Here is a 72,089-nt window from a genome sequence, read left to right as displayed (position 1 = left end):
GGGGTGGGGGTGAGTGGGGGGTGGCATTGGAGTGTGTGGGATTATGTTCTCTTTTGAGTTTTTTTTCTCTTGTTTGATGTTTCAAGGGTTTTATTACATTTTATAAGTTTTGTAAGATTTTGTAAAATTGAAAACTTTAATAAAAACTTTTTTTAATACTAAAACTTTAAAAGAGTAAAATGGCACACTGTCTTTTTGCCTAGCTTCGTCCTCTTGCCTCACATTCAATTTTCTAAGTTTTATATTGCTAGATTGACAGTGTCGCTTCATATTGCTAACGAAACTGATCCTGATTTTAATGAAGTGTCTGAAAGAGCAGGCATTTGCACAGTCAATCCTATGTGTTATCAGCTTCAATTCAAGCTCTGCAAAAATTGGATTCACCTTTTGACTATGAAGCTGTGATTCTAGATTTCAAACAACACTCACTTACTGTCTGCTTGGGTCGCACCCCCACAACCCAAAAAGATGGGCAGGGTAGAATTGGCAATGCTCAATTGTCCCTAAATTGGATAAAAATAAAGAATTGGATGCTCTAAATTTATATGAAAAAAAACACTCACTCTACGTGTCTCCTGTCCATTCCTTCACAAACTCACAAAATCTCACTCCCAATACCAGTTCCCAATACCATCACAAACTCTCCCTGCCTCCAAAATGCAACCCAGCCCTCATACACTCTCCCTTCCTGCAAGTCAGCAACCCTGGCTAACCCCCTCACACACTCTCCTCCCCTTACACTCTTCCCCCATACTACCCACCCCCTCACAGTCTCCCCTCACCAGTCATATTCTTCCATTCTCACTCACCTTGCTCACCTGAAGTTTTCAAGGCAGCCTCTTGCCTCACTTGGCTTCTCCTCATGGTTCAGCTCGATTCGGGTCATTGCGCCTCGCCTTCCCTCATTGAGTCACAAACCTGCTCGCCTCACCTGCTCCACCCAGCGACTGAACTCACCTCGTGGTGACTTTCGGCACCTCACACTTCACTGTTGCTGGCCTGCTCTCAGTCCTATGTTGAGCCGGGTCCTCACCTCGCCTATTGCTCCCCCCAGCAGCTGACGTCGCCTCGTGGTGGCTGTCGAAGCCTCGTGCCTCACTGCCCTGCCTTGGTCGCGTCACATACCTGCTCGCCTCGCCTGCTCCGCAGGGCGGCTGACCTCACCTCATGGTGGCATTCGGTGCCTCGCGCCTCACTGTTGCTGGCCTGCCCTCAGCCCTGGGTCGAGTCGCAAACCTGCTCACCTCGCCTGGAACTCCCCATTGCATGGGCCAATGTTTCCCACTCTTTCAGACTCACCAATCCAAGTGTGATTTTGCTCTGCATTGCCTGCGGACAGGCCCATTTGTATTTGTTGAGCCTATCTGCAAATACAGAGTAATCAGGCTCTGATTGGATGCCCAGTGCGCCGGCTGGCATGGGGCCCTCCTATTGATGGGGACCCCGTGCCTGGGCACAGTATGTTTCATTGTAAATCCACCTCTGCTTTGCACTGTTCGGTTGTTTCAATCCATTGAAGCATGATCAATTTTCAAAACATCCCTTTATCCCCAAAGACAATTATCTATAAAATTTATATCAGTGAACTCACAAATATCACAGTTTTGCAACAATCCAGCTTTATCCTCGCGGGCTTCTGTTTTTGAATTTGTATCTGATGAGAAATGTAAAAATTGTTGCACCGTTTCAATTCAGTCTGCTGAAAGACTAATAAATTTTATATCTAAAGCAAGGACACCACAGGCAAAACTTTCCTCAGGTCTGGTAGTAATGTGTTTATTTTTGGTGGTTTCACTCCAGGTAAATCCAATTCGAGCCAATAACAGCACTTGTAGCTTGTGGGCGGAAAGAAATATTTCAAGATACGTTTCATATGGAATTGCCCATTGAATGGGTTCACATTTTGTGAAGGGCACTTCTGTTTAGGGAAGGACCTGAAGGGATAGTGGGTGACACTGCCACTTTCACAGTAACTCGGTCTACATGGTAAGCACTGATGTACCGTCAATTACCACCAGATGAGAATGGTGAAACAATCGAGGCTTTATTGCACAAGATGTTGTGCCTCCTGCAGCTGGAACCAGAATGGGAGCAGCGCAGGGGAGCATACACTTTTATACGCCGCCTGCTGGGAGGAGCCAGCAGGCAGGGATTTACCGTGGTACCTGTAATACATGGGCAGTACCGTAATACATGCAATGTGTTACTAGTGGTGTTTACCACAAGCACATCGATTGTTGAAGACTTTTTTTTTAGAAATCCATGAACAGCTCGCTTCAGCCACAGCTGGCCCTCAAACGGCAAGACGCTGAATGTCCAATCCAACGCAAGAGCTTCAGAAACTCACCAGTCCCACATTCAGTGAGGTGTCTAGCCTACAAATTAGAAAAGAAAATCCATGTCCAATAGTTCACCATCAAGTGTTCAGCTGCGAAGTAGTGACACAAACCCCCCCCCCCCAGGTACCATGTCCGAAGAGGGTGTTGGCAACCATAGACATCCACTGGATTGGTCCATGATTATGTTTGGCAAAGTATTGCAGCTGTTTGCCATTGCCTTCTGCAATATGGCTGACCAGGAACCTCCGCCACCCTTATCAGCTGCCAGCAGGCTGGGGCTGAAGTGAGACTCGAACCCAGAGTTTCTGGCTCAGAGGAAGGGATGCCACAAGACCTCCTGGTACAAATTGTGACATAAAAATAAAATTTGATTCCACAACCATTCATTTCATTTGATTATAGAGGATTTTTATGGTGAGTGGGTCTTGGGCAGTAAAGCAAACCAGGCGGAAGCGAATCACAGGCCGTTTTAAACCCTGCTCAATTTCCTTCTCCTTTGCAGTTGTGTATTTAAAAAATCGGACCGAGTTATTGTCCATTTCGCAAGAGCATCCAAGGTCAATTTCATCCCCCACGTATTTTCACGTGGATCAGCTTTTGTCGCTTGCCAGAAGATTATGTCCGCTCTTTTTGAAAACTCAATTTCCGTGTATTAAGAACATATATAAAAGTTATGAAAATCTTAAGCACCACCAGACAAATTTTTAGAATTTGTCACGCAGCTATTTTACATTTCTAGTTCTCTGCCATTTGAAACAATTGAAATGAGTGGAGGACTGTGCGGCACAGTGAGTCAGTGTACCATCCTTTAACTTCGACAACGATAGGTTTGAATCCAAAATTAATGCGGATGTTTTGGACAACAGCAGAGGGAGCTCAATTAGGCATCTGAACTATACACTCCTGATCCAAGGGGGCGTGATATGGCATAGGCTGGCACAAAGTAGAAAGGTGCTCCATCCTCCAGGACTATCACACCTTGATTCCCAGAATTTTTATGTTAGCACTACCAGCATGTGGCCTAGTACCATGGAGAACATGAGCATTGTCTCCATTTAAAAAAAAATGAGAATTTTTAATTCTTCATACATACACTGGGCAGGATACTCCAGCCCTTCAGCTGGTGACTTCTTCTGGTCCCACCAAAGGCGACTCCCCCCACCCACCCCCCAACAATGCTGCCAACGCCGCTGGAAAATACACTCGGAAAGTGGGGGGGATAATTCGCGCCCATTGTATATATATTCTATCTATTAAAAAATTTTGAGCGCACCCGTGACACACTTCAGATGTCATACTGCAGACATGGTCACCAAAATATCACTGGTTTACAAAAAACAAGGCAATCATAGACATAGAACATACAGTGCAGAAGAAGGCCATTCGGCCCATTGAGTCTGCACCGACCCACTCAAGCCCTCACTTCCACCCTATCCCCATAACCCAATAACCCCTCCTAACCTTTTTGAACACTAAGGGCAATTTATCATGACCAATCCGCCTAACATGCACATCTTTGGACTGTGGGAGGAAACTGGAGCACCCGGAATCATGCAGACTTCGCACAGACAGTGATCCAGCGGGGAATCGAACCTGGGACCCTGGCGCTGTGAAGCCACAGTGCTATCCACTTGTGCTACCGTGCTGCCTAATCATTGCATGGTGATTCTTTTCTGATCTAGAGTTAGAAATTGGCCTGCATTAAGACAAATGTACGGAAAGTGATTTGATTTTGTAGTCTCCACAGAGCACCTTAACGAAGGACTTCTCCAAGTAGGAACTGAAGTACGTCACCGAGACTGCCTGCCATTCAATGAGATCATGGCTGATCTGGGACCTAATTACATTAATCCACATTTTTCCCACATCCCTCAACACCAGATTCCTCGGATGGGTGTGGGTGTGGGGGGGGGGGGGGGGGGGGGGGGGGGGGGCGGTTTGTCTTATGACTGCGTATATTAATTGGAGTTTGTAAGAATGAGAGGTGATCTTATTGAAACATGTAAGATCGCGAGAGGATGTTTCCTCTTATGGGGAATCGAGAACACAGTTTGAAAATAAGGGGTCTCCCATGAAAGGTGAGGAGGAATGTTTTCTCTCAGGGTGTCATTAGTATTTGAAATTCTCTACCCAGCGCGTAGTGGAGGCTGGGTCATTGAATATATTCAAGGCTGAGTTAGGCAGATTTTTGATTGATAAAGGAGTTAAGGGTTCTGGCGGGGAAGGGTGCAGATGGGGGTGACCACTGGCTAACCTGCTTCGAAAGCTGCCTCTGAACATCCGCTGAGGAACCCTCGGTCACGCAGAAGCTCCAAGTCCTTTATTCACGGGTGAGCCCTGACATTTTCCCTCTCATCCGGGATGCGCCCACTTACTCCAAAGCAATGGAGCTCCAGAAGGGACATTACGTTCGGCCAGTCAATTAACTATACGCCAGGCACCTCCTGTCCACGAGACAGCAACTCCCCGTTGAGTCCCTGGACGATTTCTGGCAAGCCCTGCACATCCTGGGGAGGAACTGTGACTGCCAGGCAGTTTCGGCAGTCCAGCACACAGAACTTTTAATCCGAGAGGCCTTCGTTACGGGCATGAGGTCTGCGTACATCCGCCAACGCCTATTGGAAGGGGGTACGCTTGATCTTGCAGGAACTAGGCCGCTCGCGAACTTGTTAACAGTGGCCTCCCGTAACGTCCAGTCGTACGCCCCCGACCGCGCGGCACCCTCATGGGCATCGTGGGCCCCACCAGCTGCCGACTCCAGCTCACCGCAAGCCTGCGCCACGCGGCAGCCGGCCAACCCTGGGGGGCCCAAATGCTATTTTTGCGGGCAGAACAAACACCCCCGGCAGCGCTGCCCGGCGCGTCTTTGTGGTAATTGATAGTGCATCAGGCTCTAATGTTTGTACAATGGCCCCTTGTCCTAAATTCCTCAGCTAGGGGAAGTTGCTTTTCCCAAACTACCCCATTGTTTTCCCTAATCGCATGACAATTTCCTTCAAATCGTCCTAAATCTTCTCGATTCTGGGGGCCGGAAGCGTGGAGTAGTGGTTAGCAATCCCAGCCCCGGGTCACTGTCTGTGTGGAGTTTGCACATTCTCCCCGCGTCTGCGTGGGCCTCACCCCCACAACCCAAAGATGTGCAGGGTAGGTGGATTCGCCATGCTAAATTGCCCCTTAATTGGGAAAAACAAGATTCGGGTACTTTAAATTTATAAAATAAAATCTTCTAAGTTCCAGGGAATACAACCCTCATTTATTTAATCTATCCCTGTAGTTTATATCCTTGGAGTCCAGGTATCATTCGAGTAAATCTCCGCTGCATCACCCTCCCGCCCCCCCCCCCGCCCCCCCTTCCCCACCATCCCCGCCCCACCCCCAGCCGCAAGACCAATATAATCCTTCCTAAGATGTGCCCAGAACTGCTTGCTGTGTAGAATAATGCTTCAAGTGATCTCTGTCTGCCCTGTCTTCATGCCATAGCAATGAGTCATCCACTTCACCATAAGCAACATTGCACTGAATCCACTATTAAGACTAACAAATGCAACAGCATAAAATCGACTACTGCAACTAACATATGCGAGAGCATATTAGATCATTTCTCTGTTTCCAATGTTTGCACAGTGTCCACTCTTTTGTCCTCACTGTGGAGCACTTTGATAACAACATCTTGTACCTGAGGAGAATGACAGAAGTGCCAAATAGTTGCTTTAATTAACTTAAATAATCTTCACTTTTATACAACAACTTATCACATTGAAACATTATTATGCTGATACTCCCAATTACTTTTTCATGAAACAGTTATATGTAGACTCATGGCTGCAAGTTCTCCCTTTCCCTTTTCCACCTTATGAATCTTGACTGGATGACTGGACGGAGATGCTAAGTGGAAGCATTCCACAGGGAATCAGAAAAACACAGGAACCTGGGTCACTCCAATCTGCCACAATACATCATTGAGTAACAATTACAGAGAAGCTTGAGTGTGGGTCACTGGTATATTGCTGTAGCAGGGTGATAGAACACCCTGCAAAGGGGGACCAAAAATGGGTGGAGTGGGTAAGCTCAGTGATAAATATCTGGCAGTGTCTTTAAAGTCCGATCCCAGGACTCTCACTATTTACAAAATCATCAGAAACTTATATTGCATTTCTATTCTACCCTGAGGTGAGGTGGGGTAAGAGTGACTGCCCTTGACATCAAGGCAGCATTTGACCGAGTATGGTATCAAGGAGTTTTAGCAAAACTAAAATCAATGGGAATCGGGGGGGGGGGGGGGGGGGGGGGGGGAGAGAGAGAGAGAGAATCTCTCCAATAGTGAAGTTATGCCTAGCACAAAGGCACAAAGGAAGATGGTTGTGGCTGTTTGGGGTCTCAATCCCAGGATTTCACTGCAGGACTGCCGCAGGCTAGTCTACAAGGCCCAAACATTTGAGCCAGTACATATTAATATGCTGTAAGACCTAGACAACATTCTGGCTTGGACTAAGAAGTGTAATTTACATTTGCTCTGAATAAGTACCAGGCAAGGGCCATCTCCAACAAGACAAAGTTTAGCCATCAACAATTGGCATACAATGACATTTCCATTGTTGAATCCGCCACTGTCAACATGCTGGAGCTACCATTGACCAGGAATTGAACTGGAGTAGCCATATAAATACTGTGGCTACAGTAGTAGGTCAGAGTCTGGGAGTTCTGTGGGGAGCAGCTCACCTCCTGGCTTCCCAAAGCCTGTCCACCACCTATAAGGCACAAGTCAGGCGGGTGATGGGATGTTCTTCCCTTGCTTGGATGAGTGCAACTCTATCAACACTGGAGATTGACATCCTCCAGGACTAAGCAGCCTGCTTGATTGGCCTTCAACATGCATTCCATCCACCATCAACGGACAGTGCCAGCAGTGTGCACCATATACAGAGTGCACTGCAGCAACTCACCAATAGCTCTTTACAGAGATAGCTCTTCTAAGCCATGATTTTACCACCTAGAAGGACATGGGCAGTAGATGCATGGGAATACCATCACCTGCAAGTTGCCATCCAAGTCATACGCCATCCTGACTTGGAACTATATTGTGATTCCTTCACTGCCGCTGGGTCAAAATGGTCAAAAGTTACTTTTCACAGTAACTTCATTGCTGTGTTAATGTAAGCCGACTTGTGACAATAAAGATTATTATTATTAATAAAATCCTGAGACTTCCTGCTTAACAGGTGTCCGAACACCACATGGACTACAGGGGTTCAAAAAGGCCGCTCACCACCATCTTGCAAGGGTGAATAAGGATGAGAAACAAATGCTGGCCTACCCTGCAACACCCACATCCTATGGATGGGAAACAAATGCTGGCCTACCCTGCAACACCCACATCCTATGACAGAATTTTTAAAATTATGATATCGTTAACTTCAAAATGTTCCCTATCCAAAGGATATAAGACCACAAGACATATGAGCAGAATTAGGCCATTCAGCCCATTGAGTCTGCCCCGCCATTCAATCATGGCTGATATGTTTCTCATCCTCATTCTCCTGCCTAGTCCCCATATCCCCTGATCCCCTTATTAATCAAGAACCTATCTATCTCTGTCTTAAAGACATTCAGTGACTTGGACACCACAGCCTTCTGCAGCAATGAATTCCACAGATTCAGCACCCTCTGGCTGAAGAAATTCCTCCTCATCCCAGTTTTAAAGGAACGTCCCTTTAATCTGAGGCTGTGCCCTCGGGTTCTAGTTTCTCCTACTAATGGAAACATCCTCTCCCTTATCATGGACAGCACGGTAGCACACGTGGACAGCACTCTGGCTTCACAGCGCCAGGGTCCCAGGTTCAATTCCCTGCTGGGACACTGTCTGTGCGGAGTCTGCACGTTCTCCCCGTGTCTGCCTGGGTTTCCTCCGGGTGCTCCGGTTTCCTCCCACAGTCCAAAGATGTGCAGGTTAGGTGGATTGGCCGCGATAAATTGCCCGTAGTGACCAAAAAGGTTAGGAGGGGTTATTGGGTTACGGGGATAGGGTGGAAGTGAGGGCTTAAGTGGGTCGGTGCAGACTCGATGGGCCGAATGGCCTCCTTCTGCACTGTATGTTCTATGTTTGTTCCTCCCACAAGTCCTGTGCTGTTAGGTAATTTGGACATTCTGAATTCTCCCTCAGTGTACCTGAACAGGCGCTGGAATGTGGCAACTTGGGGCTTTTCACAGTAACTTCATTGCAGTGTTAATGTAAGCCTACTTGTGACAATAAAGATTATTATTATATCTAGGCCTCAGTATTCTGTAAGTTTCAACGAAGTCCGACTCCCTCATCCTTCTAAACTCCATAGTGAAGAAAGACAGCGAATCTTCTGAGTCCATACAGAGCGTGGTTCTATTAAGACAGTGGGGCATGATTTAATGGCATAGTCGTCTTGGTGACGACTCCTGTTAGATAGCGGTGTCGTTCTCAGTGCCACAGGTACCTAGAAACACCCCACTATACGTTCCCAAATGGGACTCTGTTTTATCCATTAAATCGCGCCCAATAGGGGCGGCAAGGTGGCGCAGTGGTTAGTGCTGCTACCGCACAGCGCCGAGGACCTGGGTTCGAGCACGGCCCCGGGGTCACTGTCCATATGGAATTTGCACGTTCTCCCTGTGTCTGCATGGGTGCCACCTCCACAACCCAAAGAATTCTGCAGGGTCGGTGGATTGGCCACGCTAAATTGCCCTTTAATTAGAAGAAAAAAGAATTAGATATTCTAAATGTATTTTTTTAAACTCGCACCCAATATGTTTTGTGTTCCAGAATGTTGATCCAACACTATCAGTCATTTGGTAATTCAGCATCACTACATAATGTATAGACTGAGACCTCTTCAGCAATCTTTGTAAACCAAAATATTGGATTACCATCAGGGTATGAAAGGAATTCAAATGGAAATGAGATTTCTCCAAATATGTTGGCATCATTTCTTAGCTAGCTTATTTTTTACCAAAATGTCTTCCTTCCTCCCGTAATCGGGTTAGGAACTTAGGGACGCACGTTGTCTATGGGAAACACAAGAGAGTAAGTTGTGTGCAAGCAGTCTGCGGATATAATTACGCCACATGGGAAAACGAAAAAAACTATTTTCTTTACTTCTCTTTCTATCTATCATGTCCCCCCGATCTAGCCATATTTACATGTTCGCTATATCTTACAGAATAGAATCTCTACAGTGCAGAAGGAGGCCATTCAGCCCATCGAGTCTGCACCCACCCTCTGAAAGAGCACCCTACCTAAGCCCAATCCCCCACCCTATCGCCGTAACCCCACCTAGCATGGCTAATCCACCTTACATGCACAACTTTGGATTGTGTGAGGAAACCAGAGCACCCGGAGGAAACCGACGCAGGCACAGGGAGAATGCGCAAACTCCACACAGTCATCCAAGGTCGGAATCGAACCCAGGTCTCAGGCATTGTGACGCAGCAATGCTAACCACTGTGCTACCATGTCACCCTCTCTTCAATGGTTTTTGCATTTTATTGCCATCCCAAACTGCCTTGACAGAGTGGCTTGCTGTCGGCCACTTCAGGGGCTATTAAAAAAATCAACTCTCCTTTCATTATTTCTCGTTACGCGTCTTATTGTCTTCTGTTGATATCATTCTGCCATTTAACCAATCTTCTGTTTTCTGCTTTAATATTTTACAGCTCATTATATTTATTTTCCATTATGTGTATTTTTCCTCTCTTGACTCTCACTGTCTTTGTTGCCCTGCTTGTCTGACATCCATTATTGAATTAATAATTTAATCTTTATTATTGTCACAAGTTGCCTTATATTAACACTGCAATGAAGTTACTGTGAAAATCCCCTAGTCGCCAAACTCTGGCACCTCTTCGGGTACACAGAGGGAGAATTTAGAATGTCCAATTCGCCTAACGACACTGGTGTGTTGGGCTGGCTGGGTCGATGTGGACTGCACTTGATGCAGTGTAGCGAGAGACAGACTTCCAACACTTGATGAGATGCAACACGATTTTATTTAACATCTAAACTATAATACATGTTCAACTGTAGGTTGACACTATGCTGACTTGAATGGAGACCTGACACTAGCCTGACCAGACTTACTAGCTACCACATGGTGTTTGCACTGGCTAGCTCACGAGCTCTGACTGTCTCAGAGGCTTGGTCCTGAGAGAGCGGGAAAACTGGTGCCCTCTGGCTTTATAGTGGTCGTGTTCTGTCTGGTGATTGGCTGCTCTGTTCGGTGTGCTTCCTGGTCATCCTGTGTGTCAATCACTGCTTGTCTGCACTCCATAGATGTGTATTATGACATACACGTCTTTCGGGACTTGTGGGAGGAAACCAGAGCATCCGGAGGAAACCCACGCAAACACAGGGAGAACGTGCAGACTCCGCATAGACAGTGGCCCAAGCCAGGAATCGAACCTGGGACCCTGGTGCTGTGAAATAACAGTGCTAACCACTGTGCTACAGAAAGTTTGGGAAGAGCAAATCTATTGTCTCTGGTCCCTACCACAATCACCGTTCCCTCGCCACTGACTCCGTCCCAACCAGGCCTTTCCGGGATTTAACCAGACTATTCGGAACCTTGGCCTCCTATCTGACCCTGAGCTGAGATTCTGGCTCCATATCTACTCCAATATTAAGACCACCTAGGTAACTTCATCCATCGACCACCTGGCACCGTTGAAATTCTCTCAGGCTTTTATGTCTAAATTGACCATTCCATGGCCGATCTCCCACCATGCACCCTCCACAAACATGAGCTCACCCAAAGCTCCCCTACCTGATTCTTCATTCACACAAAATCCTGTTCACTCACCAATCGTCTGTTTGCTAACCCACATAGGCACTTGGTTCAGCAAAACCGTGAGCTTAAAATTCTCATCCTTGTTTTCAGATTTCTCATGGCCTCACACCCATCTTATCTCCATAAACTCCTCCTGCCCTACAACCTTCCAGGATCTCTGCATCCCTCCAATTCTGGCCTCTTCGTGCCTATCCCCACTTATATTCTCTTCACCGTTGGCTGTCGTGGGTTCAGCTGCCTAAGCACTGAAATGCACTTTCCGTATGTATCTCACTGATCCTCTAAACACTCCTCTTTGATTAAACTAATGTGTCTTTATATGCCTGGGTGTCAAATTATGTATAATTGCCCCTGTGAGGTGCTAGAGAAATGCAAGTTGCTTCACAGAAGAAATATCGACTTGACTGCGATCTCCACAGATGCCGATTGACCTGCTCTCCAGATTTCTAATCTTCAGTTTCTTGCCTTTTTGAAAGGTACATCAGTTGATGTAATTATGTGTAGCCTGGGGAGTGCTCCAGTTTCCTCCCACAATCAAAAAACGTGCAGGTTTGATGGATTGACCATGATAAATTGCCCCTTAGTGCAGGTTAGGTGGGGTTACGGGGGGAGCGTGCACATAGGTGGGGTGTTCTGTCAGAGGGTTGGTATAGACGTGATGGGCCGAATGGCCTCCTTCTGCACTGGAGGGATTCTCTGATTCCAACCGGAGAAATTAACAGCAGGGTTGCCCTTTGTAACCTATTAACTCTTGTTTTTCACCCCACAGCAAGACTCCCTGAGCTGCTGAGTATTTTCACCATTTTCTCTATTTACTTCCTCCTTCCTGTCAGTCCTGACACCTGGTGAGAGCAACTCAAACCCAATCTAACTGCTTCAGAAAGAGAGTCAGTTACCAAGGAAGGCCTTGAGCCAGAGAGGCCTTTCAGCAGGAGTCGCAGGGTGAGCAGCAGGGGGCGGAATGCGGGGAGGTCGAGATGGTGCCGGTCGTTAGGGGGAGGAATGCGTGGAGGTCGGAACGGTGCCGGTCGGTAGGGGGCGAAATGTGGGGAGGTCGGGATGGTGCCGGTCGTTAGGGGGAGGAATGCGGGGAGGTCGGGATGGTGCCGGTCGTTAGGGGGAGGAATGCGTGGAGGTCGGGGTGGTGCCGCTCGTTGGGGGAGGAATGCGGGGAGGTCGGGACCGTGCCGGTCGGTAGGGGGCGAAATGCGGGAGGTCGGGACGGTGCCGGTCGGTAGGGGGCAGAATGCGGGGAGGTCGGGACGGTGCCGGTCGGTAGGGGGCGAAATGCGGGGAGGTCGGGATCGTGCCGGTCGGTAGGGGGCGGAATACGGGAGGTCGGGATGGTGCCGGTCGGTAGGGGGCGGAATACGGGGAGGTCGGGATGGTGCCGGTCGGTAGGGGGCGGAATGCGGGGAGGTCGGGAAGGTGCTGGACACGGGTTGACGGGTCGCCTTTTCTTGAGGCCGCTTCAAGCCTCCACTGTGGGTGCGGGCTCAGATCCCCCACCGCCGGCTTCCTGGCAGGCTGAAGCGTGGTCCACTCAAAAACTCGAGCCGCAGGCTTCTGGCCTGTGACTGATGGCGAATCGCTCAGGCAACGAGAAGCAGCTCAGCTGGTGAGAAGGAGGCGGTAGCGGCAGAAAGTGCCCCCCCCCCCCGGGGTGAAGGATGGAGGAGAAATACAGCAACAACATCATCTCCAGCGCCAGGCTGGGCCCTGTGGATGTGCCCAGCTCCAGGTAAAAGTGTCCTGGGACAGACAGTAATATGATTCAGAAAATTATGAGGGGTTTAGACCGAGTGAAGAAGAAAGACCAATTTTTCCTTAGCAATAGGTCAATAACCGGGGTCACAGATTTACATTTGAAAGTAATTGTAGGATTAGAGAGAAATTAAGTAATTTGTTCACCCAGAGGGTGTTGGGGTCTGGGTCTCTCTGCCTCAAAAGCTGGTACAGGCAGAAACTCCTATTGCATAAAAAAACACTTTGCTATAGGCTTTTGAACTGTCGTTGCCTACAAGACTACACAACAAGAGTTCAAAAGTGGGATTAGGTTGGACAACTCTTTCATGGACACGATGGGACAAATTTTCTTTTATGTCCCATTTGAACTTGTGGAATTTGGCAGAAAGACTCAGTGCTTGCAAAACCAATGGTGTCGCTGGTGCTTCAGTGTCTCTGGGTTAAGGGGAGGTGGTACAGGGTAGAAAAAAGAACATGAAAAATGACAGTAAAGGACCTATTGGTGTATTCAGCTTGCCTCACGCAAAGATCATATCTTGTGTACCACATTGCATATGCACACTACATCAGCCCTGGAAGCCATGTAATTGCATAGGACATGCTGTAAAACCGAGGCTGTTTAAGCAGAAAAATCTGAAAATTCCCCACTTGATTGTTTAACAAAACTAGTCTGGTTGACCAATCAGTCTCTGATTAAAGTTATATGATCCTTTGCTGGATGTGTGTGCACGTGTTGTATGGTTATTGGATGAGAACAGGATGAGCATCAACTCTGACTACCACTACAGTTTTCTTAACTTGCTGATACTCACTGCCAAGACTTCACTTGAAGAATGACACTTGAATATGGTATTGTAGGGTGTCAGAGCTGCACATCAGTGTGGCCTCGGTACCTTCAGAAGAGAGAAAGGAGGGAAAGGTGCATAAACTAAAATAAGTAGAAGATATTCAAAGGTATAGTGTGGCACAGTTTGATCAGCATCTGAAGAAAATGACAAATTTCAAGCAAAGAAAAAATATATGGAAATAAGCAAAATATTGCAGATGCTGGAATCTGAAACAGGAACAGAATTCTGGAAAAACTCAGCAGGTCTGGCAACATCTGTAGAGAGAGAAAACAGTTTGTTTTGAGTCAGTTTGGCTCTTTACTAAAGAAAGGGAGAACAATCTTAAGAAAAAAAGACAGCCTGGAGCTGAGGCGGGGGGGTATTTTTCATTGATACATGATATATGTATGGGATATTTATTTTTTAAAAGGGTTTAGGATGAAGGAGAAAGGTCGCAGTCTAAAACTGTTGAACTCAGTGTTGTCCCGATGGCTGTAATGTGTAGATGCTGCTCCTCCAGCTTGCGTTGGATTTCTCTGAAGAATTGCAGCAGTTCAAGCACAGGTGTGTGGATATGGGAGCAGGGTATAGAACATAGAACATTACAGCGCAGTACGAGCCCTTCGGCCCTCGATGTTGCGCCAACCTGTGAAACCATCTGACCTACACTATTCCATTTTCATCCATATGTCTATCCAGTGACCACTTAAATGCCCTTAAAGTTGGCGAGTCTACTACTGTTGCAGGCAGGGCGTTCCACACCCCTACTACTCTCTGAGTAAAGAAACTGCCTCTGACATCTGTCCTATATCTACTACCCCTCCAATTTAAAGCTATGTCCCCTCGTGTTGGTCATCACCATCCGATGAAAAAGACTCTCACCGTCCACCCTATCTAACCCTCTGACTATCTTATATGTCTCTATTAAGTCACCTCTCAGCCTTCTCCTCTCTAACGAAAACAACCTCAAGTCCCTGAGCCTTTCCTCGTAAGACCTTCCCTCCATACCAGGCAACATCCTAGTAAATCTCCTCTGAACCCTCTCCAAAGCTTCCACGTCCTTCCTATAATGTGGTGACCAGAACTGCACGCAGTACTCCAGGAGCGGCCGCACCAGAGTTATGTACAGCTGCAGCATGACCTTGTATCTCCGAAACTCAATCCCCCTACTGATAAAGTCTAGCACACCATGTGCCATATGCTGAGTTAAAGTGGCAAACAAGAGGAAAGTTGGAGGTTATGCTTGCGCACTGAGTGGAGGGGTTCTGCAAAGCAGTCACCCAGTCTGCATGTAAAGGAGAGCGCATGGGAGCAGTGAATGCAATAAATCAAATTGAACAAAGTTTTAGTGATACGCTGCTTCACTTGAAAGGAGTGTTGGGGTCTTGAATAGTGAGGAGGGAGGAGCTAAAGGGGCAGGCATTATACTATCTGTAATTGTGTGCAAAGTGGATGGGGAGTTGGGTGCCATGGATGGAGCAGTCCCTGCAGAATGCTCACAGTAGGGGGGAGGGAAGATTTGTTTTGTGATAGCATCATGTTGGAGTTGGTGGAAATGACTGAGACAGAGAAACTGGGAGAATGGGATGGAGTCCTTGCAGGAAGCAGGATGTGAGGAGCAGTGGGAGTCGATGGGGTTGTAATGACTATTGGTGATCAATCTATCACCAGAAATGGAGACAAAGAGAGATCAAGGAAGAACAGTTTTAGTTCAAATCATAACACATTTTATTTGGAAATGTCAGACTGGGTGACATTTTCAAAATAAAATTTGTTAGATTTGAACTGGAATTTTAGGTGCCCCCTACCCCAATTGGCCTGGATGTTAGAGAATGCCATTGCACTTGGTATTTCACTATCGGTCGGGTCGGTGTTGGCCTTCCCACCCTTCCCTGGAACAAGTTGAGTATTTTACCAGGGAGAGGTACATAACGTATATCCTGCCGGCCTGACAGCCTGGGTCCCTCCTGTTCAGGCACCCTGTACCCAACTGAGGGGCCCTCCAGTGGAAAGAGCCACCCACGCTTGCATAGGACTGGCTGCAGTTCCAGCAGTGGCCATCCCCTCTTAGAGGCACCACGTCCTGTTTCTGAGGGGTCGAAGCCATCACATCAGACAACTAATTGACTGAGTCATGCAAAGTTACATCATTGCTGCCCTGGCCAGCAGAGGTGGGCTCGCCAACAATCTTCTAACTGGTGGGTGGTGCTACTGTCTCCGGGTTAAATCCCAGCCTATGCCTCTAGTTTAAGAAATTTAGCACAGGCAGGGGCCATTTAGATCATTTTTCTAATGGCTAAAGCTCTTCATAAACATAAGCCAAAGTTAATACCAATAATCTGTCCTCTTCTCATAGTCATATTTGCTCCTTTAAAGTCAGGAGTGTGATGACGGATGAATGTGGCACCAAGGAGCTCAACACCATCGAGGACAAAGCAGTCCACTTGAATGGCACCCCATCCACCAACTTAAACATTCACTCCCTCCAGCACCAATGCACAGTGGCAGCAGTATATGCTATCTACAAGATGCACTACAGCAACTCACCAAGACTCCTTCAACAGCAGCTTCCAAACTCAAGGCCTCTGCCATCTAGAAGGATATGGGCAGCAGATGCATAGAAACACCACAGCCTGCAATTTCCCCTCCAAGCCACACACCATCCTGACTTGGAACTATATCACCGTTCCTTCAAAATCCTTGAACTTCCTAACAGCACCATGGGTGTTCCAACAGCATGTGGCCTGCAACAGTTAAAATCAGGCAGCACGCCACCAGTTTCTTAAAGGAAATTTGGGGTGGGCAACTAATGTTAGCCTTATCGTACATCCCATGGAAGAAAAGAAAATGGAACCAAAGACTTTGTAGCGCAGAATCAATCACTTGTCAAGAACCGAGAGTTGACAAATCTCCTGCTTAAGCCTACCAGAGTTTTGTTTTACCCCTTTCTAGAAATAACATCTTGCTGATGTAAAAATTAAAGTGCCAACCATATATTATGTAGATGTAGCTGATGGCGGCGACCTTTTTTTTGACAGTGATATCAGTTTTCAATCCAGAGGTTATCCAAAATATCCAACCTGTAATCTGGAAACTGACTCTGGAATGAAGTAAATTCAAATCAAAAAGCAGCACTAATTAAAGTTAAAATGTAACAAATTAGAAACATGTAACGCATGTAGGCCATTCAACCACTTGAGCCTCTTTGGCCATTCTGTTCAATCATGACTAATCTGTACCACAATTCTATTATCTCACCTTTTTTGCTCCACATTGCATGACATCCTTGCTTAATAAATCTGTCTTAAATTTCAATGGTCATAGAACCTGTCTCTTTTTCGGGGACAAGTTTCAGATTACCACTATCGTTTGTCTGAAAAAGTACATTTCTGATTTCACTCTTGATTTTAATATTATGCTCTCCCACTTTGGATTCCCCGCCAGAGGCTCCTTAACCACTTTAAAGAAATTGATTACCTCTCAATCTTCTAAAACTCCAGTGAATGCAAAACCAAGTTGTGCATCCTAGCTGATTTACTCCTTTAAACCCCTCATCATTCCTATGAATCTACATTCTGTACCCAAGAATAATATTCTTCCTGAGATGGAACCCAAAACTGACTACATTACACCAGGTAGGGTCTGAGCAAGGTCATGTGCAACAGCAGCATTGCTACCCACTTTTACAACCAATCTAAGATTAAAGACAACATTTTATTAACCTTCTGTGCCTTTGTTCCTTCACAGCTCTTAGTCTGTCATAATTAGAAAATATTGTTTTATTTTTCTTGTATCCAAATCCTCACCCTTATCCACATGAATTGTCTCTGCCTCACTTCTGCCCACTCATTTAATCCATATGTCTTTCTTATTTCCTTCCCCCATCTGTGCAGCTTATTGACTTCCAAGCTATTAGCTACAAATTTGGGTGTGCAACTTTATTCATTCATTCAAGACTAGCAGAGACTCAGAATATTTGTGATTAAATTAGTATCGTTATTGCAACAGTACTTTAAATCCCCATCGCATGTCCAAAGTAAAATAGATTTGAAAAAAATGAAAATCGCTTATTGTCACGAGTAGGCTTCAATGAAATGAAAAGCCCCTAGTCGCCACATTCCGGCGCCTGGCCGGGGAGGCTGGTACGGGAATTGAACCGTGCTGCTGGCCTGCTTGGTCTGCTTTAAAAGCCAGCAATTTAGCCTGGTGAGCTAAACCAGCCCCTGGTTTCCATCTAGATTTCCATCTAGTTTAAACAGTGCTGTTCAAAAACGATAACTTTACCAACTTGACATGAATTGGCTGGTCGATGCTATATGTTTCATATCAATATGCTTCCTTACAAAGGTAATATGGACAGAATGCTTTTGAACTCTAGGCTTTTGACAGACATTTAATTATATTCTACTGCAGATTATTGGCTTGTACCGTTGTCCCCTACTTGACCTTCCTAATCCTATGGGAGTTGTCAAGGAAGGAGGAAGCCATGTGAAATTGTAAAGGCTTTTTCACAGTGTTGGAATGGGAGGGAATTATCATGAAAGAAAGGTATGTCCTTGTACAGCATCACAGGCAAAGACTGCAGGTACCTGAACAACCCAACAGAATTCATGGCAAAAAGAACCCAAGGGGTGCTGAGACTATCTTTTATGCAGCATGTTGTTGCGACCAGGGGTGCACTGTCCGTAAGGATGCTGGCAGCAGATTGAATAATAACTTTTGAAAGGGAACTGTTTAAATATTTGAAAGTTTTGCAGGGAAAGAGGCAAGGGAGTGGGTCTTATTAAATAATTCTTTCAAAAGCCGATGCAATGGGCTGAAGGGACACCTTCAGTTACATTCTATGACTTTAAATAGAATTGTGCATGGAAAATTTTGAAAGAGAAAACAATTTTTGAATTAGGTGGTGCAACATTTTTCAAAACTTCATTTCTTAATGTAGATGCTGTCTATCAGCTGAGCCAGTAACAGTTCAGAAATTATGAGCGTCGTTATGAGTTGCCATTTGTCATTTTTAATTCAAGGGCACATAATAAATACTGATCTATTTTGACCTTTTTGCTGCAGGTTAACTCGGTATATCACATTGCTGTGCCTGGCTAAGTTCCTTAAGGTTATTGGAATTTTTGAATCATATGACGTCCTTAAAGTTGTCCATATTGTCCAGTTTGTCTTCATAATCCAACTGGGGTAAGTTTGAATGATTTCCAGATCAAAACACACCCTATCAATGCTGCAGATTATTTTAAGACCTAACAATTGGTTGAACATGTGGAATTCTTTAGCATTGCTGTTGCTTAAAAATATATTAAACTCTTGATCATAACATTACTATAGAAGTGCACAGAGACTAATCTTTTCTAGAAAATAAATTCTATCTAATATTTTAGCTTCATTATGACAAAGAGGTAGTTTGTGCGAAAGTACATCTATCTTAATTTTAACTCACTTTCTCTCTGGGTCTCCTGTGCAAGAATGTGGAACTTTGTGGAAACAATAGGTAATGTTATATTTCTAAATCTGCATTGATTTTGTATTTTTATAGGAAATCAAATTTCTTTTAAATGTAATTCAATATCCTGTCATCCTTCCTGAAGTTCCAATTTAAAATTCAAGGAATTAAGACAGAGTTCTACCGTCGTCCTACTTTGTCACTAGATGAGCGCAAATGCCATGTGGAATCATTTGCCTATTCTTATCATCATTAAATCATAGAATTTACAGTGCAGAAGGAGGCCATTCAGCACATCTGAATGTGCCGGCTCTTGGAAAGAACACCCTAACCGAGGTCAACACCTCCACCCTATCCCCATAACCCAGTAACCCCACCCAACACTAAGTTTTGGACACTAAGGGCAGTTTATCATGGCCAATCCACCTAACCTGCACATCTTTGGACTGTGGGAGGAAACCGGAGCACCCGGAGGAAACCCACGCACACACGGGGAGGATGTGCAGACTCCGCACAGACAGTGACCCAAGCCAGAATCGAACCTGGGACCCTGGAGCTGTGTAGCAATTGTGCTATCCACAATGTTACCATGCTGCCCTGCCCTTAAACCTTGCCCTCGGAAACTAAAGCTAATTCTATGTGCATTAAAATTTGCAGAAATGATTCCCTCATTAAGATGAAAATGTTACGTGTGACAAAACAACTTTCCACCAGTGAAGAAAATCGTATTAGTTGTTAACATGTACTAGATGCTGTGGTATGAAGAGGCAAGAGTTCAGCTCCTTTTTCACCAACACACCTTTAATGGTTCAAACTCACTCTGCACAGAACTCTACAGATCATCACAAGCTCCAGAGTCCACCTGAAGCCCCTTTACATATCAGTGTCAATCATTGAACACTTAACATAAATGAGACAACTAATTGCAATGTCTCTTAACCCATTACTTAACATTAGTCATCCTACTGGTAAAATGCACTTTTTGTGTTCTAATTGCCAAACTAAGATTTTCTTATTGTAAATGATTTATTTACATTTTAACCTGTTTGTCCAGAGTGCATAATTTTGTGCTTGACCATGGGGCAGAATGAAGAGGATCTACTTGACCATTAGAGACTACGAGTCATGTTATTTCTGTTACCTGCCGTAGTGTTTAGCTTTTACTAAAATCTGTTAGTGGACAAAAACTGGTTAATAACACCTTGCCTAATTAGAAACAGCTGCATAACATGCAGGGTGAGAGGTCAGCTTTTTACCTCTGCATCTGGCATGTTGGGAGGAAAGGACAGTATCTTCTGGCTATAAGGGTCCTATGTAGGGGAGGCAGTGGCATAATGGTATTGTCGCTGAACTAGTAATACAGAGACCCAGAGCCATGCTCTGGGGACCCAGGTTCGAATCCCACCGTGGCAGATGGTGAAATTTGTATTCCAGAAAAAAATAAATCTGGAATTTAAATGCCAAAGGATGACCATGAAACCATTGTCGATCGATTGTCGTTTAAAAACCCATGTTTTTAGGTCTTTAGGGAATTAAATCTGCCGCCCTTACCTGTTCTGGCCTACATATGACTCCAGATCCACAGAGATATGGTTGACTCTTAAATGTGCTCGGGGATGGACAATAAATGCAGCCCAGCCAGTGACGCCCACACTCCATGAAAAAAAAAATGCAAGATATGTTTGTCATTCTCAATCCTATGAATGAAACTTCTAATTTTACATTAGTTGGCAATGTCACTCTTGCAGGGGCAGCATTGATTAGTATGGGTCATATAATCAAACTGTTGGTGCTCTCTTAGGTTGAGGTTAAATACTTTGTATTTGCACCTAGGCTTACCAAAGTAACACGTTTGCCAGATCTTCTCACGGAAGGAAGGTACACATCTGGAAAGCATTTAGCTGAAGCAGAAACCCAGGTTCATCAATCAGTGCTATAGATAAGATGGTGGATATGATGGAATTAATTTAAGAGGAAAGGATCGTTGTCCATGTAACACAAGGTTCCCTTAAATTAATAAATTCCCCTTGTAGCCACAAACCCATTGAGCTGTGAAGAATGGTGCAGCTCAAATGCATCTACTGTTTTATTTGTTCAAGTTTTAAAGAATAGACTTTTTAAGCATGCATTCTGTTTTCTCTGTCAGATCTGCAATATTCTTGGTTTTATTTCAAAAGCCATTTTCATCGGGGAAACCAATATCAAGACGGCTGGTGAGTTGAATTGCGTTTCGAGAAGATAACTGCAGCTTGACTTTGGCTTATCTGGATTGCTGTCCAGCAGTTGGCCAAATAAATTTCATTTGGTTAGCAATTTTGTGAATGTAGTATTTGGCACTGTGAATTAGGACACACCATAACCTTAACCCTTGTGGATGAGCCATTGTTTTAAATGTTGTCCACTAATGGAATGAGTATCTGCTGCTCCTAAGACTTTTAGTAGTATATGAAATAGAAACCATCATAGGTCATTTAGCTCCTCGAACCTGTTTTGCTCAGTTAACTTATACGCATTAGTAAATGAACAGCACAATTTCACATGCAATTTGGCATTAATCTCATTCAGAGAAGATGGAGGAACAGCTGGGAGAAATCACAATGCTGTACAAAATTGCCAGTGGTGTTTTAAAACTGACAGTACGCACATCACATTGGTTATATGTGACTTGTTCATCTGTTTATTAACAAAGTACTCTTCTGTATTGTAGCTTGTTGGCGAATATATTAGACAAAGAATGAGGTCATGGTCCATATGCCGTGAAGAATGCTCATAGTCCCATGAACAGTCCAGTCACTATCACAAGTCTGTAGGAGAAGGGATGCAAGTTACTTATTTAAATTTTCTGTGGGTTTGGATAAACAGCTTGTCAATTTGTTTTTTCTTTACCTTCATCCTAATGTGCTTCAATGTATAAGAGGATGGGGCAGCACGGTGGCCTAGTGGTTAGCACAGCTGCCTCACGACGCTGAGGTCCCAGGTTCGATCCCGGCTCTGGGTCACTGTCCGTGTGGAGTTTGCACATTCTCCCGTGTTTGCGTGGGTTTCACCCCCACAACCCAAAAATGTGCAGAGCAGATGGATTGGCCACACTAAATTGCCCCTTAATTGAAAAAAAATAATTGGGTAATCTAAATACAAAAAAAAATGTATAAGAGGATATTGTTGCCGAAAATTGACTGATGCAGATGTGTTAATCAGTAAGCACCTCTCAGTTGTCACAGAAATATTACAGTGACTGATTTTAATAGGAGAATGAATACTTTAAATGGTTCTACACCTCTGATTGTTCATAGAGAATAATCTCCCAAAAACGTTTGCTTCTGATTTATTTTGGATATCATGAATTTTGACGTCTCATCAAATAATTCCATTACTGACTTTGGAAAAAGAAAAATGATGGGTTTTACCTTGGAAGTTGCTTGACTTTATATTTTGTTATAAAGAAAGCTAATCCAATCTTGCTTGCATAATATCTTTTAATAAATATTTATAACGAGGAAATTCTTTTGATTTTTTTTTGTATTATTCCAGGAGAGTCCCAACCCGTGTCATTTTAACAGAAGCTCATTTATGTAGTGTGTAATGTTATTTGGCTTGTTAACCTGCCAATCTTGAAGTTCGCGTTGCAGTACACCACATTTGAATCTACAGAAACATCCCATCATTTGTAGATTTTACCACATTGTTTCGATTTATTTAAGATAACATTTTCTTATTTTTGAAGTGCTGTCTTTGTTTAATTAATCTCTGTAGCAACGTTGTAAATTCCAATGCTTGTCAGTCCAGTCTAAAAATTTTAAAAACTGAATATCTCCCTTTTCCAGTTTGAATTTTCAGCAAGGCAGAATAACATTAATGCTGTCCTTCTGCAGTTGAGCTGCAGAATCCGTCATTTATGGCCCAACAGAAGTCACTTTTTAATGTATCCTGTTACAAGAGCAACTGAGCTAGCTCTACTTCCCACCTTTTCTGTGTAGCACTCCAATTTTTTTTGCACCCCCCCCCCAAATATAAAGCCCATGATCCCGTTAGTCTTTTCAATTGCTTTCTTAACCTGCCCTCCCAGCATCAATGATTTGAGCACGTATCCCCCAAAGTCTCCCTGTTCCTGCATCCTCATTGAAACTGTATTTTGTATGCTGTATGTCTCTCCCATTCTTTCTTTTTTTTTTAAATAATTTTTATTGAAGAAATTTTTCAAAATACAAACATTTTAACCCCCCCTACATTTACATTTAAATTATAACAAAACAAAGTCAAACCCCCCCTACTTAACAAAAAAAAAAGAAAATAGTCCCCCCCCCCCTACTCGCGCGTCCCCCCCCCCCCGCCGGCGAACCGACAGTCAGACCAACTTATCATTTCTGGCAGTGTCCTCGGGCAGGCCTTGCCCGTGCCACCACCGCTACCGTACTTCCTTCGTCGTTGTCCCCCCCCCCCCCCCCCCCCCTCCCTCCCACCCTCCCCTCCCCTCCCGGGTTGCTGCTGTCACGGCCTCAGTTTCTATCTCTGATCCAAGAGGTCTAGGAAGGGTTGCCATCGCCTGAAAAACCCCTGCACCGACCCTCTCAGGGCGAATTTGATCCTTTCCAATTGGATGAAGTTTGCCATGTCGTTTAACCAGGTGTTAACACTCGGAGGCCTTTCGTCCCTCCACTGAATCAAGATCCTCCTCCGAGCCACCAAGGACGCAAAGGCTAATATTCCAGCCTCCCTCGCCTCCTGTACCCCCGGTTCCACCCCAACCCCGAAGATCACAAGTCCCCATCCTGGCTTGACCCTGGACCCCACCACTCTCGACACCGTCCCTGCCACCCCCTTCCAGAACTCCTCCAGTGCCGGACATGCCCAAAACATATGTGCATGATTCGCAGGGCTTCCCGAACATCTAATACACCTGTCTTCACCCCCGAAAAACCGACTCATCCTTGTCCCCGTCATGTGGGCTCTATGCAGTACCTTAAATTGAATGAGACTTAGTCTCGCACATGACGACGACGAGTTGACCCTCTCCAGGGCGTCTGCCCATGTCCCGTCCTCTATCTGTTCCCCCAGCTCTAACTCCCACTTATCTTTCAGCTCCACTACTGGTACCTCCTCCACCTCCTGCATAATCTTATAGATGTCCGAGATCTTCCCCTCCCCGACCCAGACCCCTGATAGCACCCTATCACTCACCCCCCTGTCGGGGAGCGCGGGGAACCCCTCTACCTGTCGTCTGGCAAATGCCTTCACTTGGAGGTACCTGAAAGTGTTCCCCGGGGGGAGCCCAAATTTCTCCTCCAGCTCTCCCAAGCTCGCAAACCTCCCCTCTATAAACAAGTCCCTCAGTTGTCTAATACCCGCCCTCTGCCAGCTCTGGAATCCCCCTCCTGTATTTCCCGGCGCAAATCTGTGGTTCCCTCTTAGTGGTGCCCCTATCAGACCTCCCACTTCCCCCCTGTGTCGCCTCCACTGCCCCCAGATCTTGAGGGTGGCCGCCACCACCGGGCTCGTGGTATACCTCGTGGGAGGGAGCGGCCATGGTGCCGTTACCAGTGCCCCTAAGCTTATGTTGCCGCAGGACGCCCTCTCCATGCGCTTCCAGGCTGCCCCCTCCCCTTCCATCATCCACTTTCGTACCATCGATGTATTTGCCGCCCAGTAATATCCTGAAAGGTTGGGTAACGCCAGCCCTCCACTATCCCTACTCCGCTCCAAAAAGACCCTTCTAACTCTCGGGGTGCCATGTGCCCACACATACCCCATGATACTACTCGTTACCTTCTTGAAAAAGGCCCTGGGGAGGAAGATGTCTCCCATTCTTTCTATGTATTATTTCTCACTTCTCTGTTAAATTTCTTCTGTTGTGTCTTATCATTCCACAACCTTGTCTTGAGAGTATGATGAAGCAGAAAAAAGGTACATGTGACAGATGTCAGCTTGACAATATAAATGAGAACTAGGCTGGTTAGAAAAAGTTCAGAGTGGTCGTGAAAAAAGAAATGAGAGGCAAAGAGATAGTATGAGAAGATACAGGCAGCTAACATAAAGGGGAATCCAAAAGTCACTTTTAAAAATTCATTTAAGGAATGTGGGCTTCGCCGGCTAGGCCAACATTTATTGCCCATCCCTAATTGTCCTTGAGAAGGTAGTGGTCAGCTGTCTTTTGAACTACTGCAGACCATATGGTGTCGGTACACCCACAATGCTTTTAGGGAAGGAGTTCCAGGATTTTGACCCAGCGACAGTGAAGAAATGCCAAGATATTTTCAAGTCAGGATGGGACTTGGAGGGTGACATCTAGGTGGTGGTGTTCTGATGTATCTGCTACCTTTGTCCTTCTGGATGGTACTGTTCGTGGGTTTGGAAGGTGATGTCTAAGGAGCCTTGGTGAGTTCCTGAAGTGCATCGTAGATGATACATAACTGCAACTGTGTGTGTCAATGGGAGGAGTTTATGGAAAGGATGCCAATAAAGAGGGCTGCTTTAGGCTGGATAGTTTCAAGCTTCCTGAGTGTTGTTGGAGTTGCACTCTTCCAGGCAATGAAAGAGTATTCCATCACACTCCTGACTTGCTTCTTGTAGATGTTGGATAGGCTTTGGGGAGTCAGGAGGTGAGTTGCTTGCTGCGGGATTCCTAGTCTCTGATCTGCTCTTGTAGCCCACCTTTTCTCAATGCCACATTATTTATATGGCTAGTCCAGTTCAGTTTCTGGTCAGTGGTAACCCTTAAGATATTGATGGCAATGTCACTGAATGTCAAGGGGTGATTGTTAGATTCTCCCTTGTTGAAGATGGTCATTGCCAGGCACTAGTGTTACGCAAATATTACTTGCCACTTGTCAGCCCAAACCTCAATATTGTCCAGCTCTTTGTTGCTTTTGCACATGGACTGCTTCAGTATTGAGTCATCTTGAATGGTGCTGAACATCCCCACTCTGACCATATGATGGCAGGAAGGTTATTGATGAAGCAGCTGAAGATAGTTGGGCACAGGACACTATCCTGAGGAACTCCTGCACTGATGTCCTGGGGCTGAGGTGACAGACCTCCAACAACCACAGCCATCTTTCTTTGTGCTTGGTGTGAATCCAACCAGTGGAGAGTTTGCCCTGATTCCCATTGACTCCAGCTTTGCTAGGGCTCCTTGAGTACACATAAGCTGGTCATTGACTTCAGGAAGCAAAGTACTGTACACCCCTGTCAGCATCAACGGGGCCGAGGTGGAGATGGTTAGCAGTTTCTAATTCCTAGGGGTACACTTCACCAAAAATCTGTCCTGGTCCATCCATGTCGACGCTACCACCAAGAAAGCACAACAGTGCCTATACGTCCTCGGGAAATTCGGCATGTCCACATTAACTCTTACCAACTTTTACAGATACACCTGGTTGCATCACAGCCTGGTATGGCAACTGCTCAGCCCAGGACCGCAAGAAACTTCAGAGAGTCGTGAGCACAGCCCAGCCCATCACACGAACCTGCCTCCCGTCCATTGACTCCATCTACACCTCCCGCTGCCTGGGAAAATGGGCAGCATAATCAAAGACCCATCCCACCCGGCTTACTCACTCTTCCAACTTATTCCATCGGGCAGGAGATACAGAAGTCTGAGAACACGCACAAACAGACTCAAAAACAGCTTCTTCTCCGCTGTTACCAGACTCTTAAACGACCCTCTTATGGATTGACCTCATTAACACTACACCCCAGTATGCTTCATCCGATGCCGGTGTTATGTAGTTACATTGTGTACCTTGTGTTCCCCTATTATGTATTTTCTTTTATTTCCTTTCTTTTCATGTACTTAATGATCTGTTGAGCTGTTCGCAGAAAAATACTTTTCACTGTACCTCGGTCCACGTGACAATAAAGAAATCCATCCACTCTACACTCGGTCAAATGTGGCCTTGATATCAAGGGCAGTCACTCTCACCTCCCCTCCTGGAGTTCAGCTCTTTTGTCCATGTTTGAACCAAGGCTGTAATGAGGTCAAGAGCCGAGTGACCCAGAGCAACTTATTGCTAAGTAAGTTCTGCTTGATAGTTCTGTTGATGACCTCTTCCATCACTCTACTGATGATTGAGAGTAGACTGATTCAGCAGTAATTGGCTAGGTTAGATATGTCCTACTTTTTCTGTGCGGGTCATACCTGGGCAATTTTCCAATTTGCTGGGTAGATGCCAGTATTGTAGCCGTGCTGGAACAACTTGGCTAGGGGCGCAGCGAGTTCTGGAGCTCAAATCTTCACTACTATTGCTAGAAAGGACCCATGGCCTTAGCAATATCCAATGCCTCTAGCGGTTTCCTGATATTACGTGGAGTGAATAAAATTGGCTGAAGAGTGAGATCTGTGATGCTGGAGACCTCTGAAGGAGCCGAGATTAATCGTTCACTCGTCACTTCTGGCTGAAGATTGTTGCGAATGCCTCAGCACAGATGTGCAGGGCTCCTCCATCATTGAGGATGGGGATATTTGTGGAACGACATCCTCCATTGTCTTTAATTGTCCATCACCATTCATTACTGCATGTGGCACGACTGCAGAGCTTAGATCTGATCCATTGGTTGTGAGATCACTTAGCTCTGTCTATTACTTGCTATTTATTCTGTTTGGTATGTATGTAGTCCTGTGTTGTAGTTTCACCAGGTTGGTAGCTCATTTTTAGGTGTGTCTGGTGTTGCTCCTGGCATGCACTCCTGCCCTCTTCATTGAACCAGGGTTGATGACCTGTCTTTGTGGTAGCAGTCGATTAGGGGATATGCCGAGTTGTGAAGTTATAATAATAATCTTTATTAACATAAGTAGGCTTGCATTAACACTGCAATGAAGTTACTGTGAAAAGCCCCCAGTCACCACATTCCAGCGCCTGTACAGGTACACTGAGGGAGAATTCAGAATGTCCAAATTATCTAACAGCCCGTCTTTCAGGACTTGTGGGAGGAAACCGGAGCACCTGGAGTCAAGGGGAAAACGTGCAGACCCCGTATAGACAGACCCAAGTTACAGGTTGTGGTTGAGTGCAATTCTGCTGTTGCTGATGGTTCCACAGTGCCTCATGGCTACCCAGTCTTGAGTTGCGATATCTATTGGAAATCTGTCCCATATAGTGCTGTGGTAATGGCTATGGTGTATAAACAGTAAACAGTGTTGTAAAAGGAGGGCTGGTGCTGATTAGAGACTGAAAAGGGGATATACCTGTGGAGGCAGATGGCATGGCTGAGATACTAAATGAGTATGTCTTTCTTAAAGGAAGAAGTCTTCGTGATGGAGGAGTAATTGAAATATGGTACTAAAATTTAGTGACGGTATTAAAAAGACTGGCTGTAATTAAAGTTTCGAAGGTTTAAAAAGACTGGCTGTACTTAAAGTTTTGAAGTCACCAGGACTGGAAGGGATGCATCTGAAGATGCTGAGAAAAGTACGGGTGGAAATTTTAAAGGCACTTGCCAGCCATAGACTTCTAATCCTCCTCGGATATGAGGGTGGTGCCTGTGGGATGGGGAATTGTAAATGATAGACCCATGTTCAAAGAAGCCTGCTGGGATATACCCAGCAACTACAGGCTAGTCAATTTAATGTCAGTGCTGGGAAAGCTTTTAGAAACAATTATCTGGGACAAAAGTAACATTCACTTGGAAAAGTGTGGATAATCAAACAGTATCAGTCCAGATTTTCCTAATGGAAAATTTTGTTCAACTTATTTGATTCAATTTGTTGATGAAATTGTGTTTCAAAGGCAACACGGTGGCACAGTGGTTAGCACTGCAGTCTCACGGCGCCGAGATCCCAGGTTCGATCCTGGCTCTGGGTCACTGTCCGTGCGGAGTTTGCACATTCTTCCCGTGTTTGCGTGGGTTTTGCCCCACAATCCAAAGATGTGCAGGTTCGGTGGATTGGCCATGCTAAATTGCCCCTTAATTGGAAAAAATGATTTGGGCACTCTAAATTATTTTTTTAAAAGAAATTGTTTTTTATACAGAAGGAAGGTATATAATGGTGTTCTCAGCGTTCAGTGGTAGAGCCACTGATTTTCTTGATATATATTCCTGATTTAGACTTGTGTGCAGGGCAGCATTTCAAAATTTGCAATGAAACAAAACTTGTTCATTCTAGCACCCAACCTCAAAATTGGCTTGTCAGGTATAACTGATGTGGCAAATCAAAAGCACTTGTTAACATTTATATATGATTGCAAGCTCGTCTACTGCAGAGTCAGTCGATATTTCTGCTCCCCAGCAATGCAGGAATACCAAGAGAGACTGATGGTCGTAGAATTTATAGCACAATAAAATACCAAGAAAGGGCACACAAAAACTCTTCCTGGCCACTTTTTATTTAGTTTTACTTCATAATTGTGTTACAATATAGGAGTTGCAAAATAGGCTACAGAAGGACTTGGACAGGCTAGGAGGGTGGGCAAAGATGTGGCAGATGGAATACAATGTTGAAAAGTGAGGTTATGCGCTTTGGTAGGAAGAATAGAGGCAGAGACTATTTTCTAAATGGGGAAAGGCTTCAGAAATCTGAAGCCTAAAGGTACTTGAGAGGCTTAGTTCAGGATTCTCTACTTAACTTTCAGTTGGCAGTTATGAAGGCAAATGCAATGTTAGCATTCATTTTGAAAGGACTTGTAGCATTCATTTTGAGAGGGCTAGAATACAAGAGCAGGGGTGTACTGCTGAGGTTGTGTGAGGCTCTAGTCGGACCCCATTGGGAATATTGTGAGACGTTTTGGACCTTGTATCTAACGAAAGATGTGCTTACCTTGGGAGGGGTCCAGAGGAGGTTCACAAGAATGATCCCAGGAATGAAGGGCTTGGCATATGTGAAGCAGTTGAGGACTCGGTCTGTACTCTATGGTGTTCAGAAAGATGAGGGGGGATCTCATTGAAAGTTACAGAAAACTGAGAGGCCGAGATGGAGTGGATGTAGAGAAGTTGGTAGAGACTAGAACCTAAAGGCACAGCCTTAAAATGAAGGGATGATCATTTAAAACTGAAATGAGGAATTTCTTCAGCCAGAGAGTGGTGAATCTGTGGAACTCTTTGCCGCAGAAGGCTGTGGCGGCCAAATCACTGAGTGCCTTTAGAACAGAGGTAGATAGGTTCTTGATTAATAAGGGGATCTGGGGTTACGGGGAGAAGGCAGGAGAATGTGCATGAGAAATATATCCACAGTGAATGAATGACAGAGCAGATATGATGGGCTGATTGACCTAATTCTGCTCCAATAACTTATGGTCGAGTATTAGTTTTTAATTAGTTGTTGGCACTTGCCTCTGAGAAGGAAGACAAATAAGATATTGGACAGCGTACTGATAAAGTGGTCCTGTCAATGTGAAGATCTGGTAGCACTGTGCAAAAGAAGGAGGAATTCTCTCTTTTATTCAACAGTGCAATGTAGATCTGTCGAACTGGTCAGACAGGTTTTCTAACATTTTGAAGTTGCAACATTTCCCAATTATTTGATCCTGAACCATGACTTAAAATAAATTGTGTGATCAAGTAGAGTTTAATGGCTTTATGTATTAAGTTGTTCATTGGCCACATGAGTTTGATTCACCCCACCTGCCCCAATAGATTTGCATTGCAAGGGCAGCACAGTGGTTAGCATTGCTGCCTCACGGCGCTGAGGTCCCAGGTTCGATCCCGGCTCTGGGTCACTGTCCGTGTGGAGTTTTCCCATTCTCCCTGTGTTTGCGTGGGTTTCACCCCCACAACCCAAAGATGTGCAGGAAAGGTGGATTGGCCACTCTAAAGAGCTGGTCATTGACTTCAGGAAACAAAGTACTGTACACACCCCTGTCAGTATCAACGGGGCCGAGGTGGAGATGGTTAGCAGTTTCAAATTCCATGGGGTGCACATCTCCAAAAATCTTTCCTGGTCCACTCACGTCGACGCTGTCACCAAGAAAACACAGCAGCACCTATACTTCCTCAGGAAACTACGGAAATTCGGCATGTCCACATTAGCCCTTACCAACTTTTACAGATGCACCATAGAAAGCATCCTATTGGGCTGCATCACAGCCTGGTATGGCAACTGCTCGGCCCAGGACCGCAAGAAACTTTAGAGAGTCATGAATACCGCCCAGTCCATCACACGAACCTGCCTCCCATCTACACCTCCCCCTGCTTGGGGAAAGCGGGCAGCATAATCAAAGTTCCTTCCCACCCGGCTTACTCAGTCTTCCAGCTTCTTCCATCGGGCAGGAGATACAGAAGTCTGAGAACACGCACGAGCAGACTCAAAAACAGCTTCTTCCCCACTGTCACCAGACTCCTAAATTACCCTCTTATTGACTAACCTCATTAACACTACACCCTGTATGCTTCATCCGATGCCAGTGCTTATGTAGTTACATTGTATATCTTGTGTTGCCCTATTATGTATTTTCTTTTATTCCCTTTTCTTCCCATGTACTTAATGATCTGTTGAGCTGCTCGCAGAAAAATACTTTTCACTGTACCTCGGTACACGTGACAATAAACAAATCCAGTCCAATCCAATTGCCCCTTAATTGTAAAAAAAATTAATTGGGTACGCTAAATTTATTTAAAAAAAGATTTGCATTGGATTTAAGACCATATTACGAAGTGTAAAGAAATGTTTAACTGACCTCACAGAGGAAAAACCTCTGTAATGCCGCTTTGCAAATAAACATCTTAACTCTACATTAGATATTTTAATATTTTGTTTCTTTTCCTACTCCAGACAAAATATTGAGGCATAGTGCAGCTATGAATATCTCATTATACTCGAAATATTGGATATTTATCTTCTCATTTTGTTATGTTATTATACAGCCTACTATTCACATTTCTTGCGGGATTTACATGTTCTCCAAATTTGTCTAGGTCATGACAATCTTAAGCCCTGGAGTTTAAGGTTATGTTAGGATAACTCGATCCTATTTGCATTAATATTTCTTGTTTGATATGTTACAACCTTTCGTGCCTGGCGGCTTGCAGAAAGCTGTCTTTAAGGATTGTTGCCTCATTAATGCATAAATCTGATGTTTGGACGCCAGAACCTAAGAGCAACTTGAGATACACAAGTTAATGGAAGTGTGGGAATTAAATGTGATCTGGTTGGTTATAGGGGCTGGTTTAGCACAGTGGGCTAAATAGCTGACTTGTAATGCAGAACAATGCCAGCAGCGTGGGTTCAATTCCCGTACCAGCCTCCCCGAGCAGGCGCTGGAATATGACGACTAGGGGCTTTTCATAGTAACTTCATTGAAGCCTACTTGTGACAATAAGTTATTATTATTGTCTACAAGTTAAAAGTGGTCTATGCACTTATCCAGCCCACAAGACCAAAAAGCTTGAACAGTTGTGGTTTAGCACATGTCTCCTATCATTCCATTTTTATTCTAAGATGTAAAGATGTCAATGCTGGCTGTGTATGAATGTCGCAGAATGAAGCTCCACTGCAGATACATGAGCACTTTATCCAGATGTTACTTCAGTGCTGTATGTTTGGAGGTGGCATCTTTCATACAAGGTAACACGTGGTTAGCACTGTTGCTTCACAGTGCCGGGGTCCCAGGTTCGATTCCTGGCTTGGGTCACTGTCTGCGGAGTCTACACGTTCTCCCTGTGTCTGCGTGGGTTTCCTCCGGATGCTCCGGTTTCCTCCCACAAGTTCTGAAAAACATGCTCTTAGGTAATTTGGACATTCTGAATTTTCCCTCTGTGTGTGACGAACAGGTGCTGGAATGTGCTGACTAGGGGATTTTCACAGTAACTTAATTGCAGTGTTAATGTAAGCTTACTTGTGACAATAAAGATTATTATTATTAAAAGTTCCCCTCAACATTCAGATGGATGTAAAAGGTTATCATTGGACTATTCAAAGAGTAGTGAGGCATTCTCAGGTTCAAGCCACTATCTCAAGCCACACAAGTGAAAACAGTTTTTGGTTCATGTCAATATTTTAGAGGTAACATTTATTTCTGGGCAGATGACTAAAATGCTGAGTTTTCTGGGCAGATGACTAAAATGCTGAGTTTTAGAAATTGCCAGAACACCTAAAAAATGGCAGTTTAAAAGGCTGCCTATGTTTGTTTAATGGAGTCAGAAGAGAAGAGATGAAACCATGAAACAGCAGGTGGGCTTACTTACCAGAAGAATTGCAGACATGATGTCTTCATTGCTTGCAAAGAAGCGCAGTCCAGAGTGATATTGTGCTTTGGGACATATTAGTTTAAAAGCAATCGATGAACCTTAAAATACTCTTAACATGGAGTGGAGCTTAAGAAGGTTCTCTGGTTTCAATTTCTCTGTTTGCTGAGAGAGATGGGGTGGGGGGGGGCGGTGTTTGTTGCAATTTACACCTCGTACGGTTTGCAGCTCACCAGGAAGCTTCTGGGCAGTTAAGGCTCAGAGAAGAGATGGAGACTGTTTAAAGTTTGGTGCAGCAGGGAAACTGGAGAAACCTAGGGGCAGTTCCAGCTTAGTGGAGCTAGTGGTCTGTGAGCCAGGCATTAAAGGCAGGAGTGCAGCTTTGTGAATTCTGTGGAATGCAGTCTTAGGAAGAGAGATTGAAGCATTGGATGATTTTTAAGATAATTCAGAGGCTAGATCTTTGAACGTGAAGAGTTGAAATCCTTTTTGAGGGAGGCCTTGTAATGACAGTTGTCACTGATGTCCTGGTGAGTTGCTGAGAAATCTGAGATCTGTCTTGGTCACACCTGCCATTTAATGTGCAGTGTGGTGTGTTCGACCATAGGTTTGCCTATTAATTCTGATTTACCTCATAATTCTGAATGTTGGCGTATAAGATAGATGTTGTAAATTGTTTTACTTTTCTGAACTTGTGTGGTAAAGTTTGTTTTGTTTATTTAGAACCTTGGAGTCTAGTAGTTTTATTCTCCCAGTGGGTGACTAGATTTTAAACTTTGTCTACTTAAAGCAAAAAGTTACTGTTCCCTAACCAGATTGTCGCCTTTGTTGTTTCTGGAGCCTTGCTTTATGCAAATGCACCAATGTATCTCCAAATATCAAAACAGTAACTACATGTTAAAAAATAATCTACTGGATCAACCTAAGCATGATGTGTGCTCTATCAGCACATGTTTTATTTGTTCTTCCACAATTATTTGCATGCATTGTATATGCAACATACTACGTCCAAACGCTATACTGACAGTTTATTGAAATCTTCCTCATTATGGACAATATCTTACATTTGCTATCTTCAAATTTTGATGTCGTCTCTATGCTTGTTTGGAAACTCTTCAAAATAATAATTATCAGTGATGTTCTATAAAAATACTCGGTATCGCAAAAAATATTTCTTAATATTTTTGAAACAAGCTTCCCGTTGCAGTGTCTTTTTAGCTTTGAAAAGCTGCTTTTGCCCAATAAATCTAAGCTATAATTCAACTTAGTAACATAATTTTCTAAAGGTGTCAAAAATGTTTTCCCCATGAGACGGCCTGAGACGCAAGTCAAATTTTGATTTAGCTTTAGCAAGATTCCACTGATCTGGAAGATTCAAATACTTTCCACCTGAGGCAAGCCTCAAAGTTTGACCTTTTTAAAACTGCTGGCCTGCCAAGTTCTGGTTGTTAAATTAACTACGCGTCAAAGAGCTGATGCAGTACACATTCTGCCCGCTCTCCATTTAAGAAATATTAATTTCATTGATTTATATAGTCGTCATTAATCAGTAAAATTTACTTTTATATGAACTGAGCTAAACGAAAATATTTCTGAAATGTATGATTTTACTTTTTGCAGTGGGTCAAGATTGGCAAACATGCAGTTGGTGGCTGTATTATTTTGCTGTTATGGTTCTTTGGACTCACACTTTGTGGACCATTGAGGTAATTTTCTTTGAAATGATTTACTGAAAATATTTAACTTTTATTGTAATGCAATAATTATGCTGAGTGAGATAGAAGCCGCTCCACTTGCCTGGATGAGTGCAGCTCCAACAACACTCAAGAAGCTCAACACCATCTAGGGAAAAACAACCCATTTGATTGACACCCCAACGCCACTGAAAACGTTCACGCGCTCCACCACTGGCGCATTGTGGCTGCAGTGTGTAGCCGCGACAGGATGTACTGCAGCAACTCACAAAGGCTCCTTTGCCAGCGCCATCCAGGATATTGATGGCAAGGGAGTAAATAGGGGTTGAAGAATAGGAGTCCAAAAAGATAATTAAACTTAAAATGAGAAAACTGAAGTACAGCAATGGACACAGTGTCCAAGGGAGCTGGAGGCAATCAGGCAAATATGTTGACTGTAACCAACCCTACTATTATTTTCTAAGTACCCTGTTAGTACATCCTTTATTATAAATTCTAGCGTTTTCCCTATTAATGTCAGGCTAACAGGTCTTTAGTTCCCCGTTTTCTCTCTTTCTCCCCCCTTGTATAGTGGGGTTACATTTGCAGGACATGAGTATGACAGAAACTAAGTTAATAGATTGGAGAAAAGTGGATTTTTAGGGGCTAAGAATAGAACATGGGAAAAATACAATGGGCAACAATACTGGCAAACACTAATGTAGATCAACATTGGGAAACATTTAAAACTCTATTCAACAGAGTAGTAATAATGATGTTTAATAATATTTTATTTAAGAAGCATGTTTGTAGCCCAAAGGCTGAATTGCGCTGTGGTTTGCGTCAAAAGTAAAAATTATGTGACACACATGTAACAAAAATAGACAAACCAATTGAGCAGACATTAGGGAAGTAAGAAGTGGGATATTACAAGAAGTATTGAATTAAATTGTATCACAATTACAAACCAAAACACTATTCCTACATTACAGGAATTGAAGTACATATAGATTAAATCATTTAAGTATATTGAGGACCATGGGCAGCACGGTAATGCAGTGGTTAGCACTGCTGCCTCACGGCGCCGAGGTCCCAGGTTCAATCCCGGCTCTGGGTCACTGTCCGTGTGCAGTTTGCACATTCTCCCTGTGTTTGCATGGATTTCACACCCACAACCCAAAGATGTGCAGGGTAGGTGGATTGGCCACGCTAAATTGCTCCTTAATTGGAAAAAATGAATTGGGCACTCTAAATATATATTTTTTAAGAAATCGAGGACCTGAACCATGTCAGGAAGAAGGCTTACATCGATACCTTTCATCTTACTGGGTTGAATTGCCTTGAGTCTTGACTTGCCTTGATTGCTGTGGGCGTGGTGGTGGTAATCATATTGATGTTTGTTAGATTGCCTAAGGGCTTTTCCGACCTTAGTCCAAATAATAACACTTGTTTGTGGAATTCCAAACTTTTACAACATGAAGGGTGTTGTCATATGGCTCGTATTGAGGGCCTAAGATCATTCTCAGCACCCGCTTAAGTTTTCTTCTGATTTGGGCAATTTGTGCACGTTTAAGGCCAGGGTGCCACACAAGTATAGCATATTCAATGAAAGGATGGCATAGCCAGTGTATATCAACACGTCACAGACAGACGTCATCCAAAATAGATGAGGGCAGAAAAAATTGAAGGAAAGAACAAACTAAACTTTGTTAAAATTTAGAGTATTTTCCAAATAAGGGGCAATTTAGCCTGGCCAATCCACCTAGCCTGCACATCTTTGGGTTGTGGGGGTAAGGTCCACACAAACATGGGGAGAATGTGCAAACTCCACAAAGACAGTGACCCAGGGCCGGGATTGAACCTGGGACCTTGGTGCCGTGAGGCAGCAGTGCTAACCACTGTACCACCGTGCCGCCCAGGAACCAACTAAACTCTAATGAGACTCCATGGATGACTAAAGATGTACGGGAACAAAAGAAGTAAGGAAAGAGATATAACATAGATTTACGGTAAGGGGCAGGAGATTTACATAGAACATAGAAAAATACAGCACAGAACAGGCCCTTCGGCCCACAATGTTGTGCCGAACCTTTGTCCTACATTAATCATAGATTATCATAGAATTTACAGTGCAAAAAGTGGCCATTCGGCCCATCGAGTCTGCACCGGCTGTTGGAAAGAGCACCCTACCCGAGGTCAACACCCTATCCCCATAACCCAGTAACCCCACCCAACACTAAAGGGCAATTTATCATGGCCAATCCACTTAACCTGCACATCTTTGGACTGTGGGAGGAAACCGGAGCACCCGGAGGAAACCCACGCACACACGAGGAGGATGTGCAGACTCCGCACCGACAGTGACCCAAGCCGGAATCGAACCTGGGACTCTGGACCTGTGAAGCAATTGTGCTATCCACAATGCTACTGTGCTGCCCTTAAGAATAAATTAATCTACACTCCATTATTTTACCATAATCCATGTACCTATCCAATAGCCGCTTGAAGGTCCCTAATGTTTCCGACTCAACTACTTCCACAGGCAGTGCATTCCGTGCCCCCTCTATTCTCTGGGTAAAGAACCTACCTCTGACATCCCCCCCCCTATATCTTCCACCATTCGCCTTAAAAATTATGTCCCCTTGTAATGGTTTGTTCCACCCGAGGAAAAAGTCTCTGACTGTCTATCTATTCCCCTGATCATCTTATAAACCTCTATCAAGACGCCCCTCATCCTTCTCCGTTCTAATGAGAAAAGGCCTAGCACCCTCAACCTTTCCTCGTAAGACCTACTCTCCATTCCAGGAAACATCCTGGTAAATCTCCTTTGCACCTTTTCCAAAGCTTCCACATCCTTCCTAAAATGAGGTGACCAGAACTGCACACAGTACTCCAAATGTGGTCTTACCAAGGTTTTGTACAGCTGCATCATCACCTCACGGCTCTTAAATTCAATCCCTCTGCTAATGACCGCTAGCACACCATAGGCCTTCTTCACAGCTCTATCCACTTGAGTGGCAACTTTTAAAGATCTATGAACATAGACCCCAAGATCTCTACTCCTCCACATTGCCAAGAACCCTACCGTTAACCCTGTAAGGACAACCTCACACTTGTCAGGGTTAAACTCCATCTGCCACTTCTCAGCCCAGCTCTGCATCCTATCTATGTCTCTTTGCAGCTGACAACAGCCCTCCTCACTATCCACAACTCCACCAATCTTCATATCATCTGCAAATTTACTGACCCACCCTTTAACTCCCTCATCCAAGTCATCAATGAAAATCACAAACGGCAGAGGATCCAGAACTGATCCCTGCGGTGCGCCACTGGTAACTGGGCTCCAGGCTGAATATTTGCCAATTACCACGACTCTCTGACTTCTATTGGTTAGCCATTTCATTATCCAACTGGCCAAATTTCCCACTATCCCATGCCACCGTACTTTCTGCATAAGCCTACCATGGGGAACCTTATCAAATGCCTTACTAAAATCCATGTACACTACATCCACTGCTTTACCTTCATCCGCATGCTTGGTCACCTCCTCAAAGAATTCAGTAAGACTTGTAAGGCAAGACCTACCCCTCACAAATCCGTGCTGACTATAGACCTACCCCTCACAAATCCGTGCTGACTATGTTTAGAGAGGATGTGAAGAAAAGCCTTTTCATCCAGAGGGTGATGGGAGTCTGGAACTCGCTGCCTGAAAGGGTGGTGGAGGAAAAGACCCTCATAACATTTACGAAGTATTTAGATGTGCTTTTGTGATGCCAACACATGAGTCAAGTGCTGGAAATAGAAATAGAATACTTAGGTGGGTGTTTTTGAACAGCGCAGACACGATAGGCCGAAGGGCGTTTTCTGTGCTGTAGAGTGAGCAAAAAAAGAGCATGGAGTCTTTCACAGCGATGAGAGAGGAGCAGCAGGGGACGTGCACAGCGTGAGAGAGGAGCACATGGGGCGACTCATAGCACACGTGAGAGAGGAGCACCAGGGGGCGACTCGCAGCACGTGCAAGAGAGGAACGCCAGGGGAGACTCTCAGCACGCGCGAGAGAGGAGCGCCAGGGATGACGCGCAGCACGCGCAAGAGAGGAGCGCTGGGGGTGACGTGCAGCACGCGCGCGAGAGGAGCGCCGGGGGCGATGCGCAACATGCGCGAGAGAGGAGCGACGCGCAGCACGAGCGAGAGAGGAGCGCCGGGAGCGACGTGCAGCACGCGCGAGAGAGGAGCGCCGGGGGCGACCCGCAGCACGCGCGAGAGAGGAGCGCCAGGGGCGACCCGCAGCACGGCACGAGAAAGTAGTGCTGGGGGCGACTCACCGCACGCGCGAGAGAGGAGCGCCGGGGGCGACCCGCAGCACGGCACGAGAAAGGAGTGCCGGGGGCAACTCATGGCACATGCGAGAGAGGAGAAGGCAGGAGAAAATGGATGAGGAACATATCAGCCATGATCGAATGGCGGAGCAGACCTGATGGGCCGAATGGTCTAATTCTGTTCCTGTATCTTTGGTCTTGATAGTCCACCTGCCTGACATTAGACCTCCGAAACAAGTGTTCTACTAGAAGCTTCAACACGGCAAACAAGCCCCAGGAGTGCAGAGAAAGTGCTTCAAGGACACCGTGAAAGCCTCCTTTTTTTTAAAAAACAATGTGTCACATCCCCACCAAAACCTGGGAATCACTAGCCCAATACCACCTGGAATAGCGGGAAAGCATCTGAGAAGGAGCTGAACACCTCTAGTTCCATTGCCAAGAGCAAGCTGAAGGCAAGTGTCAAAGAGAAAGGAGCGCGTGGCAACCTGGCCACCCACCCGCCCGCTCCTCCAACCACCGTCTGCACCACCTGTGACAGAGGCTATAGTTCATGCATTGGACTCCGCTGTCACCAGAGAACAGATTTTTAATGTGGACACAGGTCATCCCCAACTCCAAGGGACTGTCTTAAGAAGCACCATGAGAGAACACCAAGCAATTTAGGAGAGAAGTGAAAAAATAATTAGGAAGTCAAAGAGGAACCATGAAAATATGTCAGAAACATTTTTTTTAAATAGTATAATATTTTACCAGTGCATCAATTAAAGAGAGGAAGGATGGGATGGAAAGGACGGTTATGGAATGGAACAGTGCCACATAATGAATAAATGGGAGAAATATTAAAACATTTTGCTTTGGTATTTATCAGGGAGATATAATAAGTGGACATGGCAGTATATGTTGAGCTAAGTAGTGAGATAAGTGCATTTAACATAAAACGGGATATATTAAATAAATTAATCAAATGTCAAAAAAGTTTTAAAAAGAATCTGAGGAAGAAATAGCAGAGGCATGGATACCCATATGGAATAATGCTTGCAAAAAGGTGTAGTGCTAGAAAACTGACACATAGTAAATCTGACGTTGTGTCCAAACTCCCATTCTGCAGGCGGTCTGTACATGGTAAATGTATTAGAATCATAGAATTTACAGTGCAGAAGGAGGCCATTCAGCCCATCGAATCTTGGAAAGAGCACCCTACCCAACACTAAGAGCAATTTTGGACACCATGGGCAATTTAGCATGGCCAATCCACCTAACCTGCACATCTTTGGACTGTGGGAGGAAACCGGAGCACCCGGAGGAAACCTACGCACACACAGGGAGAACGTGCAGACTCCGCACGGACAGTAACCCAAGCCGGGAATCGAACCTGGGACCCTGGAGCTGTGAAGCAATTGTGCTAACCACTATGCTACCGTGGTGCCCTCATTGACAGGTCTGACATACTGCTTGGCTTCTGCTCATTCTATTACCCTAACATCTGTCAGGAAAGTTCTGGGAATGTCACAAAGAGGTCATCCTTACAGGGGCGTGGGTGAAAAGCAACCATCATTCATCCTGAGCCATGATTCTGGGCTGCATTCTGAGATCCTGAGCACTGCAGTGCAGAGCACTAGATTCAAACGTGACCGGATTGTATGCTTGCTTGTGAGAGAAAGGAGAGTCGTTTAGACACTTGTAGCAGTAAGATAATAAGGCATGAACGCATTTTTAAAAGAATCAAGAGGAAGAATATCATTTGTCAGTTGGTTTGTATTTCAAATATGTTTCACTCATTTACTGTGCTTAATTCCTGGCACAGTAATTTGCAAGATCAAAATCTCCCACAGGCCATAGTTTGCCCAGGTCTGCTCTCGGTCATCTTATGCCATGCATCTGTCCCTGCTCTAGGACGATCACCTTGCTTGCAGGTTTTTACAAATACCTCTTGTTTAGCAAGCACAAGTAAATGTACAAGTGCTGATTTTAGGTTTTCTTGCAATGACTCTTTTCCTTCCTGTGGGGGAAGGGTCCTTGCTTTCATTCACTGCTTTTCTACGATAATCCAGTTGAATCCATAGACCTTATCCTTTTGTAATATTGTATGTATTTGATCCTGTTACACTGCTCTGTGGTGCAGTGTATTGGTGCACCACTATGATGTGGAACTCCTCTGTTCTGAAGATAATCAAAGCCTTTGAAATATTAAAGATGTGCTCCCTTCTATTTTCTCTTGACAGAACAGTGCTTCTGTTTGAACATAGTGATATTGTTGTCGTTTCACTGCTTGGTGTTTTGTTCACAAGCTCTGATGGAGGCCCAGCAAAGGTACTGTGCATCACTCTGAAATTCTGCGCATATTCTCTTTGAAAAGTATGGAGAATATTGTTCTCAAAAATATTCTCCTTTAGAGAATAAATGCTGTATCTTTTTAGATAAATTTGGCAAGATAAATAGACAATGTTACTGAAACAGTTTTATACTGCATTTAGTTTTGCTGAACAACATTTCTGAATGAGGTTAATACTTTGTTTAAGTTGGTTAAAATTCTACTTTTATAAACAGAGAAGGGTAGTACATACCAGAAAATGGGTCTTTGAGACCTGGAGTTAATTTTAATTGAGCAAATGTATCTGTGCTGAATTTAATAAACTGTTAAATTAATTACACTAAATTTAAAACACAACAGTGGAGAACCTTATTCTTGATATATTTGACTAATTTACTGCAGGGATTAAATATTTAAGCCTGAAAAATACATTTTATGAGAGCAACAATAAAAATGTCTTGAAAGTAATTTTAGCTGGCATTTTGAAATATTCCAATATTCTCATGGTGGTTGCCAATAAAGCCTGTTTTCTGAATTGCAAGTTTATCAATGCTTGAAGATAATTTAACTCATGTAAAATGGTTGTGCCTTAATCCTATTTTAGACCGGAAAGAAAGATAAATCCCACATTAATCGGTATCTGTCATTGGTATGAACTATTTCTGCACAGTGCACACAATATAAATTCTGTGAATTAATTTGTTTCAACTAACGCACGTTCGATAATTTCAATGAATTAACATGCTTTGGTCCGTACCTGTTCAGCAACCAACTAAATGTAAAATAATTAAGTAAAATAGAATCATGAGAGATTGCCAAATTATTAAATCTTTGAAATTTTATTGACTGATCGGATGAGCATTTAATGTGTTGGACAAGTTCTAGCACACTCTGCTAAATCGCTGGCTTTTAAAGCAGGCCAGCAGCACGGTTCGATTCCCGTACCAGCCTCCCCGGACAGGCGCCAGAATGTGGCGACTAGGGGCTTTTCACAGTAACTTAATTGAAGCCTACTCGTGACAATAAGCAATTTTCATTTTCAATAGTTGTATCTCCGTAATTAGATCATTCTCCAACCACTAATGATCATAATGATCTTGCGTACTATATTGCAATATGAATGTTAAAATTGATTATGATACTATGGTTTACACTTTAATTAGTTTTCCATCTAGTAATTCAGAGTGAATAATTCTAACCACATATAACGTAATCGGAGAACTCCTATTGTGTGTGAGCAAAGGTTGAGTAATGCATCATCCAAACACTAAGTTAATGAATTCCATTTTCTTCATTCCTTATGGATATTTCAGTACAAAGAGCTCTTTGTTTTTTGAAGCCAATTATAAACTGTGTGAATCATCAATTGCAGGTTTAACAGTTGTAGTTATGGGTATTGTGTTATTTCTGCAGCCAGATACTATAGGGTCCTGTTGCGATCTCAATAGAGACTAGTAATATTTTTTTTAATAAATCTGAAGTCCCAGTTACTTAAAGAAGAAAGCCTCACGATTCCATGGTTTACAACAGAGGGATTTTTACTATACAAAAGTCAAACAAAGCCAATACTATCTCAACTCACCACCTACACTCTTAACACCCAGAATCAACAAAACACTAAAGTTTTCAATCAGGCCGCCTCTTTTCCATACCCTAGTGGATAAAAGTCTAACCTGAGCAACATTTCCTCATAAGACGACTCTTCGCTTAGTTAGTCTAGTAACTTTCTTTGAACTGTTTCTAATGTATTTACATCTTTAAATAAGACCAATACTGTACGCAGTACTCTAAATGGCTTCCTGTGCATGTAGGGATTCTATGATTTCTACCTCTTTTCAGCTCAGAAGAGTCATGCGGACTCAAAATGTTAACTTTCCCTCACTACAGATACTGCCAGTTCTGCTTTTTCCAGCATTTTCCATTTTTATTTTGCATCAGCTATCTCGCTAACCTGTTCTCTTAAGATTAGGATGAAGGCTATCAGGACCCGAAGACTTGTCAGCCCACCGCTCCAACAAATTGCTCAATGCAACTTCCCTGTTAATTTTCAGGAGCTCCTCCCTCCCTTCCATTTCCTGATTGACTGCTTTTTTTTGACAGATGTTACTTGTATCCTCTATAGTGAAAATCTTGAGATGCTCTGACATTCATTGCAGTAATGGCTGATCTTCAGCCTCAAATCTATTTTTCCACCAGCTCCCCATGTCCCTTGACTGAGCTGAAAAATCTGTTTCTTAGCCATGAATATATTTGAACAAGACATTACAATTTGCTGTCCTGCTAAATTCAAAATTTCTCAAGTTCAGTGACGCTTCATCTTATTTTCTTTGAAAGACTTGTTTCAAATTTCAAGATAGCCCCCAACTGAAGAATTCACATAACATAAAGCATTCATGCTTTGAGCACAATTTATGATGTCAGTGTGTTTGCTGATTGATAATTGTCTTGTAATTTATTGAGGGGCTTCCAGCTCGCTCAATCTGTTGAAGTAATAGATCCATCTCAATTTGCAAATTTTCTGAGCTATGCAGGGGTGGATATATTTGATAGTGTTTTTCCTTTGAATATTTTTTCTTCCTCATTATTTTTCTGAAGGTGAAGGTATCCTTGAACGCTGTTCATATGGCTAATTTTCATTTGGGCACCCAAAAGTTTGAATTCTTACCTATGACAATATAACATCGTCATTCCTCAGCCTTTCCTCACTTGAAGCCCACACACATACCATTCCAAGCAACTGCAAACTAGCTGAGCACAAAACACTTGTCAGTGGTTTTGCCCCATTACAACTTTGTTTTGCTTGTAGTAAGATTCATATTTTAATAACTTTCTTTCCCCAATCAATAGACAAGAGGAGCTGCATTCTTCATTATTGCTGTCATATGTTTGTTATTGTTTGACAATGATGACCTGATGGCCAAGATGGCTGAACACCGTATCCTTTCCGCTGATGGATAAAGATTAAATATGACTCCGTTATTTAGGCAGTATTAAACCATGCTATGTTGGTTCCTTAACTTAATTTTACTTTGTAGCTGAGGGACATCATGACAGTGCTTTAACCCATGCACTGTATACAGTCATCTCTCTTCTTGGGGTAGCAGACCACAAGGTAATTTTCCTGTAATAGCACGGATGGCATTGACTAACAATTCGATCAAGTTTACGGGCTGTCATCCTAATCTAGTCAATTCTGAAATATTTCAAACAGTTAGCATTTTACACTTTTTAAATTTGTGTTCAAAATTGTCAAATGAAGTCTAACAGTGGACAGTTCACTGGGCAGCACGGTAGCATTGTGGATAGCACAATTGCTTCACAGCTCCAAGGTCCGATTCCAGCTTGGGTCATTGTCTGTGTGGAGTCTGCACATCCTCCCGGTGTGTGCGGGGTTTCCTCCGGGTGCTCCGGTTTCCTCCCACAGTCCAAAGATGTGCAGGTTGGGTGGATTGGCCATGATAAATTGCCCTTAGTGTCCAAAATTGCCCTTAGTGTTGGGTGGGGTTACTGGTTATGGGGATAGGGTGGAGGTGTTGACCTCGGGTAGGGTGCTCTTTCCAAGAGCCGGTGCAGACTCGATGGGCCGAATGGCCGCCTCCTGCACTGTAAATTCTATGACAAATGACTTTTTCCCAAGACCTGAAGCTTGGTGTTTAAAGAATACATAAAAGTTTACAATTTCAATATTGTGTGTGGAATATTCAATGTTATCTAAAGAGTTTAGGTAAAGTTTGGTGCGAATTGTAACCAGCCTACTTTTTTGTTCCTTCCTAATCCCTATTATTTTTTAATGTTTCTCTGTGTTTTCTGCCAGTACCGTTGCAAATGAAGTCAGTTCTATATTAATGGTGCAAATTTTACCAGTCCCATGGTGGTGGGTTTGTAGGCAGGCGACCAGGAAAATAGGACAGATGTCTGGACATCTTTGAAATTAATTCCTATTGCTGGGGATGTCCTCCAACACAGGCAGGAATGTGGAACAATTGTCAGCATCATGGAGGCAGGCAGTAAATTATGTAGTTAAGGCACCAAATAGGGCTAATTTCCAGCCTCAGCGGCAGTGACCCCCTGCCACTCGTGCAGAGGCTGCCAGCTTCATAAAGGCAGCCTCCCTGCAACAGTCCAGGAGCCCATTGGAGCTGGAAGCTCTTCTCCCAAAGAGAAGGGCTGTACCTGATGCCTTTCCCAATGTAAAATGATTACTTTTGCACTTGTGGGCACTGAGATTCCTATCTCTCTCAGCAGCACCTACCTTGCTCAACAGCCCTCTGTGCCAGCAGCATCGACAGCTCACTCATTATCCTTAATTGGACGGCATGTGCAGAAGTAGCCAATTTGGAGGCTATCTCCATGAAAATAGCTCCCTAGTCTAACTCCCACCAAATGCAGCATCGGGACTTCCATTTGGTCCCAACATGGAGTCTCGAAAACTGATATAAATTCCTGCTCGTGGAGTCCAAAGTTTTCATTCTTCTTGATGAAATCTCACACTGTGTAACCTCTCGAAGAAGTATGGTTATGTTTCATCACCATGAATATGAAAGCAGTGCATTCAATCTATAATAGGAGACCATTTTGTTACCACAGTTAAAATATGATTTTCCATGTGTGATGTTGACTGTCACAGATCAGTCGCAGTATATTGAATAAATCTGGTGAAGCGTATCTGTAGTTCTTTCCAGCTGTTTAAATAACTAGCTCCATGGCAGAAAAATCTTGTTGTGGCAAGATAGTTTTGTAAACAATTGACAGAATGATGGTATGCGGATTTATGCCATTGCTCTTCCGGTGTATGGAACAACCCATCCAGACACTATCCCATTCAGAAGAAGCACTTGATTAACCCAAAATGGTTCCCCGTACATACCAGTTAACTGGTTTCTCAAAGCTGAGATTTACATTGGGAGAGAAACCGAGTTGACCTTTCAAGTCCAATCTGTCTCTTACTCTTCCAAAGGTATTTTAAAGGTAGTTAGAGAGCATTTGTTTCTAAAGTAGAAACATACAAATTGAACCAGTGAGATTTTATTTGCAAAATGCATTTCCTTTTGAAAGAACAGTGTTGATGGACATTCACCATCTCATTAACTTCTGCATTGTCTCTTTCAGGGTGGGGTATTATTACTGGTGATATCATTGTGTTTCAAAGTTGGCTTTCACACAGCCTCCAGAAAGCTGTCTGTGGATGTCGGTGGAGCTAAACGCCTGCACACATTATCTACTCTAACTTCAACAGTGTTATTGTTTCCATGGGTAGTCATATTAACTGCAACTACGGAGGTAATATATTTAGTGCTCTTGCAGCTACGGATGCTTTTACCAGTTTGCGTAAAACAGTTTGTTCACTTTGACAAATTATACACAACGAGCTGCCATGACTTAAAACAAATTGCACATCATTTTTATTCTGCACCATAAGCTCTCCTCCCTGTCACTGACAATTTCAAACAGGCTAGCCAGATGTCTGTCACCTTGGTGTCCTGTTCAACTTGGGGCTGAGCTTTAAACCTGTTATTTTACAAAATTACCATTACCACTTATTTAATACTTCACAGCATCATCTGCTCCTGCCCAACCTTCCCACTGCTGCCAAACCTTCCCACTGCTGCCAAAACCCATATGCCACACATAATACATGTTGTTATGGAGAGTAGACTATCCAAGTGACCGTGTAGACAGTTTAAGAAAAGATGGAACAGATATTTATGCGAGTGAACATTTCCCAGGTGCCAATGTTTAAACTGGCCAAATGAACTAAAGTACACCCTGTATTTTCCTGTGCTTTGCAACAACCGCAAGTTAAAAGGTTGCTACACTCAACGCATCAAATTAAAATTGCATCTAAGATTTTTATACCCATCAATCCTATTAAGAAATGCTATTAAAGTACTGTTCTATGTTCTATTAATATTGTGTATTTGGGTTGTTGACTGGTTTTAAATGCCTGTGTGCTAAAGTAATGGCTGCATTGTTCTTGAGAGTGCTTTTCTCAGAATGCAAATACATTAATTTATGTTAATTAAACTGACTATTCTAGTGATGTGAATAATAAGTTCTGTGTAGCATATTACCATTGAAATTTACAGTGAATAATAATTAGAACATTGACCTATTATAGCAACATACATAATGAAACATCCCTTATTAGATACCTTTTTTGTATTATAGAGTAAAATAGAGTCCTGGTCTTCCCTTATCATGCCATTTGGGACTGTCATATTCTGCGTATTGATATTGGACTTCTATGTGGAATCCATATGCTCAGCCAAAATGGAAGCTCCAAAGTGTGCACAATATGGTTCAGTTCTGGTCTTTTCTGGAGCCTTACTGCTAGCTAACTTCTGGACCCATCCAATAACTGACCAGCTACGTGTAATCAACAAACAAACCCTGCAACACAGCACTGAACATGTATTGTCAGGTGGAGTGGTAGTTAGTGCCATTTTCTTCATACTAGGTGAGTATTTTTGTTTTAAGAAATCATAAATTTGGCAAAGAATGAGGCTATTCGGCTTATTGTTGTGCCGTTGCTGTGTTTTGGGTATTCATTCTAATTTAATTTCCCTCCCTTTCCTTGTCGTTCCTTTACATTTCCTTTCTCAACCCTTACTCCATTTCCTTTAGAATGCTGGTATGTTCCCTACCTCGATAACCATGTTGCATTTCATGTCATATCAGCTCCTGTGTGAAACCGTTTCTTCTTACTTTACCCCTTTATCTTCCAGTAAGCATCCTTAAATTGTGTCCTCGCTATCTTAATATTGCACCAGTGGAAACAATCATTTACTGTTTATCCTTTTCAATATCTTTCTAATTCTGTATAATGTTATTAGATCATCTTTACCCTTCTGAATTCCATTGAATAATATCCCCAATTTGTAAATGTTCTCCACATTTTTTAAGTTGCAAAGGGGATTGAGTTGATTAATGTTTTAAGGGATACCTGCACAAAAGCCATTAGTTAGATATAAATTAACTAATGTGATCTGTTAATTTTTCCTTTGAGCGCAGCCATTTGTATAACTGAACAAAAAGATTTTTCACTAGGGAAAATTCATGAACTTCAGGCATGTCACTTCTGTAAAATGGTTCTTGTTGTGCATTAGCACGTAAAATCAAATATAGCTATAGTCCGATGCCGAATTCCTGACCGTATTCCTCGCTCAAACAGCACTCTCCAAAAAGTAGATTTGTTGGTTATATTGTTTATGGAATAGTCATCTAAATAATTGTTTTTGAAGAGCTCTGAGACTTTTGTTGAATGGATGGAAAGCTGGATAGCAGATAGGAAGCAAAAAGTTGGACTAAATGGGTCTTTTTCTGAGTGGCAGTCAGTGACTAGTGGGGTACCACAGGGATCTGTGCTAGGACCCCGACTGTTCACATTATAAATTAATGATTTGGACAAGGGAACTAAATGTATTATCTCCAAATTTGCAGCTGAGACAGAGTTGGGTGGAAGGGTGAGCTATGAAGAGGATACAGAGACGCTTAAGCGGGATTTGGACAGACTGAATGAGAGGGCACATGCATGGCAGATGCAGTACAATGTGGATAAATGTGAGATTATCCGCTTTGGTAGCAAAAATAGGAAGGCAGATTATTATTTGAATGCGTGTAAATTGAAAGGTGGATATTTAGCGAGACCTTGGTGTCCTCGTGCATCTGTTGCTGAAAGTAAGCGTGCAGGTACAGCAGACAGTTAAGAAGGCAAATTAAATGTTGGCCTTCGTAGCAAGAGGGTTTGAGTATAAAAATAGAGATGTTTTACTGCAATTGTATAGGACATTGGTGAGGCCATATCTGGAGTATTGTGTGCAGTTTTGGTGTCGTTATCTGAGGAAGGATGTTCTTGCTATGGAGGGAGTGCAACAAAGGTTTACTAGGCTGATTCCTGGGATGGCAAGACTCATTTGAGGAGAGACTAAATTGGTTAGGATTATACTCGGAGTTTAGAGCAGTGAGAGGAGATCTCATAGATACTTACAAAATTCGAACAGGGTAGATTCAGAAAGAATGTTCACGATGGTGGGAGAGTCCAGAACTAGGGGTCATAGTTTGAGGATAAAGGGTAAACCTTTTAGGACTGAGGTGAGGAGAAATTTCTTCACCCAGAGAGTGGGGAATCTGTGGAATTCGCTACCGCAGAAAGAAGTTGAGGCCAAAACATTGTGTAATTGCAAGAAGGAATTAGATATAGCTCTTGGCTAATGGGATTAACGGATAGGGGGGAAGGCAGGATCAGGGTATTGAACTTGATGATCAGCCATGATCATAATGAGTAGCGGAGCAGACTCAAAGGAAAAAAATGGCCTATTCCTATTTTCTATGTTTCTATTAATACCTTTATCAATGTTCCATGATGCTTACAGAAATAGGAACATTAAATGTTAGAGAAATTGAAAAAGGGACAAATATGCAAACAGTCAAAACTTTGAATACATACTCATTTATGTTTCTCTCTCTCTCTCTCTCCAGCTGCCATCATCTTATCCTCACCTTCTAAGAAAGGCCAAAAGGGTACTCTAGTTGGTTACTCACCTGAAGGTACCCCACTGTATAACTTTATGGGTGATGCTCTACAGCATACGTCTCAGTCAGTGCCCAGGTTTATCAAAGAATCTTTGAAGCAAATCTTGGAAGAGTATGACTCGAGACAGATCTTCTACTTTCTCTGTCTTAACCTAGTGAGTCTCATGTTTACATATTTTCTTTTTAATGCTTTAAATGTTCAGAAATTTTAAAACGTTTTGTCAAAGAAATGTCATTATAGAGTTTTGATAAAGATACTAATGCATGAGCCACAATCTTGCTTGGGTTACAGAGCCTTGGTCGTAAATTGACTTTGCTCTTTTAAATTTTGTGTTGTGAAATAATATTGGCATTCATTGCACTAGGGCCACTCGGCTCCTAACCTCATTGCTGCCTTGATCCAAACATGGACAAAGAGCTGAACTCAAGGAGAGGTGAAAGTGACTGCCCTTGACATCAAGACAGAATTTGTCCAAGCTTGGCATCAAAGAGTTTTAGAATCATAGAATTTTATAGCACATAAGGTGGTCATTCAGCCCATCTTGTCTGCACCGGCTCCCGAAAGAGCTACCTAGCTAGTCCCTTACCCCAGTCCTCCGTATCTCTCTAAATTCATCACTTTCAAATATATATCCAGCTCTCTTTTGAAACTGCCTATGGAATTCACCTCCACCATTGTCCCAGGCAGCGCATTCCAAATTCCATACAACTCTTAAGAAGGTTTTCCTCTAATCATTCCCAGCTCTCTTGCTGACATCTTGAAATTGTGACCCCTCGTCACTGACGTTTTAATTTGTTCATGGGATGTGGGCGTCGCTGGCTGAGCCAGCATTTATTGTCCATCGCTGCAGTGCAGAAGGAGACCGTTTGGCCCGTCGAGTCTACCCATGTCCACCCCGCCCTATTCCCATAACCCTGTATAACCTAACCTGCACATCTTTGGACTGTGAGGAAACCGGAACACCCTGAGGAAACCCACACAGACACTGGGAGAATGTACAAACTCCACACAGACAGTGACCCAAGGTTGGAATTGAACCAAGGTCCTGGCATTGTGAGGCAGCAGTTCTAACCACTGAGCCACCGTGGCACCATCTTCTCTGCTGGTAGGAGAACAAGCCCAATTTCTCTAATTTTTCCTTGTATCTAAAATTCCTCAATCCTGGTATCATTCTAGTAAATTGCCTTTGCACTCTCTCTAGGGCTTTAACATCTTTCCTTAAATAAGGTGCCCAGAACTGAGCACACTATTCCAAATGTGGTCTGACCAATGATTTGTAGAAGTGTACATACTCTATGCTTCTATTTATAAACCCAAGGATCCTATAAACCATCTATTTTTTTAAGTTAGAGTGCCCAATTTTTTTTTTTCCAATTAAGGGGCAATTTAACATGGCCAATCCACCTAACCTGCACATCTTTGGGTGTGGGGGTGAAACCCATGCAGACATGTGGAGAATGTGCAAACTCCACATGGACAGTGACCCAGGGCCGGGATTCGAACCCAGGTCCTCAGCGCCGCAGTCCCAGTGCTAACCACTGCGTCACATGCGCCCTTCTCTGAGCCAACTTCTAAACCATGCTGCTAAGGACCCATCAACCCCAAACATTTCTAATTTGCTAACCAAACTGCCATGTGGCACTGTATCTTTCTGAAAGTCCAAATATACAGCACTACCCACATCTACTGCCTTTGTCACCTTGTCAAAGATCTCGAGGAATCAGGTGGAAAGCTTTTTTAGGTGGAGCACTTGAGGCCAATGTAGGTGTGCAGGAAGTGCATGTTGGAACTGAAAGCCAGCCATCTTTGCTATGATGAGGACTGCACGGTGGCGCAGTGGTTAGCGCTGCTGCCTCACGGTGCCGAAGACCTGGGTTTGATCCTGGCTCCGGATCACTGTCCGTGTGCAGTTTTCATATTGTCCCCATGTCTGTGTGGGTCTCGCCCACACAACCCAAAAGATGTGCGTGGTAGGTGGATTTGCCATGCTAACTTGCCCCTTAATTGGAAAAAAAAGAATTGGGTACTTTGAATTTATTTTTTAAAATATCTTTGCGAGGATGTTCAGGAGACCACCCTCCGGGAGTTGTACCTTGGTACATCCTATGCATATTTTTGTGGTATTTTTTGATCATTTACTTGGTATATTTGTTATTCCACATCTGTACGGTCATAGCTCTTTTATTTGTATGAAAATAATGATTGCTATGCATAGAATGAGTAATTCTTTCCAATGTTGAGCTGGATCTGAACAACCAATGCATCGAGTAGCCATTTTCTTTATGTTTTAGGCCTTTACATTTGTGGAATTGTTCTATGGTGTGTGGACCAACAGCCTTGGCCTTATCTCTGATGGTTTCCACATGCTGTTTGACTGCTCAGCACTAGTCTTGGGCCTCTTTGCAGCCCTAATGACCAGATGGAAGGCAACTCGAATTTACTCTTATGGGTTAGTTTTCCTAATATTGAATTTTCTCAATTTACATATGTGCCCATCGGAGAAAAGAGTGGTACTGTTTTCAAAGTTAAAAGAAAAAAAACATTCTCAGTGCCCACAAATGCAACAAATGGACACCTTCCTTTCTGAAAACATGCCATGTGGAATGAGCACTCTTGAGATGCAATTATTAGTTGTATGTTGGATAAATGAGGCATTGTATTTCACAAGCGGCAGGTTCCCACAAATAGCAGAAATGCGTGGCCAGATGTCGATTTATTGATAAGTGTGCAGCAATAAGGGCCGGAAGTCTCCAGCCGTTGGGATTTCCAGGAACACGCCCCCACCTGTGGGTTTCCCAGCGGCGTCGGATGGTTTCAATGGGAAATCCCATTGGCAAGCAGCGGGCAGAAATGCATGCCACCAAGAAACATGCAGCTGGGGAATGGGTGAATCCCACCCCAGGTTTTGCCAAAGCATACTTCCCTTGCTGTGCACCTTTTCTAAAAATTGGTTTCAAATTGCTATTGCTATTTCAAAATAAGAGTATTATGAGTTGAGATATGTAATGAAGCTACTTTCTGTGCAGAATAATTGTAATTAGAATAAGTGTTAATCATGTTGGTGATTTCTCAAATTAAATTTTACCTTTTCCCCTCTTCTCTGCAGATATGGACGTCTTGAAATTCTGTCTGGATTTATAAATGGACTTTTCCTGATGGTTATAGCATTTTTTGTTTTCATTGAGTCCGTGGCCAGAGTCTTTGATCCTCCAGACATAGACACAGAAATGTTAACCGTGAGTTTTTCTTATTAGTTCTTGGATGTGTGTGTTGTGTTTATATTATTGGTGTTTCAGTGAATAAACTAGCTTGAGAAAAACATGAATAATTTTGTAATTTTACTTGAATAATTGAAGTTGTGTTTCATTTGTAATCAATTTCAGTGTAAAGCAGAATTAGTCCAGAAGTTGATGTTTTTCATTGTAGATTAAAACCAGTATTAATTATAATATTGCAATGAACTGTTTATTCCATTGTATCTTTCTTAATCTTATACAGCCAGTCTCCATTGGGGGTCTGATAGTGAACCTGATTGGTATCTGTGCCTTTAGCCACGCACATTCCCATGGCAGTTCTCGAAGCAACTGTTCTTCACAGGAGCATGGCCACAGCCATGGACACGGGCATTCGCATAGCGACCATGGACATGGAGGTCACGGCCATAGTCACAGCCACAACCATGGTCACTCCCATGCATCTTCAGGAGGTGGAATGAATGCTAATATGAGAGGTAAAGCATTAGTACAATGGAAGTTTCTGCTGAAGATAACCATACAAATAGAAGTAATTTAGGCATAAACAGCACGTTTGCTGGTATTTCTCTCCGAGAACCACACAGCCATGATCCCACTTTCATGCCGCACCCCATGCCATTTTTTCTGTTATCTGGTATTTCAGCTTAAACAAAAACATACGGTTGTCCAATAGGTTCAGTTTTGTATTCTGTAAAGATAATTTCAAGTCATTACAACTTTTTCCACTGTGCATATAGTAGTGTATTTCTACCACTGCCTTTATGTCCAGCAGAGCATGCTTTGAGTTTTTCTGTAACAAAGATCTAGCTATTTTTATGGGCAGTTAGTCTGACTCTAGACTCCCTCTTGAGGAGGGCTGATTGCATGCAATGAGAAGACAGTTACCACCTATTGGAAAAGAGTCCAGTATAAAATTCTAAATCTCTTTGAGGGAGTTTATCCCTTCAAAGAAAATCTACAAGTTACCAGAATGTAAAAGTGTGCTTTTTATCACCCTGCTGAAGAATTCACTTTTTTTGGCTACAGGCATTGACTGCTTCCCAAGTAATTAATTGTGTTTGAAGTGCTTTGGACTTGTATCTAAGGATGACATTACTACCATTACAAGTTATTTTTCCCCCTTTATCTCCTTTTCTCTAGCTCCCTTCTCTCTTTACATTATTGACTGTTTTCTGAGTGCCCTAATTCTCAGTCGCTTATAGGCTAATCCAATGAGAGTTTTTTTTTAACATATAGGATGCCATTATTTCAGGATTGCTTGATGATGTCACTGATCATTGAATTTTATGGTATCAGCTGTGGATCTGTCAGAAGGTTGCAGGTTCAAGTCAGACTGCAGAGGCTTGAGCACAAAATCTAGACTGACGCTCCTGTGTAGGACTGAGGGAGTGCTACATTGTTGAAGACACCATCCTTTGGATGAAAGATTAATCTGCGGTCTCGTCTGCCCTATCAGGTGGAGATAAGATTCCATGACACTACTTCACAGAAGAGTATGGGAGTTCTCCCTGTATTCTGGCCAATGTTCATTGTTCAACCAGCTTCACGAAAACAGCTTATCTGGTCTTTTATCACAATGCTGTTTATGGACAACTTTGCTGTGTGCAAATTGACTAGATTTCAAAGTGCTTCATTGGCTGTAAAGATACTTTGCAACATCCTGAAGTCATGAGAGATGCAAGCCTTTTGATTTAATCTGTATACACTAAACATCTAAGTGTTTAACAGATCAGATATTCTATAACAAAAGCACATAATCATAAACTTAGATGGGGAAGGGTGAAAAAAATGGTTTTGATTTGAACAGCCAGTGGTCAGCATATGGAACGGTCTGCCATCAACAGCAATGGGGCCATTTGTATCAGAGAATTGAAAACAATCAAATAACAAAACAAACTTTTAATAGAGGGACAGATATTGGGCCATCTAAGTAGACTTCAGTGGTCTTTTCCATTCCTGTGCAGTCCTTTCTAAAAGTACATTTTCTATTGCAGGAGTATTTTTGCATGTATTGGCAGATACACTAGGCAGTATTGGAGTGATCATCTCATCTCTTCTAATTCGTCAATTCGGATGGCTGATTGCTGATCCTATTTGCTCTCTCTTTATCGCTGTGTTAATATTTCTGAGTGTCATCCCACTTATGAAAGATGCTTGTCAATTGCTACTGCTACGGACCCCACCAGAGCATGAGAAACAACTCAGTAGTGCCCTAAATAAGGTCAGAATCTGTTTACATCCGAGCATCCAATTACAGAAATCTTTTGATATTTTTTCCATTGAATAACATACACGTTACTTTGACATTGAAAAATGATTACCGGGTACTTCAGTATAACTTCATGTAATAATGAGATAGTGTTGCCAAATTACACAGCCGTGTTCTACTGCATGTAGAGATTTTTGTAAAGGAAACTGTAGTCTTGTTATTGGACTGTTTGTAATTGTTTCACATTTTCATAGTTAAATGTACAAAACCAGGAGGAAATTGTTCGGCTGCTGTAAGCTGTTTAATCATCCAAGTGTTGGTTCAGAAATTAAACTGGCCATTTATTTATTTTTAAACCCAAATTCCTGTACACTACTGAATCAAAAATTGGTCTAATTTTCTTCTGAATGCTTTTACTGAGTCAGTATTTATTGCACTAGACAATAGTCCTCGATAAGTTGATATCGAAGAAATACTCTCCTGTTTAATTTTTGACTTTAGCTTGTAATTATTCTCATTTCGCAAAGTGCTTCTAAATACATCATAATGGTTACCTCTAATGGACCCATAATTTTTCTTCGAGAATATAGGTATTAATGTATAATATTTGTGGTGAGATAGTGGTGATATCACTGGGCTAATAATCCAGAGGCCTAGGCAAAAGCTCCAATGAAATGGGTTCAAATGGCAGCTAATTCAGTTAATTAAAAATCTGGAACTCAAAACCGAGTTTCAGCCAGGAACTATCATCAATCTGTTGTAAAAACCCATCTGGTTCACTAATATTCTTTAGGCAAGGAAATCTGCCATCCTTACCTGGTCTGGCCTACATGTGACTCCAGGTCCATAGAAATGTGGTTGAGTCTGAATTGCCCTCTGAAATGACCCAATAAGCCACTCAGTTCGAGGGCATTTAGGGATGGGGAACAAATGCTCGTCCTGCCAATGACACCCACACCCCAGGAAAGAAGAACAGATAGCTTTGTTAACCTGCCTTCATTGGTAGCACAGTGGTTAGCACTGCTGCCTCACAGCACAAGGGTTCGATTCCCAGCTTGGGTCACTGTCTGTGTGGAGTTCATGGTCGGCACGGGCTTGGAGGGCCGAAGGGCCTGTTCCTGTGCTGTACTTTTCTTTGGTCTTTGAGTCTGCATGTTCTCCCTGTGTTTGTGTGGGTTTCCTCTGGGTGCTCAGGCTTACTCCCTCAAGTTCCGAAAGACGTCCTTGTTAGGTGAATTGGACATTCTGAATTCTCCCTCTGTGTACCCAAACAGGCGCCGGAGGGATTTTCACAGTAACTTCATTGCAGTGTTAATGTAAGCCTACTTGTGACAATAAAAGATTATTATTACCTCTCATAACATGATCTTTGGTTCAAGGTTCATTTTTTAAAAAAAAACTTATATTAAAGCATTTCTAATTTTATAATAATAACAGTAAACGTTCATTTTCTTTAGTGCAATGCACTGCTTTGACTTTTACTACAATAAAGGAGCAATGTCAATGCAAACAGCTGTTATGAAAATTTCTTGATGGTGCAAAAGTAGTATTTAACAAAACATGAAGCATGCAATAAAAGATAAGAACATAGACAATAAAGTGTAGAAGTTGTTGGAACATGAATCTTTTTCCAGAGAGTAATTGAGGCAAAATGCAGTGCAACATTAAGAAAAATGTTGATAAATATTTGAAATAGATGCAAGGCTTTGGGAAAAGAAAGGAAACGTAATGAGTTTGAAATTGTTCTAGTGGAGAATCTGCAGATAAGATGGGTCAAATGGCTACCTTATGTGTCAATTTCTGTAGTATATTCAAAAGTTTTGACATTTATGAAGTATGAATCTATTTAAAAGAAATAAGTGAAATTGTTTTCTGAATGGTTACAAAATGATTTCAGGTCCAGAAGATTGAGGGTGTTCTATCTTATCGAGATCCTCATTTCTGGCGCCACTCGGCCAGTGTAATAGCAGGAACACTGCATGTTCAAGTCATGCCAGATGTTGTGGAACAGCGAATTGTACAGCAGGTATAGTGTTGATTTGTCCTTCTACATTCATGTTTATAATTTTCATGTTTTAAATATAAAGTTTAATATTAACTATTTAAGTTTGCTGCTCCTTTTACAGACCTACTATTACATAAATATGAACTTGTCAATCTAATGACATATCCAATAACTTATATGTGTGCCATATTATGCTAATATCTAGAATGAATAGGGACATGAGAAAGTAGAGGACTTTTTTTTCCCCAAAAAAAGTTAAACTGCAGCCCATCTGGTTGGTCCCACACTGTCAAATGTGTGCTAACAACCCCAGTACTCTTTTGGGTATTAGATTCCACTTGTTTAGTACATAAAGCATTCTTTTGAAAAATCATTCACTTTTTACAAAGCATCTTGTGAAGTTTTGTTACATGGTAGTTACAGAATACAATGACACATTGAAGCTGTTACAGTTCCAAGTGAAGTTTTGGAGAGGGAAAAGTAATTATGCTCCAACTGAGTTGGGAAGATGTGCAGCAGGCTCTCTTGGAATCAAATCATTGGTTGAATAAGACTCAAAAGGCAATCAAACAAAGGACAACCTGTCCCAAGTGAATGCATTCTAAACTTCTACAAGACGAGCATCACCAGGTTAATTATACCTCATGACAAGGGGTAACTTGTCCCTTTAAGCAACTGTCAGACAGAATCCACATCCCCAAGTATAACCAGTATTACTACCAACAAATAAGCATTTCTTCCAGGACACATTCAGCTGCACCAGCTTCAACACATGCCAGCCTCCCAGCAACTGAATCTATAATCTTGCGCAGTTCCTTTAAAACACCTTTGTATCGTCTTCTACATCTCTTTCTGCTCTTTCCCCTCTTTATTCTTTCCCTCCTTTGGTCTGTACAATCCCACTGTCTTTCTGCCAAACCTTACCAAATGTGTCTCTCTCTCTCCTCCCCCCACACCCACCCAGCCAAACACCCTCCTTTCCATTGCTCCTCCCATTTTGCACCCCACTTTTTCCCCTTACCTTTCCATCACCCTCCTTTTCTCTCTCTCTCTCTCTCTCTCTCTCTCTCTCTCTCTCTCTCTTTCCCCCACCCTTCCAAACCTTATCTTCAGACGTGTAGGTCCATTGCCACCTTCATAATCACCCATATCCTGAGAATAAATATGTAACATCCCTTCACTTTTCCTGGATAATAGTAGTGGCCTAAAATATAAATGTTCATTTTGAGTTTTTTTTTGCAGTAAATACCAACAGTATAGCAAGAACCTTGATGAAAAACTATAATCTGCATTTGTGGATCGTATCATTTGTTTGTTTGTGTTCCAATCAGGTGACCGCTGCATTAAAAGATGTTGGTGTAAACAACTTGTCCGTTCAGGTGGAGAAGGAGTCTTACTTCCAGCATATGTCGGGTCTAAGTACAGGTTTCCAGGACATCCTCACTATAACACAGCAAATGGAATCTGTGAAATTTTTAAAAGATGGTACTTATATCATGTGACCAAATCAAGACACATCTGCCAGGAAACTACAGAAAGGGAGCGAAAACACTTCAATGTACCAAGATTTTTATATAAAGTATATTTATTTTAAGAAAAACTGCAGAATTTCACATATTATATATTTGATTTGAAACAGTTTTCTTACTTTTTTTTGTTTCCTGCTATGGATTAGTGACCAGATATTTGACTAAGAAATCTGAACTGTCAATAGCAGTTAAATTCAGCATTAAATATATTGTGTAAAATGTATATTCTGAATTTCTATTAAATGGACCCACAGGATGTTGACATGTTTATATTTGAGCTATAAGTATTAGGTTAATAATTTTCTTTATGTACAGTTTTGGTATGTGATGGAACGTTTGCGTGGAAACTCAAAATGGCTTTAGAAATAGAAGTTTCAAAATGTATAGAAATTCCAACCATTTGAATGAGACTTGTGCTCATTTTTAAATTGTGCCCAGCTTGTTTTGTGTGGGTTGTTAGTGATAGACCAACAATTAGCTGGTGCTACCGGCTTTGTCTACCTTTTATGTATGTTTTGCAGACACAATGGGCTGAAATGTCTGCTTCTGCGCTGTAACAATTCTGTGATATTTTGCTTCTGTAGTTCATATCCAAATCCTATGGATTTTTTCTATCTTATTTAATAAGTGTTGAAAATTCTATAACGGTGTTTAGAAAATCAAAAGTAAAAGAAAATGCACCTAACCACCCTACAGAGCTCAGTAACCAATCTAAGCCAGCATTAAATGAGTGGGTTAATCATGCTCAGCATCACTTCTTGGGGAACCTGCTAACGTTATACTTTGGTAATCGAGCAAGTGATGGCTCTTGCGCTAAGTTTCCTATTTCCCTTATTTTTTTCCAGATGATCTAGCCAAAGTTGGCAGAATTAACTCCCTGCATAAACCGAAATTTGACTTGGGTGTCCTATTTAAGAGCCTAGACTTTCAGTACTCTAGTTACAAGGATAACCATGGAGAAAGATTTTCTTCATACCAAAGGTTTTTGGAGATGCTGTATCAGAGTTTAAACTTGGAACAGTCAGTTAATAAATTATTTGTGAACATTTGATAGGACATTATGCCACATTGTAGTTGCTACTGAAAATGGCTTTCTTTTAAATTTGTTTCAAAATCTAGAAGAACCTTCTATATTAACAGCTCCCTTCCAACTATTCGGTTTTCCCCAATTTTGACGTCCCGAATGGGACACCAATGCAGAAAACTGTAACATTGGGTTCCAGGAAACATTTGATTTACTTGATGTTATTTCTTAGCCAGTTACATAGAATATACAGCACAGAACCAGGCCATGTGGCTCAACCATTCCATTCCAGCACTGATGCTCCACTCCCAAGCGTTCTCCCATCGTTCCTTATCTGGCACACAACCCTCTGTTCCCTTTCCTCATGCTTATCTAGCTTCCTCTTAAATATGCCTATATAATTCACCTCAATCATTCACTGTGGTAGCAAGTTCCACATTCTCATCACTCTTTGGGTAGAAAGGCATTTCCCCCACTTAGCTCCAATAAGCTCTGACATGTGTGCATCGTGTTCATGCAAAAGGAAAGGTAGGAGATGTACCTGGATTGCAATAAAACTAGAAAAGGAATTGAACCATCATAGCATCAGAATTCTCATTATTTCTTTTGATACAGGGTAATGTTGTACAGACTCCAAAATCACAGCCATGATTTGCATCTCTACAGCATGCCTATAACTGACAATCTTCGATATTCTGAAACAGTCTTTATCAATATCTGTTGAGAATTAGAAATCCAAAACGACACTACTTAGTATTTTCCCTTTGCATTAGGAGACCTGTAGGTGGTGCAAAAAGAAAAATCTAGAAAGGAATAACCATGTGTGCACTCTGAATTGGGGGGCGGGAATTTAAATAATTTTTTAAAAAAGGTAATTTTTTTTTTAAAGAGTACCCAGTTAATTTTTTTCCAATTAAGGGTCAATTTAGTGTGGCCAATCCACCTACCCTGCGCATCTTTGGGTTGTGGGGAGAATGCGCAAACTCCACACGGGCCGGGACCTAACCCGGTTCCTCGGCACCCTGAAACAGTAGTGCTAACCAAAGCCCAAAGAAGATAATATTTATAGAGTATATGACATTTTATTTCCCATCCCCTTTCTGTAAAGTAATTGCTGTTTATTTTGGATCCTCCAAGCCTATTCACCATTGTAGACAAGCTTTTAATTCCAGACTTTATGAATTGAATTCAAATTCCACCCTTTATGAATTGAATTCAAATTCCACCAGCTGTTGTGAACCCCTGTCCCAGCGCATTAGGCTGGGCCTCCAGATTACTAGTCCTATGATGTTGCCACCAACTTCAGTCTGCACCACCCCCCATATTTACTGGAATCTTAAAAGGCCAAGGGCAGTTATCCATATAAAACTGTAGCAGTGAATAACAAAACTACAGCAATACCAGATTTTGATCCTCAGATATTGCGTGAGATGTCAGAACATGGTTGTTTTAATTGGCCATGAAAATTTTGGGGAAGGGAGGGTAAAAATGGTTTCAATTCAACTTCTTTTTTCTCTTTATAAATTTAGTGTACCCAATTTTTTTTTCCAATTAAGGGGCAATTTCGAGTGGCCGATCCACCTAAACTGCACATCTTTGGGCTGTGGGGGTGAAACCCACGCAGACATGGGGAGAATGTGCAAACTCCTCACGGACAGTGACCCAGGGCCGGGATTTGAACCCAGGTCCTCAGCGCAGCAGTCCCAGTGCTAACCACTGCGCCATATGCTGTCCCTCAATTCAACTTCTAATTGCCACCCAGCAGTTCCTTCTGGTATTTCCTTTGTGTGAATTTCACTTGAGGGTAGAATCGGATTTCATGGTTACATCACCTACTGCCCAGTGGTTTGATGCCAGTTTCTACCACTCTTGTAACCAGTAATTAGCACATGGCTTGGACATGACATTTAGAACATAGAACACTACAGCGCAGTACGGGCCCTTCGGCCCTCGATGTTGCGCCGACCTGTGAAACCATCTGAAGCCTATCTGCCTATCTGACCTACACTATTCCATTTTCATCCATATGTCTATCCAGTGACCACTTAAATGCCCTTAAAGTTGGCGAGTCTACTACTGTTGCAGGCAGGGCGTTCCACACCCCTACTACTCTCTGAGGAAAGAAACTGCCTCTGATATCTGTCCTATATCTATCACCCCTCAATTTAAAGCTATGTCCCCTCGTGTTGGTCATCACCATCCGAGGAAAAAGACTCTCACTGTCCACCCTATCTAACCCTCTGACTATCTTATATGTCTCTATTAAGTCACCTCTCAGCCTTCTCCTCTCTAACGAAAACAACCTCAAGTCCCTGAGCCTTTCCTCGTAAGACCTTCCCTCCATACCAGGCAACATCCTAGTAAATCTCCTCTGAACCCTTTCCAAAGCTTCCACATCCTTCCTATAATGTGGTGACCAGAACTGCACGCAGTACTCCAGGTGCGGCCGCACCAGAGTTATGTACAGCTGCAGCATGACCTTGTGGTTCCGAAACTCAATCCCCCTGCTTATAAAGGCTAGCACACCATATGCCTTCTTAACAGCCCTATTAACCTGGGTGGCAACTTTCAGGGATTTATGTACCTGGATGCCGAGATCTCTCTGTTCATCTACACTACCAAGAATCTTGCCATTAGCCCAGTACTCTGCATTCCTGTTACTCCTTCCAAAGTGAACCACCTCACACTTTTCCGCATTAAACTCCATCTGCCACCTCTCAGCCCAGCTCTGCAGCTTATCTATGTCCCTCTGTATCCTATAACATCCTTCAGCACTATCGACAACTCCACCGACCTTCGTGTCATCTGCAAATTTACTAACCCATCCTTCTACACCCTCTTTAAGGTCATTTATAAAAATGACAAAAGGCAGTGGCCCCAAAACAGATCCTTGCGGTACACCACTAGTAACTGAACTCCAGGATGAACATTTGCCATCAACCACCACCCTTTGTCTTCTTTCAGCTAGCCAATTACTGATCCAAACCGCTAAATCACCTTCAATTCCATACTTCCTTATTTTCTGCAATAGCCTACCGTGGGGAACCTTATCAAACGCCTTACTGAAATCCATATACACCACATCAACAGCTTTACCCTGATCCACCTGTTTGGTCACCTTCTCAAAAAACTCAATAAGGTTTGTCAGGCATGACCTACCCTTCACAAAACCGTGTTGACTATCACTAATCAACTTGTTCTTTTCAAGATGATTATAAACCCTATCTCTTATAACCTTTTCCAACATTTTACCCACAACCGAAGTAAGGCTCACAGGTCTATAATTACCAGGGTTGTCTCTACTCCCCTTCTTGAACAAGGGGACAACATTTGCTATCCTCCAGTCTTCCGGCACTATTCCTGTCGACAAAGACGACATAAAGATCAAGGACAAAGGCTCTACAATCTCCTCCCTGGCTTCCCAGAGAATCCTAGGATAAATCCCATCTGGCCCAGGGGACTTATCTATTTTGACATTTTCCAAAATTGCTAACACCTCCTCCTTTTGAACCTCAATTCCATCTAGCCTGGTCGACTGAACCTGAGTGTTCTCCTCGACAACATTGTCTTTCTCCAGTGTAAACACTGACGAAAAATATCCATTTAACGCTTCCCCTATCTCCTCTGATTCCACACACAACTTTCCACTACTATCCTTGATTGGCCCTAATCTTACTCTAGTCATTCTTTTGTTCCTGATATACCTATAGAAAGCCTTAGGGTTTTCCTTGATCCTATCCGCCAATGACTTTTCGTGTCCTCGCCTCGCTCTTCTTAACTCTCCCTTTAGGTCTTTCCTGGCTAACTTGTAACTCTCAAGTGCCCTAACTGAGCCTTCATGTCTCATCCTAACATAAGCCTTCTTCTTCCTCTTGACAAGTGCTTCAACTTCCTTAGTAAACCACGGTTCCCTTGCTCGACAACATCCTCCCTGCCTGACAGGTACATACTTATCAAGGACACGCAGTAGCTGTTCCTTGAAAAAGCTCCACATTTCGATTGTACCCATCCCCTGCAGTTTCCTTCCCCATCCTATACATCCTAAATCTTGCCGAATAGCATCATAATTGCCTTTCCCCAGCTATAATTCTTGCCTTGCGGTATATACCTATCCCTGCCCATTGCTAAAGTAAACATAACCGAGTTGTGATCACTATCACCAAAGTGCTCACCTACATCTAAATCTAACACCTGACCGGGTTCATTACCCAGTACCAAATCCAATGTGGCCTTGCCCCTTGTTGGCCTGTCTACATACTGTGTCAGAAAACCCTCCTGCACACACTGCACAAAAACTGACCCACCTATAGTACTCGAACTATAGTATTTCCAATCAATATTTGGAAAGTTAAAGTCCCCCATAACAACTACCCTGTTACTCTCGCTCCTGTCGAGAATCATCTTTGCAATCCTTTCCTCTACATCTCTGGAACTATTCGGAGGTCTATAGACAACTCCCAACAGGGTGACCTCTCCTCTACTGTTCCTAACCTCGGCCCATACTACCTCAGTAAACAAGTCCTCAAGCGTCCTTTCTACCGCCGTAATACTTTCCTTGATTAACAATGCCACACCCCCCCCCCCCCCCCCCCCCCTCTTTACCATCTTCTCTGTTCTTACAGAAACATCTAAATCCTGGAACCTGCAACAACCATTCCTGTCCCTGCTCTACCCATGTCTCCGAAATCGCCACAACATCGAGATCCCAGGTACCAACCCATGCTGCAAGCTCACCCACCTTATTCCGGATGCTCCTGACACTTCAAACCAGCGTCCTGCTTGCCGGTGCCCTCTTTCGAACTTTTAACCCTATCCCTGACCTCACTATTCTCAACATCCTGTACACTGGGACTACAATTTAGGTTCCCATCCCCCTGCTGAATTAGTTTAAACCCCCCCGAAATTTATGTTTACATTCAATCCATAAGGATGATCAATGAATTGATGCCGATTTTTTTATATGTTTAATACTTCGCTGTTGTTACAATTCCCTTGGAGACCAATAATGTTTTTTTAAAACCAATGCATTTCTCAAGAAATCTAACCGAGGACAATATTTCACTTTAACAAAATCAATTAATGTAATTCAAGCTGTCAAGGGCCATTTAACACAGTGGGCTAAACAGCTGGCTTGTTATGCAGAACAAGACCAGGAGCGTGGGTTCAATTCCTGTACAGACCTCTCCGAATAGGTGCGGAATGTGGCAACTAGGGGTTTTTCTCAGTAACTTCATTGAAGCCTACTTGTGACAATAAGCAATTATTACTATTAAATAAAGATACATGCACACGTGGTATCACATTGCCATTCCAAACTTATTTAACTCTGTCTCTGATTCTTCCTGGATCTCCATCACTTTTCACATTGATTCAACCCTCGAGTTGCTTTCAGTAGCCACCATATTGTATCTTAAAGTTTTGGGGGCTCGTTGACCCCTAAACAGCATACCTGTACTTTCAACTACAGGTTCTGTTCTTCTGTTGTGTGTTCGGAGACCAGCTGTAAGCTGATATCCTATTAGCCTTTTTTGTATTCGTTCATGAGATATGGGCGTGGCTGACTAGATAGGCATTTATTGCCTGTCTCTAAATGCCCTTGAAAAGATGGTGGTGAGCTGCTGCTTTGAGCCGCTGTACTCCATGTGCTGCAGATATACCCACAACAATGCTCAGTTAAAAGTCCAACAGGTTTGTTTCAAACACTAGCTTTCAGAGTACTGCGCCTTCCTCAGGTGAACACCTGCTGAAAGGGAGTTCCAGGATTTTGACAGTGCCACAGAGAAGGAACAACGATATAGTTCCAAGTCAGGATGCAATGTGAATAGGTGGGGATCTTGAAGGTGGTCGTGTTTCCATGTGTCTGCTGTCCTTGTTCTAGGTGATACGAGGGTGTGGTTTGGCAGGGTCTGCAAAAGGAACCTTTCTGACTTCCTGCGGATGGTAGACATTGCAACCATTATGTGTCAGTGGTGGAGGGATTGAACGTTCAATGGGATGCCAGTCGAGCACCGGTTTGCCCTGGATAGTGTCGGGCTTCTTGAGTTGGTGGTGCTGCACTCATCCAGGCAAGTGAGAGTATTCCATCACATTCCTGACGAGATGGTGGTCAGGCTTTGGGGAATCAGAAGGTGAGTTATTCACTGCAGAATTCCCAGCTTTTGACCTGCTCTTGCAGCCACACTATTTATATAACTGGCCCAGTTCTGTTTCTGGTCATTGGTAACCCCCAGGATGTTAATACAGTAGTGTGGGATTCAGTGATGTCAAGGGACGATGGTCATTACGTGGCATCTGTGTGATGTGACTGTTACTTGCCACTTTTATCAGTCTAAGCCGGAGTTGATCCAAGGCTTGCTGCATATGGACATGGACTGCTTCATTATTACCATTCACATTCCAATACTGTTTTGATATCGAGGGCAGTCACACTCACCACATCTCTTCAGTTCAACTCTTTTTTTTGTTCTAAGTTTGGACCAAAGGCGTAATGAGGTCAGGAGCTGGGTCGCCCCAGCAGAACTCAAACTGAGAGTCAATGAGCAGGTCATTGCTGAGTAAGTGCCACTTGATAGTACTGTCGACCACCCTTCCCATTACTTTGCTGATGATTGAGAGTAGACTGATGGGGTGGTAATTTGTTGGGTTGGATTTGTCTTTTGTACATGGCTCCCCTGTCTAGATGGGAATATTTGTGGAGCCTCTGGTTAGTCATTTAATTTTCCACCACCAATCATGACTGGATGTGGCAGAACAGCAGAGTTTAGATCTTGTAGGTTGGTTGTGGGATTGTTTAGTTCTGTCAATTGCATGCTGCTTATGCTGTTTGACATGCAAGTAGTCCATTATTGCAGCTTCACCAGATTGGCACTTCATATTCAGGTATGCCTGGTCCTGGCATGCTCTTGTGCACTCTTCATTGAACAAGAGTTGACCCCCTGGCCTGGTGGCAATGGTAGAGTGAGGGATATGTCAGGGTTACATATAGAGTTACAGATTCTGCTGCTGCTGGCCTACAGTGCTTCATGACTGCATAGTTTTGAATTGCTAGACCTGTTATGAATATCTCCCATTTTGCATTGTAGCAACATTACGGACAGTAGTCTCAGTTAAAAATTAGACTTCATCTCCACAAAGGGAACAGGTGGAACTGTGACATGGGAGAGCCAGTGTGAGGGTCTGCAGCACTGGATGACCAGCAGCTCCACCAGGTGAAGAAGGTGCTGCAGGGGCCAGTAGGTGAGTGCAAAAATGGAGAAACTCTTTGAATGTCTGCAGAACATTTTTTAAAAAGGAGGATGTGGGCCTGTTATGGCCATCCGTGTGAATTATTGTGACCATTTCGATCTGATTTCTGTCACTGGGTAAAAAACAGTGTCTTTCTGCCCAATCAAATAATTCTAGTAACCTGAGCGATGGACTCCCAAACTCTGCACAAAGCTCTGCCCCAAGTTGATGCTGAGCTCCATTCACCTTGAATTGAGTGCAGGTTTTCCAGTGCACCCATCAACTTCCTTCTGTAATGAAAACAGAAACTTCTGGAAATACTCAGACGGTCACCAGTACCTGTGGAGAGATAAACAGAGTTAACACTTCAAGTTAGTGAACTTTTGTCAGGACTGATAAAAGATAAACATGCAACATATTTAAGCAAATTCATAAATTCATAGGATGCCAGGGCCCCGGGTTCAATTGTGGCCTTGGGTTACTGTTGGAGTTTGTATGTTCTCTCTGCATCTGCGTGGATTTCCCCTGAGTGCTCTGGTTTCCTCCCACATTCCAAAGATGTGAGTGTTAGGTGGATTGACCATGATAAATTGTCCCTTAGTGTCTTCCGATGTGCAGGTTTGGTTATGGGGTTACAGGGATAGAGTGGAGAGTGGACAATGAGTGTTCAGTCATAGGGTCGGTGAGGACTCAAATGGCCTCCTGCACTGTAGGGATTCTATAATTTTGTTGCCTGGCCCATCCAAGTCCTCAAACTAGAGTGAGACCTTGTTCTTTGGCAAACTGGACTCACCCCAAAATATTTTCCTGCTCGTTTGTGTCAGTGTCTCACCATGTGCCAATCTCTCCTTTATCTTCGTTGTCTTTCAGGTAAGATGTTAAATTGATGCCCCATCTCCCCTCACGTGGATGCAAGAATCCCATGGTGCTATTTCAAAGAAGAGTACGGTTATCCCCAGTGTCCTGGCCAATATTTATCCATGCAACAGCATCCAGAAACAGATTCATCTGGTCGTTGTCATTATCATATTTTGTGTTAGTGGGAGCTTGCTATGTGCATATTGGTTGCTGCATTTCCTTCAGTGACCAAAAGAAGATCCAAAAAGAATGTCATTGGCTGGAATGTGCTTTGGCATGTCCGATGGTCATGAACGCTGCTTTATAAGCACAAATTTTTCTTTCGAGAGGATAACGCAGAGGATGTGACAAGAACAACTTCCAGTAATGAACACATCCTGTCACTGACCAAATTCAATTTTGCTATGCAAAGCCATATCTAGTAGCCCCTATAAACATGCTGAGCATTCCTTCGGCTAAGTTCACATCTTTAACTCCTTGCAACAACTATTAACATTCTGTCTTACCTGTCAACATTAAGGATAAATGAAAAGGGTAATACTTATTCAATGCTATGTACATTGTTCTTTAAGCCCTTGGTTCTACTATAAGATGTGCTTGGCGTACTTCATAACCTTAGATGGTGTTCAAATATTCTAAGTGAGAAGAACTCACTTAGGGGCAGCATGGTAGCATGGTGGTTAGCATCAATGCTTCACAGCTCCAGGGTCCTAGGTTCGGTTCCCGGCTGGGTCACTGTCTGTGCGGAGTCTGCACGTCCTCCCCGTGCTCCCCGTGTGTGCGTGGGTTTCCTCCGGGTGCTCCGGTTTCCTCCCACAGTCCAAAGATGTGCGGGTTAGGTGGATTGGCCATGCTAAATTGCCCGTAGTGTCCTAAAAAGTAAGGTTAAGGGGGAGTTGTTGGGTTACGGGTATAGGGTGGATACGTGAGTTTGAGTAGGGTGATCATTGCTCGGCACAACATTGAGGGCCGAAGGGCCTGTTCTGTGCTGTACTGTTCTAAAAAAAAAAAACTATGTTGCTGCTCGGATGTAAGATGATAAGTTGGTCCTACAATAAGTGGAGCCACATTTTGACAATGCTGCACTTATAATTAGTCAATGCCTTGAAAGACGTGGGTGGAGTGGGTACACGAGCACTTTGAGACATAGTCAGCCCACTGAACTCATCTCCTGTCATGCTCACATCAATGGGAACCCCGAGCTGGATGAATAATAATCTGCATGAGAGACATTTGTATGTTCTTTTCACACTTTTGTCCCACTCAATGTCATTGTTTTTTCGAAGCAACCTTCCAGCCTATTCAATCCAGGAATCACATATATCTATAAATGAATTTTAAAGTCTCAATGATACCTGTAACTATATTTATAAGAAAGCTGTGCACTTGCTTCCTCTCTGCTTCAGGATTTTTTTGTAATGGGTTTTGGAAGCCACCAGTCATTCCATTGCTTTCTCTGATGTACATAAATCCTTCACACAGGAATGGGGTGAACTGCTACAAACACTACATGAGCTGTTACAAGCTGCTGCTAGCAAGTGCAAACAAAGTATGTAATACCTTCTGCTCCTGCATGACATCCCATTTGAAGATAGACCCAGTAAATTAAACCTTCCATGTGGCAAATATACCTTGCCAGCCATAATTAGTCTCTTCCACTGTTCTGCCTTGTTTGTGAATAGTAAATCATAGAATTTTTAGATAGAATTTACAGTGCAGAAGGAGGCCATTTGGCCCATCGAGTCTGCACTGGCTCTTGGAAAGAGCACCCTACCCAAGCCTACACCTCCACCCTATCCCCATAACCCAGTAACCCCACCCAACACTAAGGGCAATTTTGGGCACTATGGACAATTTATCATGGCCAGTCCACCTAACCTGCACATTTCTGGACTGTGGGAGGAAACCAGAGCACCCGGAGGAAACCCACGCACACACGGGGAGAACGTGCAGACTCCGCACAGACAGTGACCCAAGCCGGGAATCGAACCTGGGACCCTGGAGCTGTGAAGCAATTGTGCGAACTACAATGCTACCGTGTTGCCCAATAGATCATTATTCTCAAACAGATTTGTGAGGAACATTACAGCTCATTGAATAAAAGAGGCAGTAGCAATATGGATACAAAGTTGGCTGAGTAATAAGAAACAGAGAGTAATAATCAATGGATATTTTTTGGGCTGGAGGAAGCTTTGTAGTGTAGTTCCCTCGGGTCAGTATTGAGATGCTTGTGGATATATAGTAACGATCTAGGTCTTGATGTGCAGGGGTCAGTTTTAAAGTTTGCAGATGATGCAAAACTTGGAAGCATTGTAAACTGAAGAGGGCCCTGTAGAGCTTCAAAAGGACATATTGGATTTGTTTATTGTCACGTGTACCGAGGTACAGTGAAAAGTATTTTTCTGCGAGCAGCTCAAACAGGTAATTTACTACATGAAAATAAAATAAAAAGAAAATACATAATAGGGCAACACAAGGTCCACAATGTAAATACATAGACACTGGCATTGGGTGAAGCATACAGGAGTGTAGTATTAATCAGCTCAATCCATAAGAAAGTCGTTTAGGAGTCTCGTGACAGCAGGGAAGAAGCTGTTTTTGAATCTATTTGTGCGAGTTCTCAGACTTGTGTATCTCCTGCCCGATGGAAGAAGTTGGAAGAGTCAGTAAGCCGGATGGGAGGGGTCTTTGATTATACTGCCCGCTTTCCCAGGCAGCTGTAGATAGAGTTAATAGATGGGAGGCAGGTTTGTGTGATGGACTGCGCTGTGTTCACGACTCTCTGAAGTTTCTTGCAGTCTTGGGCCGAGCAATTGCCATACCAGGCTGTGATGCAGCCAGATAGGATGCTTTCTATGGTGCATCTGTAAAAGTTGGTAAGAGTCAGTGTGGGCATGTCAAATTTCCTTAGTTTCCTTAGGACGGATAGGTGCTGTTGTGCTTTCTTGGTGATAGCGTCGACGTGGGTAGTCCAGGACAGATTTTTGGTGGAGTGGGCAGAGAGGTGGCAGATAAAGTTTAATACGGAGAAGTGTGAAGTGAAGCATTTTGGTAGGAAGAACATGGACAGACAATATCAACTAAGGGGTACAATTCTTAAGGGGCTGCAGGAGAAGAGGGATGTGGTTGTCTATCGTGATAGCAGTTAATAAAACATGGTATCCTGAGCTTTATTATTAGGATAATAATCTTTATTGTCACAAGTAGGCTTACATTAACACTGCAATGAAGTTACTGTGAAAAGCCCCTAGTCACCACATTCCGGTGCCTGATCAGGTACACAGAGGGAGAATTCAGAATGTCCAAATTACCTAACAGCACGTCTTTCGGGACTTGTGAAAGGAAACCGGAGCACCCGGAGGAAACCCACACAGACACAGGGAGAACGTGCAGACTCGGCACAGACAGTGACCCAAGCCGGGAATCGAACCTGGGATCCTGGCACTATGAAGCAACAGTGCTAACCACTGTGCTACCATGTCACGTAGACTACAAGAGCAAGGGGTTATGCTGAACTTATTTATTTTTTTAAATAATTTTTATTGAAATTGTTACAAAATATAAACATCACAACTATATTAACAAAACAACTGCGGTAACAACACCCACCCATCTTCAAACGCAACTACAAACAAAAGTAAAAACAAAAGAACTCCCAAACAACAAAAGGGAAAGAAATAACACCCGCCACATCCCACAAACCCATGTACACAGTTCTCCCTCCCACCAAACCAAATCCTCTCCCCCACCCCCCCCCCCCCCCCCCCACCCCACCCCGCCCCCGGGTTGCTGCTGCTGCCGGCCTATTTCCCTACCGTTCCACCAGGAAGTCCAGGAAAGGCTGCCACCGCCTAAAGAACCCTT

General features: G+C 43.2%; 1 protein-coding gene across 1 annotated transcript; it reads left to right on the top strand.

Moving 5' to 3' along the window:
* The first annotated feature begins 12,568 nt into the window (after positions 1-12,568).
* Positions 12,569-60,721, top strand: slc30a5 (solute carrier family 30 member 5). Its single transcript, XM_038805598.1, has 16 exons — positions 12,569-12,890; positions 18,790-18,912; positions 21,321-21,387; positions 34,907-34,992; positions 41,501-41,588; positions 44,437-44,524; positions 44,625-44,701; positions 46,699-46,869; positions 47,758-48,046; positions 50,068-50,276; positions 52,414-52,571; positions 53,229-53,358; positions 53,621-53,852; positions 55,371-55,597; positions 57,483-57,611; positions 58,922-60,721. The coding sequence occupies exons 1-16, from the start codon at positions 12,820-12,822 to the stop codon at positions 59,090-59,092; spliced, it is 2,316 nt and encodes a 771-aa protein (XP_038661526.1). The 5' UTR covers positions 12,569-12,819; the 3' UTR covers positions 59,093-60,721.
* Positions 60,722-72,089: the final 11,368 nt, after the last annotated feature.

This window comes from Scyliorhinus canicula, chromosome 8, assembly GCF_902713615.1.
Source record: "Scyliorhinus canicula chromosome 8, sScyCan1.1, whole genome shotgun sequence".
Taxonomy (NCBI): domain Eukaryota; kingdom Metazoa; phylum Chordata; class Chondrichthyes; order Carcharhiniformes; family Scyliorhinidae; genus Scyliorhinus; species Scyliorhinus canicula.
Note: the sequence above shows the minus strand (reverse complement) of the source record. Positions and strands in the feature narration are given on the sequence as shown.

Bases quoted from the DNA above. Each gene is read 5' to 3' on its own strand.
- slc30a5 (XM_038805598.1), top strand. From the start codon at position 12,820: ATGGAGGAGAAATACAGCAACAACATCATCTCCAGCGCCAGGCTGGGC. The intron at 46,870-47,757 runs GTAATATATTTA...TTTGTATTATAG, and splicing joins TATTAACTGCAACTACGGAG to AGTAAAATAGAGTCCTGGTC. The intron at 53,853-55,370 runs GTAAAGCATTAG...TTTCTATTGCAG, and splicing joins AATGAATGCTAATATGAGAG to GAGTATTTTTGCATGTATTG.